At 46.1% G+C, this 72,089-nt stretch overlaps 1 long non-coding RNA gene across 1 annotated transcript; it reads left to right on the top strand.

Annotated features, from left to right (window-relative positions):
- The first annotated feature begins 5,856 nt into the window (after nt 1-5,856).
- On the top strand, nt 5,857-35,220 carry LOC120402823. The gene is made up of 3 exons (XR_005597310.1): nt 5,857-6,216; nt 11,004-11,061; nt 35,176-35,220. It is a non-coding gene; the product is annotated as an uncharacterized LOC120402823 (long non-coding RNA).
- The last annotated feature ends 36,869 nt before the right edge of the window (nt 35,221-72,089 follow it).

A 72,089-nucleotide genomic window follows, 5' to 3' on the forward strand; every position in this document is an offset into this window, starting at 1 on the left:
CCACAGGGCCAGAGGGCAGCCTCATCCTCTCCTTGGCCTGCTTCATCCTACCGCATGGATGCAATGGCTCAGAGCCCTCTCTCAGAGGCAGCTCAGCCCCTCCTCTGCACAAGAGAGAGCGGTCGCTGCCTGGCACATCACCCATATGTAGACCTAGAGGGTAACATCAGGCCTCAAGTATTTTGTTAGCTAGCAACAGGAGGGGATCGTAAGTATGGGATATTGCTGTTGAAAGCTCAGTGAATGTTCCATTCCCGTCTGTACTGGGATACCACACTGCTGGGAGACACCTGAACACCAAGGGCCTCCCTTGCCAAGCCATTACATGTGTTACCCCACCTTGTGAGTGGGCCCAATGAAGTTACCCAAGTATCAGCAGACCAAGGCCCTGAGCCAGCAAGCGACTTAAGCATATGCACATACACAGTCCTATTGACTTCACCAGGAATATACTCGCATGCTTAAAGTTGGACTGTATGCTGGATTGCATCCAAAAGCCTCATTTTAGCTCATTAATGACCATGACTAGGGCCTAAAAAGTTACTTGTGACTACAGCATTTATCAGCTAAAATTAATTCCACATGTCTCCAAGTGAAAATGCCTCTTCCTTCCAGGTACCAGTTGCTATGAGGGACAGAGACAAAAGGAAGTTGCTCATGTTAAGTAATCCCTTTGCGGTGCATTCTGCAAACTCAGCTCTCTTCACAAGTTGTCTGCTGCTTCCTCAGAGCCAATGTCGTGAGTGGAGTTCTTCAGGAAAACCTTTCAGTTCCTCCCTTGAAGACAATATCCATGGCAGCTGCTGCCCAGAGATTCTCCCCTGCCAGATATAGTCCAGAGGTTCTTCTCAATGCCTGCTGAAGTGTCCTGGGAGATTTTTACAGATGCAATGTGTATACTGCCCTCTTCAGAGAGAATCAATCAATGATCACTTCCTTTGGTCAATACAATCAACATTATTCAATATCCACAACCAAAGCAGGCAAATAAATAATAATAATAAAAAAAAAAACAGATGCAGTGAAAATATTTCAGTATAAAATATCACTCTTTTAATTATCTTTCTGTAAAACTTCTGAAATATTTCAGTGAATGATTTTGTTTTTAAAGAAATCCGTTTAGAAGGATTCTTATTCCCTCATTTAATAACTTTTTAAAACCCTTATCAATGTTGAATCACGCAGGCTTTCAAAGTGCTAACACTTCACATGGACTAAAAGCAGAAAAAGGTAAAAAGTCTATTATTTAGTGTCATCTTTAGGGCCCCAATTCAGCAAAGCACATTCCTAACATTAGGCACCTACTTTAGTCCGTTCCCGTTCAGCAAAGGTGCACGCTCTACCTTAAGTTCTGCTTAAGTGCCATTAACTTCCTGGGGCTTAGCTATTTAGTAAGGACTGTTGTGAACACAGATGGGCATAAGCAGGGTTTAGAAGCATTTGTTTATCTACGTTGCTGAATCAGGGCCTGAAATCCTTTTTTTTTTTTAGTAAGGAAGGAGAGGGAAAACTTCTTGTGGCTCATTAAAAATGCAAGTGCAATACTCTGCCCATCAGTTCTCAAGAAACCAACTCATAGCAATTACAGTTATCTTTCACTCATTAAAAAGAAAGCAAGTTATTGTTATCTTGCCTCACAAATGGTTTCAATTTTTTCCACAGGGAAAGAATCATTTAAACTGTCCTTAAACCTTCTACTCAGAAGACTACTATTTAATTCCATCGTCAAATATGCACCGAGTTCATTAAAGTATATGTACTGTACAGATCAACCTATTAATCTCTACAAGTGCATATAAATAGCATGGAAATGGTAGAATCAATAGTAATGCAGAGAAGGCTGAAGTGTTCAATAAATATTTCTGCTCTGTAATTGGGAAAGAGCCAGACGATGCAGTCGTATCACATGACACTCTTTCAATTCCAGTCATATCTCAGGAGGATGTTAAAGAGCAGCTACTAAAGTTGGACATTTTTTAAATCAGCAGGCCCAGATAACTTGCATTCAAGTTTTCAGAGAGCTGGGTAATGAGCTTACTGAACCCTCAATGTTGATTTTTCAATCAATCAGTCTTGTAGCACTGGGGAAGTTGCAGAGGACTGGAAGGAAGCTAACGTTGTGCCAATGTTTAAGAAGGGTAAATGGGATGACCTAGGTAATTATAGGCCTGTCACTCTGATGTCCATCCCAGGCAAGATAATGGAACAGCTAATATGCGACTCAATTAAAAAAAAATAAAGGAGGATAATGCCAATCAACATGGGTTTATTGGAAATAACAGCTGACTGGGCCGTGGGCAGTCAGGCCCAGTGGTTGAAGAGAGAGTTCGGCCTATGCATTGGAGCTGGATCCAGGGTGGGCAGAATCGTAGAACTAGAAGGGACCACAAGGGTCATCTAGTCTAACCCTTGCCAAGATGCAGGATTTGTTGCATCTAAACCATCCCAGACAGGTGGCTCCAGTGTCCTTTTGAAAACCTCCAGTGAAGAAGGAGCTTCCATGACCTGCCTAGGTGTCTGTTCCATTGTCCTACTGTTCTTACAGCTAGGAAGTGTTTTTCCTTTAGATTAAATCTAAATCTGCTACGCTGTAGTTTGAACCCATTGCCTCTTCTCCTGCCCTCTGTGACAAAAGAGAACAACTTCTCTCCATCTCTATGGCAGCCTTTCATGTATCTGAAGGCTGCTATCATGTCCCCCTTTAATCTCCTCTTTTCCAAAAGAAACAAACCCAGTTCCTTCAGCCTCTACTTATATGGCTCGCATTCCATTCCTTTGGTCATTTTTGTCGTTTGCCTCTGGATCCTTTCCAGTTTCTCTACAGCCTTGCAGTACATTGGTGACCAAAACTGGACACAGTACTCCCGCTGAGACCTAACCAGTGCCGAGCAGAGCAGTACTGTCTGCAGTATGTCTGTTAACACAGCCCAAAATTGCATTTGCTTTCTTGGCAATAGCGTCACATCGCCGATTCATGTTGAGAGCCCAGGAAACAAGCGGCAGTTCAGTACCGGAGGAACTAAAGCCAAATGCCAGAGCCGAAGGGTCAACCAGAGTCATAAGCCAGAGCCAGGGACCAAAGCCAAAGCCAGAGGGGAGCGGGAGCAAGGGCAAGCAGAGCCGTGGGCATGGTACACGTTGAGCAGCTGTGAACTGCTGTGGGGTCCAGGCTCACAAGCAGGGCTGTGGCCACTGCCAGTTCCAAGGCAGTGCAGCCGGGATCACTGATTCCCAGCAGTGAAGAGAGCCATGAAGCAGGCCAGCAGCTGGGTCTAGCTGCTCTGGCCCTTGACCAATAGATCCTATCAAACGAACCTGATTTTTCATGAGAGTACAAGTTTGGATGATAAAGCTAACAGGGATGATGTAATATACTTAGATTTCTGTGAGTCATTGGACTTGGTACCCTGAACAGAGGGGACAGTGGGCAAGACACCATCAGAAGAGGGTGCAGTGCTAATTCCCCAGACAGCCAGCAGGAGGTGCTGCAGTGGTGAGACACACCCCATCACAGACCTGTAGGGATTGGTTCTTGGCCCTACACTATAACATTTTTGTCAATGAGCTGGAAGGAAAAAAAAAAGTCATAGTGGATAAAGTTTGCTGATGACAATTGTGGGAGGTAAACAGTGAAGAGAACAGGTCACTGCTACAGAGCAATCTGGATCACACAGTAGGCTGAATGCAAGCAAACATTTAATGTGACTAAATGTACATATCTAGGTTCAAAGGATGTGGGCCATATTTTCCGGATTGGGGACTCTATCCTAAGGAGCAATGATTCCAAGAAAGATTTGGGGGTCACGGTGGATAACCATCTGAATAGGAACACCCAGTGCAACGCTGTGGCCAAAGAGTTAATTCAGTCCTTGAATGCATAAACCAGGAACTCTCAAGTAGGAGTTGATTTGGCACTGGTGCAGCTGCCGCTGAACTAACGTTCTGGTGTTGAAAAAGGATGTTGATAAACTGAAGGCGCCTCAGGAGAAGAGCCAGGGGAACCATGAAAGGATTAGAAAACCTTCCTTTAAGTCTATCACTATAAGAACTCAATATATTTAGCTTAACAAAGAGGAAGTTGAGGGGTAACCCTGGACTGATGATGGAGCTCAGCTAGGAGAGAACAGGCAGGGCTGGGATAAAGGCAGGAGGTCGGCAGCAAAGAGGCGCTGCAGGGAGGGAACCTGCAGCCATTCTCTGGGCATGGAGAGGGAAAGGAGGAAGCCAAGGGGGAAGAGTAGAAACCCCAGGATACAGGCCATGGAGGAAGGGTTTACTCAGAAGGATGGCGGAGCAGAAGCCTCAGCGGTGGTGAAGGAAAAGGCTCGGGGAAACAAGAGCAGGATTTAAGATATTGCAGATCTTGGCAGCTGATTCTAGGGTCCCTGACCTGGGACCCAGAGTGCAGGGTGAGTTCGGGTTCCCCTACCAGCCACTGGGGAAGTGGCACTGTCTGGGAAGAGAAGGGGAAGGCTGCTTGAGACAGTTTGTATGGAGAGACTCTGACACACCCCCAGAAGGGGAAAACACTACATGGATGTTGACACGGGAATTAAAAAGCCGGGCCGCCCCATGCCAGCTGACTCAGGCTCATGGGGCTCAGGCCAAGCGGCTGTTTCATTGCCATGTTGACACTCAGGCTTGGGCTAGAGCCCAGGCCCTAAGGCCCTGCCACGTGGGAGGGTCCCACAGTTCAGGCCGCAGCCCAACCTGAACATCTACACCTCAGCTAAACAGCCCCTTAGCCCGAGCCCAGCGAGCCTGAGTCGGCTGTCACAGGCAAGCCTCGCGGTCTAACTGCAGTGTCGACATACCCATGGTGAGCTGGCTGGAGGGCCGAGCCACGAAGAGAGAGCACCCCGAGTCAGAGCGGGGCAGGCACTGCGGGGATGGAAAGGGGTGTCAGACCTGAGAGGATCTAATTCTCAGAGCAGCCGATGGTCAGTGACACCCCACCCCGCACGACAAACCTTCATTGTCTAGAATCAACCTTCAGCTTTGTTAGTGACATAGGGGATCCTCATTCAGGGCTCGGATGATTGAATGAGACTCCTGGATCACTCTTGTGAACAGAAGGGGCAGTAAACTGGTTTTGTCCAAGGTGCACAAGCTTTTCAAACTTAAGCGAAATAGCTGCAGCGGAGATTTTCAAGAACTCAAATTGTTGTGGTCCCCTCTCTTTAAGTACCCATTTACTGGAGAAGTGAGTTACAAAGTGTGTTTTTATTTGGCATTTATGGGAATTTAAAAAGTTGGGCAGTAGCTATGTCGCCACTAGACATTACAATATGCAGTGGATGCATTTGAAAAGTTCAGTCTAATTTTTAACCATTCCAGCAATTTTCTCTGCACTTAAACTGAGGAATACAGCTGGAACCAGAAATGCCCCCGAAGCTGGAATGACAGTTTTAAGTACTCGTACTGTAACTGCTATGTCATCAGCGAGTGACAATCAGAAAACTAGTTACATCTGTAGATCTCAAGTCACCTACATAGAAAAATCAATCTCATCCCCCCTCCCCACCAAATGGTGTAAATTAATGAGGCTGTAATTCCACTGTTGAATTTTGATACCATTTTAAATTACAAGAACAAAGTAATTGCAGACTTGTTCATTCAAAAGTCACCCTCCTAGCTTAGCTCTGACCCCTCTCCAATTAACTCCAGACATTGTGGTAAAACAAGACTTGCTTTATAGGTTTGTGCTGTGATCTCGGAGGTCTCCCTCCATACGCATTCCTCTGAGGAACTCATGCATTATTCACTGCTGCTGCCTCCACTTCTGAACTGAACTGCCAATCTATTTCCGCTCCAGCCTGGAGGGGCTCACCCTCTGAGGCCCCCTTGGGAATCTGATACTAAGGCTCATGGAGACACTACGGTAAATTGGCCTAAATACTACACCTAGCACTTGTAACGGCCCACGCTGGTGCGAGCAGCCTCCTGGCTGCTCAGACAGGGCGGCCTGTTCACAGAACGTGGGTTTCCTGCTTGAGGCACCATCCTCCTCAGGAGCCCCCATTGGTAGGCGTGTCCCGTGCATTGCTCAGAGAAGTCCTGCCCCAGGTACAGCACCCATCGCTGTGAGACACACTCCTTCAGGAAGCCCTCAAGCCAGCGGGTGGCTGCCAATTGCTGATGTGCACCCTGCGGCCTTTGGAAGTGACCCGGTGCTATGGTGTTGTGACACACGGTGAGAGGATATAGCTCCGCCTGGTAATAAATAGTAATACTTTTAGTTCTCTCTATATATAGTGGATTCATTCATATATTAACTTTTCTTTAGAATTCAGATGCATTCTTTGTTGAAGATAAAAATTCCAAGGTGCAGGACACTGGTCCTTGGCCAATAATTAACCCTATTCAGGAATTTATGCTGTATTTAATAACTCTGGGGCACCTTCATGTCTATAAAACTCCAGATAGTCTTGGAAACCATCTCCTCAACACACACAGACACAGACACAGACACAGACACAGACACAGACACACCCCATCCCCCAAGGTCCCTGCCAATCTGACCCGGGGGGAAAATTCTTTTCCCAACTCAAGTCTGGTGATCAGTTTGACCCTGGGTATGCGAACAAGATGCATGAGGCAGACATCTACCATGTGCCACCTGAGAGCTCTGTTCAGCCTCCTCCTGTGGCTTTCCCCTTCCCCTCCTGTACCTCATGCCATTCGTGTACACTGAGGTCTCGTGCAGCGGTCATATCCTCTTGCAGTGCCTCTCTGAAAACACATTCTCTTCCCTCCTGAGTCCCCTTTTGCCTCCCCATCCCTCAGTGCTCTCCTGCCCCCAGCTTTGCCCCACACTGCAAGCCCCAGAGCTCCCAGGCTGAAGCACTGACTCATGCTCTCCTCTGGGTTTTCTGGGTTTTAATGGAAGGTGTGGGATTCAGAGATGTGTGAAATGCAGAACAACCAATGACTGGCTGGTTCCCAAGTACCTCTATGTGTCGTTTGCTGATGTAGTGGTGCCCCTGATGCTCCTAGGTCAGCAGCACCTGTCTGGGAACACAGGGAGCCTGAAGGGGGGTTCCAAAGAGGATGGATCTAGACTGTTCTCAGTGGTGGCAGATAGAACAAGGAGTAATGGTCTCAAGTTGCAGTGGGGGAGGTTTAGGTTGGATATTAGGAAAAACATTTTCACTAGGAGAGTGGTGAAGCACTGCAATGGGTTACCTAGGGAGGTGATGGAATCTCCTTCCTTAGAGGTTTTTAAGGCCCGGCTTGACGAAACTATGGCTGGGATGATTTAGTTGGGGATTGGTCCTGCTTTGAGCAGGGGGTTGGACTAGTTACCTCCTGAGGTCCCTTCCAATCCTGATATTCTATGATTCTATGACTGCATTTGAAAACTCCACCCGAGTAGCCTGAACCACACCCCAGACTTGCCTTTTCAGAGCACTCAAAATCCTATCTTAGTTGCACCCAAATACCCTTTCTTCTCAGGTGGCCGCAGCCCAACATGAATGCACTGAGCCCCTTTCAAAGTGCTGTGGACACCCACGCGAGCTTATGACAACTCCAGCATCTTTTCCTAATTTGCACTGGCTGAAAGTTTTCAAACAGAAAAAAAGACTCATTGGGGGATAAAAATGAAGTTTTGTCAACACAGACATTTTCCACAGGAAAATAAACTGGGTCAAGAGCATTTTGGGTCAACATTAACACTTCTGCACAAAACAACTCAAATCCCACCCTCGCTGACACTGGGGTAGGGCAACAGCAGCTACAGCTCATTAACATTGTATCTTCAGAAAGATGCGTCAATCTGACTAGACAAGACAGAGCATGCGTGTAAGGAAGGAGGATTATTCTTCATGGGAAACTGAGGCATAGATGTTGTGTAAGTTGGGCAAGTCACACGGGGGTTCTGTGGAATAACTGGGAATAGAACCCTTTAGATCAAGCTAATGCCTTAACTACAAGGCCATCTTCTCTGTTAGTAGAAGATTAAAATTATGATTTGGCAATTCTGTATTTTCAAAGTGAAGAATTCTGAGAGCAGAACGTCAGAGTATGACATGAACACTTCACAATAGGGAATCATACAGAGTCTGGAGATCTGAAAAATGGTACAACTTGGCACAATTTTCATAAGAAAATAAACAAAGCCCTAGTGGGCCACATGCCAAACCAAGACCATTTTCGTAGGTGTGGTACCACTCCAAAATACTTAGCCATTTTGTGGCCACAAGATAACAGTTCATTTAATTCTTTGCCAAACTTCTGGATTTTCTTAATGTGGAACATTTGTATTCCTGCTTAGCTGTTATTGTCTGGCCTACCTTGGGTTCCTTTCATGTCGACAGCGATGTTGGCATGAGTAACAACATGGATGAATTGATCCTTTAGTTCTAATGCATATGCCGTGTCCAGCTGAAGTTCTGAGATACCTCTCTGAAGCTATACAGCAAGTGTGCTCAACTAAGATAAAAATAAATTGTTTGCTTTTTTAAATAGAAAAAATTGCTCACATGCTGTAGGCACACTTTCCAAAAAGCAAAAATCAAGCCATTTCTAGGACTATGTCTATACAATCAGTCCAGTGCACTCCCAGAAAATTATAGCACAAAAAAGTCTTAGGGAAGTTTTTACTACCCCTTTCCCCGTTTTCTTTTGGTCAATGTACTGACCATGAAAAAGTAACAAATGAACAGCCCTGGAGAATCAACCACCAACAGTGCTAATACTTTGCACTTACATAGTTCCTTTTGTGCTCTACCCAGGTAGGACCGAGAGGACTCCCTTTTCACTGATGGGAGGTGGGCAGATAGGCCTGTCCTGCTGGCACTGAAGAAAGGGACAGAATTCCCCTGGGTGATAAAGGGAGCAAGGCTGGAAAGGTGTTTCCCCAAAGGCACACTGCAATGCAAGAGCCTGATCCTGCATATGAACATCCCCCAGAGGGAACTAAGATGCAGCAGGTGCAGAAGCATTTGCAGAGTGAGGCTCGGACACATTGCTGAGTCACGAGCAGAACTTCCTTTCTGTTGGGCCCTGCACTCCCTCTTCCACTCCGCTCTTCACTTCCCTAGAGTTCCCCCACTCTGCTGCCTGCCCCTTGCTTACACTGCCCACACTGTCCACTCTGTCCCACCAGCCAAACGCATCCTCTTCTTAGAGTCTGGCATGGGGAACATAAAGCAGGACAGCAGGCTGGTGGAGGAACTGCAGGGGAATTCTTGCTGCCGATCTGAAGCACAGCTAGCAAATGGGAGGACAGAGCTAAAAATCCAGAGAGATCTTGATAAATTGGAGAACTGAGCTATAGCCAACAAAATGAAATTCAACAAAGACAAACATGAGGTGCTACACTTAAGGAAGAAAAACCAAATGCACAAATACAGGATGGGGGATAACTGGCTTGGCATCAGCACTGCTGAGGAGGATCTGGGAGTTGTGGTGGGTCACAACCTCAACATGAGTCAGCAATGTGATGCTGTTGCAAAATAAGCAAATGCAATTTCACGTTGCATTAACAGAGGCATAGCATGGAAGTCACAGGAAGTGATAGTAGTGCTCTACTCCGTGCTGGTTCGGCCTCAGCTGGAGAGCTGCGTTCAATTTTGGTCACCACTGTACAGAAAGGATGTAGGGAAACTGCAAAGGATCCGGAGGTGAGTGACAAAGATGATCAAAAGGATAAAATGCAAGCCATGTGAACAAAGGCTAAAGGAACTGGCTATGTTTAGTTTGGAAAAGAAGAGATTGAGAGGCCTTCAGATACTTGCAAAGCTGCCATGAAAAAGATGCAGAAAAGTTGTTCTCTTGCCACAGCAGACAGGACAAGAGGCAATGGATTCAAACTATAGCATCGCAGATTTTGATTGAATCTCAGGGAAAAAAAACAACTGTAGAAACAGTAGGATGATGGAACAGACACCCAGGGAGCTTGTAAAAGCTTCTTCACTGCAGGTTTTCCAAAGGAGGCTGGAGCCATCTGTCTTGGATTGTTTAGACAACAAATCCTACATCTTGGCAGAGGTTAGACTATATGATCCTTGCAGGCCCTTCTAATCCTATGGTTCTGTGCAGAATTTTCCCTTGTTCAAGAGCTCGTAGCTTTTTTAAAGAAAGGACACATTTGTAAATACATTTCTCTCATTCTAGATAGCCTATTATCTGTTTTGTTGTTACACACAGCACAAAATCTTCCCTGAAAATAGAAACCACGCAGCACTATGGCAGCGTATTTTAGTTTGAACAACCTGCTGATATTAGCTAACCAGATGCAGGCTTTATTCATTACAATATCTTCAATCTGACATATAATCGCTTTAAAATCCTGAGGGAGTCCCGTTTTAATTTACCAGTAATTTAATGACAATATTACATTCAAAATGAGAGTTCTTTCTAATGGCATGCATTCCTTCCTCTGACTAGCAGAAAGCGAACCTGCAATAATATCCTTTTAATAGAGCCGTCTGTGTAAATATTAAAGATTCATAACAGTTTATTGGCATTACAGTTGCAAAATTATTCAGCAGTACGGTTTGTCACCAATCTGACTAAGCAGTATTTTTATCCATACAATACTAACATTGTAAAAAATCCATTTATAATCCCACCAATAAAATAAAACCACGATTTCTCCTGTATTTTAATGGGATAGGAAGTGCTTAAGTACTGCTGCCAATACATATGAAACTATAATGCTCCTAGAACAAGAAGGGGGCAGGAAGTTCTCTAGATTAGCCATAGATCAATTTGGCAAGACCTAACCCCCGCTCCCCCAATCCTGCAAGCAGATATAGGAGGCTCTGGGGGTTTTCCACAGGCATAGAGGTGTGCCCAGCCATTGGATCTTGCTCTGCCTTTTTCTTCTAGATTAAAGCTCTCTACTGCCAGAAACCTCTCATCCATGTAGATAAGAGGTGACTTGATCATAGTCAACAAATAATCTTCTTGGATTGACTAAATAAAGGTAGGTTTTTCAGATTATTCCTTTAGCTCTTTTCAGACCCTTTGCTAATTTTTTGATATTCTTCTTACAGTGTGGACATCAGATCTGGACACAGTACCCAGTAATGGTCTCACTAAAGCCATAGAGAGGTAATATCACCTCTAACTCCTACTCGATAGTCCCCTGCTTATACTTCTAAAGTTAATCACCATCCCTCTTAGCTACAGCATCACCCTGGGTCCTGGGAGTCCATGTTCAGTTAGCTATCTATCTACTATAGCCTCTAAATCCTTGTCAGTGTCCCTGTATTCCAGAACAGTCGCCTCTCTGATAACTGTAGCCTGCAGTCTTTGTTCCTTGATGTGCAGCCTTGCATTTGGCGGAATTCAAACACACATTGTCCAAACAAGCCCAGGCTAAAAGGGACCATTGTGATCATCTAGTCTCACAGGCCAGAGAACTCCAAGATAAAAATCCCACCACCAGCCAATCAAAAGTGATCCACATTGATCTGTGCAAGTCTCCATCACTATTTACCACTCCACCTATTTTTAATGCCACCTTCAAATTTTATCATTCATTATTTCTTCCAGAGCAGGGAGTGTGTACCTCTTGCTATCCGTCCAGATAACATCATCGTGGACCACGCTAGCCATTCCCAACATGTTGTTAGATGGGACCTTTTTGCAGATTTCTGTATATTCTGAACTCGAAGTGTAGAGGAGAAATGGCTGTGTTGTTGCAACACATTCAGAGGAGCTAACACTTTGATTGAGGAGCTGTGTACAATACTTAACTCTTCTTTGAAGGGGGCTCCATCTTCTGGGGAGGTAACATGAAGTGCTTGCTGCCAACCAAACCAGACACCAGTTGGTGCTGCTCTTGAATAGAGCACCAAGATTACGTCCTGATCTCCAGGACAGAAGTACAGGTACTCCCTCCAAAGATGGCTGGCTGCTTAGTCTCTATGCACGTGTACCATGCCTGAATTTCAGGAGGCTGCAAGGAAGCTGTGTCCAAAGAACCAAGTCAACAATGAATCTGCGAGTCAGCCTGACCGGCACTGTTAGCAAGTGTTTACTGTGCGACTCAAGTAGCTTTATTTCCAAGCTACTCTGTTTTCCTAACAACATTTTCAGGGTCAAATTCTGCCCTCACATCAGGGCCGGCTCTAGGTTTTTTGCCACCCCAAGCAAAAAAAATTTTGGCTCAGAGGGGCTGGGCTCGGAGCTGGGGGTCAGGGCTGGGGGGGATGGGGTCGGGGGGTGCCCGGCTCCGGCCTGGCCCCTTACCATGCCACTTCCCCCATCCCCCGGTGTCTCAGCTGGTGAGGGGGCGGGGCTGCGAGCTGCAGCCGAGCGGTGGGAACTCAGGCCCCGCTGGAGACACCACGCCGCTTCAGCGCTGTCGGGGGGAGGGGGTAAGACAGAGGCGGGGGGAGCCTCCGACATACCCTGCGGGGCCCGGAACTTGGAGAAAATTGCCCCCTTGCCCCCCCCCACCCTCACCCTCACCCCCACCCCGCCTGGGCAGCCCTCACTCTGGGAGCCCCTCTCGCTGCCGCCACAGCCTGGGCTCGGCTCCAGGGGATCCCGCCTCCCGCCCGGGCTCCTCTCACACTCTGGGAGCCCCTCTCGCTGTGGCCGCAGCCCGGGCTCGGCTGTGTGAGGAGCTCCCGGAGTGTGTGAGGAGCCGGGGACGGAGGGAGGAGGGGTCCTGCTGCCGCTGCCACTCCCGGCGGCACCGCGTTTCCGAGTGGCCTGTGCAGGGCGCCGCCGGGCTGGGCAGTGGGCAGGGATTCCGGCTCGGGCGAGTGGCTGCGCCAGGGCCGGCTCCCGGCAATGATGCCCCAAGCAAAAAAATAAAAAATAAAAATAAAAAAGCGGGGGAGGGGGGGCAGAGTGCCGCCCCTTAGAAAGTGCCGCCCCAAGCACAGGCTTGGAGGGCTATTGCCTAGAGCCGGCCCTGGCTCACATAATGGGGACAGATAAGGAAAATACCAAATTTTGGTGTATGGATGAGGTCATCCAGCACTAGATTAGTTGCCACTTTAAAAGAAAGAATGTTTTTAATGGGCTCTAAACTCTCCTGCTTCAGGGAATGGTCCTGACTGCTGGAAATCAGGAGGAAGCTTCCCTAGGGGGCAGGCTGCCCCATACCTGCCCATTGCGGGGCTTCTTCCTCTGACTGCTCTCAATGACTGGACAAGATGAACCACTGCTCTGATGCAATATGGCATTTCCTACGTAATGTGACTTAACTGTAGAATGGTCCATCTGATTTTCACAGGGTTCGCTTGATTCCGGTTATCCAACAGTGAGCTTTTTATTGTATGGTATTTCACTAGTGCCATCCAGTCACAATTCTTACTGCACAAGTCTCTCCTGACTGTGGGCCAACAATACTATTCATTGACTAAATATTCAGTGAAGGGATAAGAAAACGTACACCCCACTCCAAATCCAGAGGTCTTCGGTTTACATCAGGACTAGACATTATTGAGATTGAATTGGCTGTGCAAAGGTGCCTTAGTATAAATGAAAGTCAGGCACTAGAGGAGATCGTACTTCCACTGAAGCCAACATTAAAACTCGGGTTGACATCACAGGAAAAGACCAAAGGATTCATTAAATGTTTGTGGACAGAGCTCAGTTATTCAGCAAAGCATTAGTGTTTTCAAGCACTCAGCTGCGAGTCATAATCAACCGATTCAGAACATAATGGCTACAAGAAAGCTAGTGACTTTAGCAGGCAGCGTGCACATCATGTTACCACAAAGGACCAGGTTCCGTGAACAATGACTGTGTGTGGCACTGGAAGGCTGAACTCAGTGGGACAACTTGCATGCTAAGTGTTAAGCACATACAAGAGCCTTGGCAGGATCAAGGCCTAAGATCTTAAGTGAGATATGAGAGGTTTGCATAGACTTGCTGGGTCTCTGCACTGGAATGAGTTCCCACAGGTGAGTTCTTGTGAGCAATTCAGGGGACATCTTTGTCCAATGGTTCCATTCCAAGAATACTTCCCACACCGTTGTCGTATTGATTACATATTTACTGGCAACTCGCAATGCTCTGTACACTGCCTGAGTATTTTGAAGAGCTAATTTCTTCATAGGCAAGACACTGTCAACACTACTGGATAAACAGGGAGCTCAGGGCCTCCCCCTCCTCTCACAAGAAAAAAAACCCACAGATGATGTGTTCTGTCACTTTCATATCCCCAACATGAGTCTGAGTTTTTGCTTTTATCCTTGCTTACAGAGGCAGCAAAACAACTTAAAAGCGCTAAAGTGTTCAATAAATATTTAATTACCCCAACAGCGAGCTATAACCAACATATGCAAATGCATGGGGATATCCTTCACCTCTTCCAGATGGCGCAAGTTTCACACTGTGGAAGAGACAGCCAAGCCCACAGGAGTATTTGGAGGAAAACAAACTTTAACCAAATCCTTCCCTCCTGTGCAACTTCTCCGCCTAGAGCAAGATTGCTTAGGTATGAGCGACGGTAGAGTGAGGCTGTTCGCTTTCGGCTCATCGTAGGCTGCTTAATTCTGGCTAGGATGCTGAATGTCAACAACTAAACCAGCTACAGGAATGTTGCCAAATTCCTTCTAAGTTTTAAAAGCTTCTGCATTCTGCACTCCATCGTCTGAAGAGCAGGTCTGTCTTTTTTCCTAACTCTTTATCTAGAGACTTAATAAATACCCAGTAGGTTAAACTTCCCATGCCGTACTACAGCACAGTACATATAAAATAGCGCCGCACTTGAAAAGTGGCTCTGGTTTATACACATTGAATGAGAAAGGGTAGAATCACTAAAACCTCCTGTACTGTCTTGCCAGCTCACAATAGTTGTTATTTTACATAAGCTTCCAGTTCCTATGGACAAGTTATAATGTGATAATCTCAGCTTTCATTAAAAAAAGGTATACATTTCTAGCGACTGGTTAATGTCAGATTTTCCCATGAAATGGAAACTTCAGACAACATTAATTCCCAATCAAAACAAATCAAAAAAGTTTCCTATGAATTAAAAATTCTAAAAAGTTTCAATATAGGATCAAAATGTTTGTTTAGATGTTGTCACAATGTTTCTACTCATTTTTTTACTTTTATATTAAAATACATTATATAGACAAATGTATTTACAAATGTACATTTCTACAATTGATATTTTAATAGAACTTTACTACTAAAGTCAAAACAAAAAAGATTTTCTAGACATATTTAACTTTGTTTTCAATGGGAAAAAGTCTACACCCAATCCCACAAAGTTTTAATTTTGACAAAATTACATTTGGACAGAAAATTGTCAGCAATAGTTTTTGGCTGGCTTTATTTCTAGTTCCCTTGGCTCCAGAGAGGAAAAAAGTGAACGTGGCTGAAGTGAACACAAGGACTCAAAGACAAAAAAAGAAAAAAGAAAAAACTTTTTTTTAATCTCCTGATCTTGGGGGCCGATCGCATGATTTTTGAACATTTTGGGTAGCACTATCGTATATCTGCCCTTCTCCTACACCTCTGTGAGGGACTGGGAATGGAACAGGGGAAAACATTAATTATATGATCATCTAAACCTACCACCAATGCCCATCATCTTAAGAGAAATGAGGCTCCAGATCACCAATATTTATATCACAGTAGCAGTTAGAGGATGCAACAGAGAGAGCCCCCCACATCATGCAAGGCATTGTAGAAACACAGTAAGAAAGTGTAAAGGTCCATGTAATGGTTTATGGAAGGTAGAGTGATCTATAACTGGGATTTGTGTGTCAGCGACACAGTCCCTGCCCCAGAGACCTGACAATCTAAGGCGGGGGAAGAGAAACCACCACCCCCATTTTGGCAACAGGGAAGTGAGGTGCACAGTCAGTGAAGTGACTTGCCAAAGCTGGGAATTGAACTCAGAGCCCGTCCCTCAGGCCAGTACCAGAGCCACAAACCCATTTTTGATCTCACATTGGAGTGGAATGGATAGCACTGCCGTTTCTCCCCATCCCCTGAAGCGGCTTTGGTACGATCTGTGACCCAGCGAGCACCCCAGTGGTAGATGGCACGCTGTCATGGCTTTACCAACAGTGGCACATATTGTATCATTGGAAAACTAGCATTCCTATTCCTGAGTGAGGTCTGTCAAGCCACAAAAGAACTCGATCAGTGGGTAGGAAATGTGAATGAAAGGTGTTTAAACCAGGCGTGTCAGGGGGAGTGAACAAACAGGGTTTCTCAAAAGGAAAGAGGCCAATGCCTCAAACTAGGTGTAGCCAAAGTCAATGAGCTATTCATTGTATTGGTGGGTGCAAGGAGAAATCATTGGTGTTGTAGCAACAGCAGCAGCACAGAAGAGCCCGGAGTCTATGCGATACAGCATGGTGTCCATGCCCAGCAGGGCATGGGAATGTGTTATCTGTTTGTAGCAGATTGCAGACTCACCAGCACAGCACCTCCTGCTGGTCATCTGGGAATTAGCTCTTTTCCAGCCTCAGAGCACCCTCTGCTGGCTGGTGTCTCACCTGCCTCAGGCCCCCGTGCCCTTTCCTTCAGGGTGCTGCTCCACCGCACTGCCCCCACTCTCTGGGTCTCCCCTCCCACGGGAACCCCCAACCCTTTAAGCCCACCTTGCCCCAGTGGCTACTGCCAGTCGTCATCCAGCCCCGCTCACTGGGGCAGACTGCAGTCTAATGGCCACCCATTACTGGCAAGGGAGTAGGACCTGCTGCCTTTGCCTATCCCCGGGCTGCCCCAGTACCTTCTTTAGGCCTTGCACAAGGCCTGCAGCCTGGGGGTTTCCCAGGCTGGAGCTCCCCAGCTCCCTTTACCCTCCCCCAGCCCTGCTCCGCTTCAGGTACCTTCTCTCAGGCAGCCAGGCCCTTCCCAGTCCAGGGCTAGAGTGAGACTCCTCCAGCTCCTAGCCCTCCAACCAGTGCTGGCCTTGGCACAGCGAGCGGCTGCGCTGCACCGCTCCGGTCCCCGTCCCGGGTCCTCCTGGCCAGTTCAGTCGCTTGCGCTCGCCAGAGCAGCCCTGCGCAGGTCCGAGCGAGACCGAGACCCGGACCGCCGCCCGCGCCCGCGCGCTCGGGAGAGCGGAGAGCCGCGGGAGGGGAACGGCCGCCCGCGCGCGCCTGTGCGGGTCCGTCCCGTTCGGCTCCAGACCTGACCTGCCGCGGGCAGGCGGGCGGGAGCTCAACCGGCCAAATGCCGCCGAAAAACGGGCTGCCCCGCCTGCTGGGCGGCTGGTCTAGAGCCGCCCCTGCCTCCAACCCCCTTTTCAGGGCCAGCTGGGCCCTGACTGAGCTGGCCACTCCTGTGGTCAGCTTCTCCCTCAGCTGCTCTCACTCCTTTTCTCCCAGCCACAGCCCTCTCCAAGGCTGCTTAACCCTGTTCTGCTGGAGTGGGACAGTGTTCAAGAGAATACATTATGGTCCAGCGAGCCCTTGAAAAGAGGAGGAGCAAACCCCTTAGTTATCCTTCACCCAGAGAGACAAATGACTTGGGCACTTGGAGTTCTGTGAAGGGTCCTGGCAAGCTATGCTGGGAGAGAGACTTGCTGAGAAACACTTCTGCGCAGGAGAGATTTAAATCAGGTTTTAGTGCATTTTTACTTAGGGTTACAAGCAAACCAATCTCTTTAGAATTGGTATCACAAACCTTGTTCAGTACGCTTGTTTTACTTTTCATCTAAACCAGCACAACACAACACTGATTGAATGTAGTGTTTGGCAAAGCCCGGCTCAGTTCAAGAGTTGCAGGCTATTTTCTCCTATAAAGGGGCAACAAACAGCTCTGCGTTCCTGGGGAGGGCTGGACTCTGCAGGGAAACAGTTTTGGGGAAAATGGGGACTGGGAGGGAGTTGGGGTCACTCTGCAAACAGTAACTGGGCAGTGGGAGCCAGGGTGAAATCTGCACGCTTGTTGGCTGGCTGGGGTGAACTGCTGCAGGGTGTGGAGAGGGTGTCAGTGACACCATGGGAGAGGCGTGTGTGCCTGGATTTCCTTGGCATTGAACAGGGCAGGCAGCACAAAAGGGCTTCCAGTTTACACTCTAAGGAGGTCTATATTCCAAGCTAGGGTGTGAGTCTCGTCTCACATAGATGTACTCACACTAGCTCTCATCTGAAGACAATATGTTTAAAGCCCCTTTGTGCACAGGAAATGTGCAAGTAGGCGGATAGGGACACATTCCCTCCCTTGTGTTCTAAAGGGCGGCACCTATCCTGTCAAAGCCAAGCTTGCACCTGCAGCCCCATTTTTGCATGCAATTACCCAATTTTGGAGCTCTGATCAGTGCCTTGCTGAAGGTCACGAGGCTCTAGCCAAGCTGTCTGAAGTTGTTAATCACTCCCTGGTGGTGAGGGGCAGAGCTGATCTGAGCTAAGCAGGGAGACGTGGTATAAAAATTCATTTCCTAGGCAAACTCAAGATCAGCAAATAGGGGAGCTTTGAAGGGAGCATGAGAGGTTTCCCTTCCAGTGCAGTGTTGTGTGTGACATCAGGCTGGCCTGTGATGGAACAGCAGTGGATGCGCTGTGTTCTCTTTCCTGCCTGAAGAGAGAAGGGGACTTCCTGTGCATGAAGTTCCAATTGGTGACGGTGCTGGAGGAGAAGATTCTTGGACTGCAGTGGCACTTAAAGATGCTACTGAGAATCAGAGAAGCTGAGGAGCTCCTAGACACCCAGATCAGGAAACATTGGTAGCCCTGGTTCAGAAGAGAATGGAACTGGCCACCAAGGAATTGGAGAGAAAGGGAGTCAGGACGAGGCCTGGTGGTTCATAGCCACCATAGGTAGGAACTCACAGAAACCTTCTACACAGCTGGAGACAGATGAGAATGGGCAGCCTCTGGCCACCAGAGAGAAGAGGATCAGATGGAATTCCACACAGCCAGAAGTTACAAAATCAATACCAGGTCCTCAACCTGGTGGAAGATACCTCCCTAGCAGGGCTGCCCGGGGGTAGGTGGGGGGGCAAGTGGGGCAATTTGCCCCAGGCCCTGCAGGAGCCCCCACAAGAATATAGTATTCTATAGGATTGCAACTTTTTTTTTAATGGAAGGGCCCCCCCAAAATTGCTTTGCCTCAGGCCCCCTGAATCCTCTGGGCGGACCAGCCCCCTAGGGTCAGCAGGACCAAGGGAATGGAGAGATGTATGGTGCACACATGGATGGCAGCTTAGCCGAACCCGTAAGGGAAAAAACAAAATATCAAGGTAGCCCACAAAAGTTCTCCAGCCATCCAAGGAAGACAGACATGTTGGAGATGCACTTTTTATGGAACATTGGTCCACCTTCTGGGGGAAAGGGAGGTTTATATTTTGGATAGCCGCCACCTCAGGAGAAGGGGTGGCAATCTCCTAGGGGACAGCCTGGCTACAGCAGCAAGGAAGGAATTAAACTAGTAACCAAAGGGGAGGGTAAACAGAGGGAAAATATGAGCACAAAAATCAAGATGTAAACCGATGCTAGGAGCCTGGGTAACAAACAAGAGGAATTGGAATTGCTCATTTATAAACATAAATTCAATCTAGTTGGTATTACTGAAACCTGGCGGGATGATTCGCACAACTGGAATGTTAAAAAACCAATGGATATAACCTATTTGGGAAGGATCAAGGGGGCAAACAGGGTGGGGAAGGGGCACTATGTCCTATATAGCATTTCCTGTTTCTGAATCACTGATAACCTGGAAGAAAATGATTCTGAACCCTTACAGATCAATGTCCCAACATTGAAAGCACAAGATGAGGTAGTGGGTGGTGGTTGCTGCAAAGCACCAGATCACACCGAGGAATAGGATGTCTGACTCCTTACAAACCTATCAAATTTAAAGAATAAAATTAAAAGACAAAAAGAAAAATAAAAACATAAAAATATTAAATGTAAAAAAAAAGAAAATGGAATCTGGAAATCGAAAGTCTAACTAATCTCTCAGAAAACATTGTGACAAAGGGGACAACGTGGATCAAGATTATAGGGACATAGTGAAAGCCTTTGCCTTTGACAAGGTCCTGACAAGGTCCCTCTAATGCTCTTCTGTAATAAAAGAAAAAAAGGGAGGGAAGAAGTTAAAAGGTAGGAATAAAGGAACAGGAGGTAAAAGGGTAGGAATTAATGGTAATGGAAATTCTCAGAATGGAGAGGAGAGGGGGTGGTCAGGTCAGTCCCAGTCCTAAATCAACTCTATAATCAATATATTAAAATCCTCAAAAAAGGTAAGGAGAAAGGTGTGCAGAGTGAGGTTGCATAAGAAAGATGACTAAGATAAAGAAGACAAAGAGTGAAGAAAATCAACAGAAAAAGTCAAACAAATCAAAGAACACAAAACAAAATGGCAAATGAAAAATAATGAAAAATAATTTAAAAATAATAAAAAAAATAAAAAATAAAATAAAAAAAATAAACATACAACATACTACAATAATGGGAAAATGATTCAAAAGATGGAGGAGGAAAAGATCTGGAGATGGATGATGAGTAATCAGCAGAGATGGTCAAAAGAAAAAAGCAAAAAAAAAAAAGGACATGGATAAAAGGAATAAAAAAAAGGGAGAATAAGACTTGAGAATATATTATTATTTATATATATCCATGGAATACACTAATATCTGAATACTGTGTGTACTCCTCAAAAAAAAAAAAAAAAAAAAAAAAAGGTAGAAAGGTCTAGAAAAAAAAAGAAAAAAGGATTAGGGGTTTAGAGAAGGTCCCAAATAGAGGAAAAGAAGAAGGAAGAGAGACTCTTCAGTTTGGAAAAAGAGAAGACTAAGGGGGAGTATATAGGTGTATATAAAATCATGAGATGAAAGTGAAAGTGAAAAAAGGAAAATTTATTTTATTAATATAAGAACTAGGGTCACTAAATGAAAAAAAAAAAAAGCAATAGGTTTAAAAAAAAAAAAAAAAAAAGTTCTTCTTCACGCAGCGCACAGTCAACTTGTGGAACTCCCTTACCTGAGGAGGTTGTGAAGGCTTACTAATAACAATGTTTAAAAAGGGGAAATAAAAATCATGGTGGCTAAGTCCATAAATGGCTAGCCAGGATGGGTAAGAATGGTGTCCCCCCTCCCTGTTCGTCTGGGAGGATGGAGGATGATGGAGAGAGAGAGATCATTTGATCATTGCCTGTTAGGTTCACTCCCTCAGGGGCACCTGGCATTGGCCACTGTCGGTAGACAGATACTGGGCTAGATGGACCTTTGGTCTGACCCGGTACGGCCTTTCTTATGTTCTTATGTTCTTATATCTATAATGTGCAAGGAAAAAACCTGCATGATCAGGAGAATTCCAATTTGAGACACATGCTGAAGGTCTCATGCTATCAGTACTAAAGCATCTTTGGAATTTCTAAACATAATGACAGTTTCCTAACTCAAAGAGTGTTGCAGATAACACTGGGGAATTCTATATTAAACCTTGTCTTAAGATGAAGGGAAACTGATCAAAGAACTTAAAAATAATGGTAGCTTAGGTACAAGTGATCACATTTATAATGTGCAAGGAAAGGAAAGTCCAGACCAGTAAAGTATATACACACACAGTTCTTTGACAAAGCCAGTTTCATGAAGCTGAAAACAATTATAAGCCAAATCAGGAAGAATTTAATCAGAAAAATGTGAACAATATTTGGGAATCATTTTACACCTTACTAAAAAGCCACAAATTGATGAAGGATTTTTAACCAGCACAACCATCTTAGAAGGAAGGAGGAAGGGGAGGGGGGGAGGAGGAGTCCAACAACCCCCCTGCCAAAAACCAAACAAAAACCAACTAAATCATCCCAGGGCTTTTGTCAGCCTGACCTTAAAAAAAAAAAGGGAAGGAGATCCCACACACCCCCCTAGTAACCCCCCCAGTTTTTTTTCACCACCCTACTAGTGAAAAAGTTTTTCCTAATATCCAACCTAAACCTCCCCCTCTGCAACTTGAGACCATTACTCCTTGTTCTGTCTAAATGGTTAAAAAGACAAGTGAAGACAGCTGTATATTTTATATATCACACATGCATAAGAAATGGGAAGCTGATAGTAATGAATATAAATCAGAGTTAGGAATTGTAGAAAAATGATAAGGGAAACCAAAGGACACAAGGAAAACTACATCCAGCAGAGTTAAGGACAACAACGAGATTTATTTAAGCCATACAAGAAACTAAAAAATATTGACAATGGTATTGGCTTATTTTTTGGTGTAAATAGAATTACCAATAATAATGCACAAAAGGCAGAAGTGTTCACTGAGTATTTCTGTTCTGTGTTTGGGAGAACATAAGAAAGGCCACACTGGCTCAGACAAAAGGTCCATCTAGTCCAATATCCTGTCTTCTGAGAGTAGCCAATGTCATGTGCCCCAGAGGGAATGAACAGAACAGGTAATCAAGCAATCCAGCCGATGTCACACATTCCCAGCTTCTGGCAAACAGAGGCTATGGACAACATCCCTGCCCATCTGTAATGGGTCAGACTCACCCCTGCGGTGCCTCCTGCTGGTGACTCTGGGGAATTAGCTCTGTTCCAGCCCAGAGCACCCTCTGCAGGCCGGTGATCCACCTGTTTACTACTGGCCCGAGTCTGTAACTGGGTTACCTTGCCTCAGTGTATGGCTACTGCCAGTCATTGTTTAGCCCCACACTCTGGGGCAGACCACAGTCTCAGCCAACTCATCCCTGTCAAGGAGGGTTTGGACCTGCTGCTTTGTCCTACCCCTGGGCTGCCCTCTGCAACCCACCAGGCTGGAGCTCCTCAGCCTTTCCTCAGCCCTGCTTCACTCAGGTACCTTCTCTCTAGTTTCCAGCAGCCAGGCCCATCTCCCTCTGAAGGCAGAGAGAGACTGTCTGTCTTCTGGCTTCCCTGCCTTCTTATAAGGCCCTGTTGCTCTGTTTGGGGCGTGGCCCCCAGCTGCAGCCACTTCCCCAATCAGCTCAGCCTTGAGAGCCACTGCTCTCAAGCCCTGCTAGGCCACTTTTTAAACCCCTTCACAGCAGGAGCAGGGTCCACCCTGCTACACCATCCTGGCTAATAGTCATTGATACAGTCTCATCATATGGTGATAACACTCTTTCCATTCCACTAGTGTCAGTATAAAATGTTAAACAGAAGCAACTAAACTCAGACATTTTTAAAATCAGCAGGTCTAAATAGCCTGCATCCAAGAGTTTTAAAAGAGCTGGCTGAGAAGTTTGCTGAATCACAGGGGTCCCTTCTATCCTTGGAGTCTTTGAATCTGCACATATAGTTCAGATAATGACAAGCCCAGTCCTTATTTGAACACTTACCACACTATGCTGCAGACATAGTTTAAAGCATTGCAGATTACAATCATGTTACTTCGGTGTCTGGACCATTACTATAGAATCCTGTAGAAACACAGCGTGCATCTGTATTAAGCATAAGTCTCCATATCCCTTCTTTCAAAATTTACATATACCAGCTCCATGTCCCTACTGAAAAGCCTTTCTTGGTATTATTTTAAAATAAAAGTCTGGGCCTCCTACACAGAGGAAGAGGCTGCTGATTTATGACTGTGTGATCCTTCTGCAGTTCTTCCTTCTGCAGTTTGTTACCCAGGGTTTTCAGAACCCAAAGCCTTGGTAACTTAACTGTTTTCCTCCAGGCAGTGTCAGGAATAAACCACTGGGGGCACAGCTCATCCATCTGATACAAACCAGAGTGCACACGCACACACACACGCGCACACTGTTGCTGTAGGTTTACAGCATTTCAAAACATTTATATTGACCTAAAGCTAAGACGTAGTTACAAGAGATCAGTGGCCAGGTTTCAGCGGGCCCTGCCTCCCGTCTAGCTGCTGGGGAATTTAGCTGTCAGATCTTTGCCCAAAGAAAGCTTCCTCTGACTGCTCCAAGCAAATTCTTTTGCTTAACGTTTTATAGCGAACGTCAAACAAAGCACATAACCTGTAGTGACTCTGAGTGGGTCACCGTAGGAATCCCAGTGGGTCACCAATTCTCTATTTTCAGCAAAACTATCCATTATCTTAGTAAAACATTTCTTGTCACAAGAAGAAAACGTACATAGCAATGGTGTCAGAGGCACTTGAGATCAAGGCTGGCCATCCCAACGTCTCTTCTATTCTCACAATACAGTCGCTTCTTATCCCATCCTCCCATTCTGATAGCAAAGCTGCAAACGTGCCGCTGGGGAGCCTTACCTCTCAGGGCCTAAGCTTTTCCTAGCTATGTGATGTTTGGGTTTCAGCTGGCAGTGGCTGAACATACAAAACTGCTGACTGCAGCACTGTCAAATTCTGGGGTAACAGTTTATCTTCAGGTTTAGGCGTCAGATAGTTTTGTAATACATTCCTAAACCACTTGCTTACTTTCTTTTGCTGCTGCACTTTCCTATTCACTAGGAGCTAACTGCAGTGCTGACGCACTCTTTGCCAGCGGACACACAACTCTGGCCAGCAATCCAGTATTGGCTCATCCAGAGCTGGCAAATCAGGCTAACAGTGAATCGCAACCATGAAATCTAACGTGCTGAATACCCTTAGCACTGCCTCAGGCCAAAAATTCTATATATAAAAATATCCAGCCTACCTAAAAATCACAGAGGAGCACTCGGAGCTGCTGAGAGGTGAGCTAATGCAGACAGTAGGATCACGGAGACAGGGTTGCCTTCCTCACTGAATCCTGATGGTGCGGGACTGTATGTATATTGGAAATAAAGGAGAGAGGAGAAACAAAGCTGGTTGTATTAGCGGTGACACTACATGGAGAAAAAGGGGAGGGAGGCTGGTACATTGAGGATAACATTTTGAAGAGTGCCTATGCGCCTACCTTTTCACTGACATACAACGGGGTTTAGATGCTTATGAAAATATTGTCTTAGAGCCAAATTCTGCCCTCCTCTCCGCTAGAAGCGGTACCCCATTCCCACAGCATAACAAGGTGCAGCTCGGAATGTAGCAGCTGGTTCATGTGAGATGTTAGGGAGTCTCTCACAGCTCCCAGTTAGGGGACAAATCCAATTCAGAAAAGCTTCTCTATTCAGGGAAGCACTTAACTACATGCTTTCCTGGCTCAGGACTTGTTTTAGCTCAAGTTTTAGAGACTTGTGCTGTCAGAGAAAGGGTCCCTGGGCTCAGTCCCTACTGGACAGTCATCCCACACTCATGGGAAATGAGACATTAGGTCCCAAAGCTACAAGAACCAAATTCTACCCTGATGTGCAACCCCGCTGAATTCCAATTTGGGTCTATTCCAGACAGAAGCAGCGAGTGAGACCCAGTCAGTCTGGAATTTCCAGCAGTTTTATTCTTTGTCTAGGTTCTGATTTGTAAGCATATTTTAGAAAATGGTCCCAAGAGGGGCCAACGTGATAGCCATTCAGATGATAGCTCTGATCATCCATGTGAGAGCACAGGTGATAACATCTCCACGTGGTTCTCCACACTACCCCACAAAAGCACCTCCTACCACACGTCTGGGTTAGAGCACAATTCAGTCACCCTGGCCTGTCAGAGAATTCTGCTTAGCTCCAATTGTGATGGCGGTTTTCATGCTGCAGGCCTGGCACAAGAGAAAATTGCTCTAGTGGCATGGACAGAGGAACTTCTGTCAATGGATAGAAGACAGACAAATATTCTTATCTTTTTAGACCTCTTTGCAGCATCTGACACTGCTGACCATGAGATACTGCTGTCTCGCCTGAGAGGTGGCAGGGGCCTGGGTTAGGTGCTAAAATGGTTGGAGTCCTTCCTGGAGGGATGCACCCAAAGGAGATGGGAAGGGAAACTCCACTTCCACCACTAGATCCCTCACTTGCCAAGTTCCACAAGGAGCAATTCTCTCACCTGTCCCGGTCAGGTGGCCTGGACTCAAGTGCCAGTAATACGCAGACGACTACCAATCCTTCACCACATGCGAGCACACCGCTACCATCAAGATGGCCCAGTGTTTGGTGGATATTAGCTCATGGATGAAGAACAGCTAGCTGAAGATAACCCCAATACAGAGGTAGTACCTGTGGGCAAAGGACGGTATTTTGAATAGTTTGCAACCATGGTGCAGTCCTCTTTGGTTGAAGGAACACACCCAGACTTGGTCAAAACAGTCCATAGTCTAGGACTATTATTGGATTTCTCACCAATTCTGAGTTCTCATGTACAAAGCAATACTGATGGACACTGTTATCATCTCCACTTGGCTAGGAAACTCCTTCCCATCCTGGTGGATGAAGACCTTGCCTCCGTAACATGTGACTTCATTACTTCCTGCCTAGACAATAGCAATGCAGTATACCTGGGCAGGAAACAGCTTTGGGAAACTCCAACTAGCACAGGCCACTGCAGCATGTCTCCTCAGCCACACAAGGTACCTCGAACACATCAGACCTGTCCTCCATACTGGCTTCCCACAGAATTTTGGATCAAGTAGAGTAGAGAGGCCAGGACATGAAGACCACCACTAACAGTTCACAAGCTATAAAAAGATATTTGTAAAAGAGCAAACATGCAGAGAGAAAAGGAGAGTGGAACGAGCTGTTAGACTAGACTTGTTAAAGCTAATTTGTTTTCATTTTCAGTCCAAGAGATGAGGAGGAAGAGAGAAGAGACAAGACATGTAAGTGCCATCCCCTCCTGAGGGAGTTTACTCAATGAGTGAAGGCTTAGGGCAGGTCTGTGCGGCAGAGACAGGTTGTGACTGCAGTTCATGCTGACATACAAGTTACCTGCAATCACACCAGGAACCCTGGGTACTCTCTCAGGCAGCTAGCCTGCACTGAAGCCCATGCTGCTTTCGCTTCATGTCTACCAATACCAAAGCTAGCTTGGGTGGGTGTGTAGCATACCAGGGCACAATCCAGACTAATGAATAGCTGTGTGACCCCTGCCTGCAATGTCAGGTGGCTTGTGATGCCTTGCTGAAGTAACTCCTACTTGGGCAGTTCACAGTCAGCCTTCTAGCATGCAGACGAGAGAGAGAGAGAGAGAGAGAGAGAAACTGCTGCCTGCCAGCCACACTCGGGTTACACACTAGCTGTAACCAGCCTGGGTTATATTGCAGGGTGACCCCAGCACACCCCCAGGAACGTCCATCCAGTACTGCCCAGCCCTCTCCTGGGGAATTATTTCTTTAATACAAATAATATGCACATAACTTGCCACCCCAAATGGAGTTTCCCCAGACAATATAGTATAAACACACTAGATTAGATTAAACAATAAAAACAATCAAAGAGATTTTAAGTGAGTACAAGTAATGGAGCATAAAAGTCAGAAATGGCTACAAGAAAAATGTTAAGGCTACTGGTGTCTAACTTCTTAAACTATGTTAAATGCAAAGCAAAGGTCTCTCACCCCGTACTTTCAGCAGCGTTACTGACCAAACTTCTTAGGTCAGGACCCCTCCCCCCCAGTCCAATGGCTGATTCCTTTGTCCTTCAGCTCCAATGAATCAGGGGGCAGCAAGAGGTCTTTTGGTGTATGTCTGTCCCTCCTTTTTATAGTTTCAGTCCCCCTCCTGAAACATTTCCAGCTGGGTACCAGGAGATAAGTGTATGTGGAAGAGTGTTCCCTGCTGCATTTTCCTCACCTGTTCGAGCTTCCTTTGTTTCCCTTCCTGCTTGATGACTGTTTACTACTTCAATGCAAACTAAGCAGAGCACACACTCTTGTTTCAGACAGACCTGTTTGCCAATCTCAGTATGGAACATGTGTTAATAACACCAAGCAAGGGACTCTCATAACTTCAGACATGTTGCCACAAATTTGATCTGGACAGTACTGACCAGCAAAGTAGGAGTTTTCAAATGATACCTTACAAGGCCTATGTTGTAAAAAGATCTCTACAGTAGTGTGCAGGGTGTGAATGAAGGGGTACATTATATCACAGTATGTCTATGCAAGTGGGAATCACACCCTATGTTTATTTAGACCCCCTCATATTCTGAATTGTGAGTACTTCCACATGCCTATGAATGGGGACAATTGCAGTTCTATTTCCAAACCACATACTTACTCCTTGTCCAGAAAGGCAGCTCCAAAACTAGCTACTGTTATTGCTAATCCTGTGATAGTGCTTCTTGAGGGTTAAGTAATCCTCTTCATTAGCATAAATCAGAGTCAGTCACTTGAGTGGCCCTAAGTCAATGAAAAAAAAAGCCTACCACTCTCAGTTCACTTCATTATCTTGCCCAGCATCAGACTGACAGGCCCATAATTACCCAAGTCATCCCATTTACTCTTCTTAAATATTGGCACAACATTAACTTACTTCCAGTCGTCTGGAACTTCCCCAGTGCTCCCAGACCGATTGAGGGTCCACCAATGCTCTTCACCCAGCTGCTGGACACACGTTATCTGGACCTGCTGATTTAAAAGTGTCCAACTTTAGTAGCTTCTGTTTAACATCCTCCTGAGACACTACTGGAATAGAAAAAGTGTTGTTCTCCTCATCCTCATTGCGTGATAGGACATAATTTCTATTCAGTTTCTTACACCATGTCTGTCACTGTGGTATCTGACCCTAAATCCCTGTACATCCGCTCTTGGTTTGTAAACAAGGGAGTGGTTTTATTCCCTTCTCCCCACCTCCTTGGCTATTTACATTTTAAGCTGTTTGGTTAGAGTCTCTCTTACTAGGTGCTTGCACCTAGCGCAGAGGGGCCCTGATCTCAGTTGGGAACTCAAAGTACTACAGTCATAGAAATCATATGAATTTGGGGCTGATCTCTTCCGTTCAGCAAGAGGGCCTGAAATTTTAGTGGACCCAGGCTCCAGTTAGTCTGAATCCAGCTCCATCTGCTTTTAAAATTTAGTGCTGTGTTTTGTGCTATTCTTTACCAAGGTTTGTTAAGTATTAAAGCTACTTTGCTGTTGGCATATCTAGTATGCAGTGCAGCTCTCTGTAGATGAAAGAGGCCTTTATGGCATACAGGAGAATGCAGGTGGAAAGAGTGTCCCCCACTCTGTCCTTCCCCTCCCATCCCTCCTCCAGGTATAATTTCAATGACTTTTCAACAGCCACTTGCTTTACATGCCGATGACTTCAGTGATTCCTGAATACCAGCATGGGCACCCTCCCTCCAACAGAGGCTCAGTGCTATATTCACGCTGCCTTCTCATGGCTGGATGGCAATTAGTCCTATAACGTACATGTGATATAGTTTAAAAGCAGGGTGGCTCTCAGCTTCCCAAGCAGCAGCAAGGATTCCCTCCCGATCTCTGGATCGAGAGTGTTCCATCAGAGGACAAATGTGATCAGAAGTTGACACGGTACCTTGATTTTACTATTCCTCCTCTATGAATCCATTACCTGGGATGTGGCAAACATGCTCCTGTATTTCACAGCCACCATGGCATTTCACACATGTTATGGCCCACAGGAATAATCCATTAAACTGACATTGTTGGGCTGAAGTGGCTTCTGCTGTGTGTACTGAAAGCTTTTACCTCCTAGGTACGACAGGTAGCAAGCCAGCAGTCATTTCTGTTTGGCTTGTAGGAGACACACCAAGATGGTCTCAGTTAATGTGCCTAACCTGGGTGGGAGCACATCTTGCCAGCATCAGTGTCTGTCAAACAACTCATTTACAAGCTGGAACAAATACAGACTCTCAGATGGAGCAAGTGCATCAGTAATGCTGAGGACATGAAAAACAGGGGAATTCAAACTGAACAGGAGTGCACTGTCCCACACACTCAGCACCTGCTGGGATCCTTCACAATCATTAACACATGTACTGTGATAGCACCCAGAAGTCCCAGCTGAAGTCAAGGCCCCATTGTACCAGGCGCTGCACAGACCCGGACAAAGTCACTGCCCCCCAAGAGCAGGCACTATAAACAGATCAGGCAGAGAAACAAAGTGCTATTAACCCCATTCCACAGAAGGGGAACTAAGGGGCTTTGGCATTAAATGCCTTACCAAAGGTCACACAGGGAGTCTGTGGCAGAACAATAAATAGGTCCCTGGAGTCCTAGTCCAGTGCCTCACCTGCCACACCAGCCTTCTTCTAAAGGACTTGAAAGAGATACAGGATGGCTACTAAGCACAGGAAAAAAGGGGGGAGGCAACATTGATCTCATTTCCAGGGGAGCTACCAGCCAAGCTTCCTAAGAGAGCTTACAGAGAGAAAGTTTTTGGCTTGTCTACATGGGGGAGAAGCCCACTCTAGCTGGCGTACCCTAGCTACTCCCCACTAGCGCCCTGTGTGGATGCTCCGAACACACTACACGTGCCTTTGTGAATACTAGCCTGGGAAGTTAAACCACCTTAGGGTATTCTCCCTGTGCAGCAAGAGCATCCCCATGGGATGTGACTGTGGTCACTAGGGGCTATAGTGAGAATGCTCAATCAGGGCAAACAACACGGAATAGGGCAGATGATCCCCAGAACTGGTGGTTTATTCTATAATTAGATTTCACCAAGCCAGTAACCAAACAGCTTCTGTAGTGCCTCACTGGTCACCAAGACGACAAACATACAGTTCCTTTCAAGCAATCCAGCCTCTGGCTCCCACCAGACAGCCACGTCTCATATCGGGAGGGTTACTAAAAACCTTATTCACCATAGATAAGGTTCTACCAGTCGTAAGAGATCGGACACATTACCCGCCGGTTCAATGAATATGCCACCCAAATTCACGCTTACAGCCAATCCTTATTAACTAAATCTAGGATTTATTAATAAAAAAGGAAGAGAAAGTTGCTATGGTTAGTGATCATTATACATAGAGATATGAATAAAGTTCTTAAGTCAGTTTCATGGCAGAGAGAAGTCTGCGGATTTGTAAAAATCCTTCTGGAATCAATTTAAAAGGATACAGTCCAATAGGCAGCCCATGTGTAGAGTTTGTTCCGATTCTAACATGGAGTAGCTAGGGAGCGTCCAATTCACGCCCTAGCAGCTAGCTTGCTGCCCCCTAACATCTCCGTTTAGACAAGCCCTTTGACTCATGCGATAAAGGCTGTGGCCACAGAAGAGGAGCAGTCACTGGAAGTACTTTGCTGCAGTTGAAGAACCCTTTTCTGGCCATTTTCACGAAATACATCAAGACGTAGTCAGACCAAGGGCTAGTCCAAGCTATCAGAATGAATTTAATGGTTATTAGCACCAGCTACCAAGTCACTAACACAGGTCTAACCACGCTATAAAGGAGAGGTCGTAGTGACAGTCAGAGAATACCTCTGCTAATGCCCATGTCAGACCACTAAGCATGCCTCAGGTTCCACAAGCCTAGGCAACGTCAGGCTGAGCAGAGTCTTTGTGATAGTAACAATAGTAATATTAATAGCTGCACCTTCTCTGCAACTAATCCAACTTCCTCATCCTTCATTATATACAGCCCTTAACAGACCGGGCAAGATTTCGATTGGCTACAACACATTTATACCTTCCAAAATACCTTCCCTTCTCCCGGCCAGGTTGTCCTCAGAGCCACCCTTCTAACAGCTGGACCCACCCTACTTCTACCAGGACACAGACTGGAAAACCCTGAGCCAAGGGCCATCAAGGACAGTGGTCCTTAAACTGTGGGGCACAGGGAGGAACACCCAGGGGGGCACAGCAGGGCTCAGGCCTGCCCCAACAGGGGACATGGAGGGAGTGACACCCAGTCCCGCTTTGCCCCCAGCTCCAGCCTGGCCCTAGCCGCGAACACATTCCATTACAGGTAAGAGGGGGCATAAGTGGAAAAGTTTGGGCACCACTAATCTAGGAGATTCTGCTCCCGGCAACTTGGGGTTCACAGAGTGGGAGTGAAATAGCCACACACTGGAACAGGAAGGTCTGTCTTTATGCTGATCTACAGAGGAAATTAAGTATCAGAGTTACAAATAAAACTCACAATGCAGCAGGCAAAAAAACCAGTACTGATAAATATATGCTGGCAGAAAGAGTCTCTCCAGCCTAGAATGTTCACCACAGTTGACAGGCAATGCAGACATTCTAGCCTCTGCTGTAGCTCATGGTATTGATTATGATAAAATCTGAAATGCTTGATAATGTCTAGAATGTGTCTCAGCAAGTTTAGGAACCAAACAAAGCAACTTTTGGATTTAGCTATTAGGTTTATGGGTCAGCTACTAAAGTCTGATGGAACATATGCATCTTAACAGGTCTCATGCTATGGCTATATTTTATAATCAGTCTACCCTGCTTGTAACACCTCCATCATGCACAACACAGATTTGAGTAATGCACATTACACATTTTTAATCTATCTAGGAAGAGGGAGACATGATAGTCTCAGTTGTCAAAAGAGGTGAGTGATTTTTTGTGCCCAAGTGAGATCGCTTAAGAGGAATCTGATTTTCAGAGACTGTTGAGCATCATTCAGGTACCTTTAAGATGTCTCAAGCTGGGTACCCAAAAACAGACTGGTCACTTTTGGAAAAGTGAGAGACTTGCCTAGTAAGTTATTAAAACAAGCACAGGATGAGGAGTCTACAACACTTTTCCAGACAAGGAGAGCCACCCTGCGGCTCCCAACAAGGGAACTGGCAGAAGCAGGTAGCAAACTCTTTATCTCTTCTCTTGCTTTGGGCAGGCGGGCAGAGAATGCAGATTTTTACTGGTGGCTAGACTGACTGATTCGTGATCACCAACTCAGGCCAGGTTGGTGTCACGGAGGCAGAGTTCTGTTGAATGCTTCAATACGAGCCTCACCTTGCTTTGCTAATTGCTGATTTTGTTACAATATCTTTTGCTCACCCTCTGTAGAATCCTCATCTGTCTGGATTTGTTTTCCATATCACAAGTTTATCTCCTTTTGAATTTTTCTCCAGAATTTGCTTTAATTACATTTCCTGCGGATTTCTAATCTTAACATTTCCCTTATGATGTTTTTCATCCTTGAGACATCAAACATGAAAAACCCTTCATTGTTTCTTCTAAAGCAAGTCAAATTAAATCCAGGTAACATTTATTTCAGACGTGTCCCCATTTTTGTTTTAAAGCTTCTTTTAAAGCCCAAGGTAGTACCTTGCAAAAGATATATTCCCATAGGATTGTTTGGTTGTGCCTGTATTTCAACAAAGTAACGCTGTGTCTGTTCAATCTCATTCCTCTTTAAAAGTGTTTCTGACTGGTTGTAATATTAAATTTTTCAATAGATTCTGACCTAAATAAATCTGTGAAAGCTGCATGGATCTCTTGTGACTGCAGCTCTCCTCCTGAGAAATAAAAGGACTCTCCTCTCATTGCAATGGCAAATCAGACTAAAGTGACTCATGTTTAAGGTTCACAGGCAGTGACACATACACAACAAGTCATTGAATTCTATCTTAGGACATTTTTCTAAACTATAATCCCCTGAATAACCTCTACTCTACTGACCAGTCCATTTCAAAATGGCTTCCAAAACACTGGTCTTAAAAACATATCTACACCCACTGGTAAAGCATTACAGGGCAGAGTCCTCCACCTTCACCCTGCATAGTACCTGACTCTGAGTAATTCTACTGAATTGCATTTTAAAACTACGTTCCCTGGATTTAATGGCTCTTCCTTTGGGAGAAGCAAAAGAGACAAGCAGTGATGACGAGTGCTGCTGCTAGGGCTCAAGCACACGCTAAGTGCTCCAGTCACAAGGAGGTACCAGAAGCGTTGCAGAAACTGGTTTCTGGCTCATACAGTCCGGGAAGGAAGAGATCAGAGTTTACTCCCCTCGTGGCTCTTTCCAACCTTGTAGCAATAACGGATATTGGTTTTCACACAACCCAATACCTGCAGGTTCTAGACTCCTTAACTCACTTTAAACAGCCCACAAAGGGCAAACCAGGGCGAGGAACAATCCCCCCTCCCAGGCCATCACAGACAGGAGACAGGCCCCCAGGAAAGCAAATACAAAGGGGCTTGGCTCTTCCCTTGTGGGCTGCTACCTATGGATCCCAGCACACACCCCGTCCCGCCCAGGATCCTACCTTCTGCCCAGCTTCCACCTGCCCAGCCTCAAGTCTGTGAGCCATGAGCAGAGCACGGGCTTGAGGAGGGGATGCCGAGAGGGACACGAGGAGTGGCCTGAGTCAGCAGGTGTGAGCATGCTGCCTCTACAGCGCTCGGCAACTGCCGGGCAAGCCAAGCTTGGATTGCCAGAATCCGACAGCCGCGCCTTGCAGCAGGCAAAGAAGCGCATGGAAGTGACTTTCCAGGCAGAGGCAGTCTCATTTAGTGCTAGCGAGGGGGTCTGTGACTGAACCAGTGGCGCTCAGGAGGGGTTAGCTGAATTACCAGGCAGGCTGGAACTGAAAGCAAGAGAAGAGAACGACTATTAGAAGTAAGAGCATTGATTTGAAGTGACTAGTACTGAACAAAGAGCCAAACCCCGCTCACATTACTCATGTGAGTAATCTGATTGGCTTCCCCACTACAGCGTAACTGAGCGAGGTGAGTAGGATTTGGGTCTGACTGTGTAACTCTTGGTGGTTTAATTAATTGAGTATCATTTCACAGTGCTTTTCACGAGGCCTTTCATAAAAGGTTCCCCCAGGTAATTTTAAAATCTGTCTCGTAATTAGTGTTTAGTTGTAAACTTGAAATAAAAGTGGCTCTTTTTTGTCTGCCAACACTGGTTTTCAGCTCAGCAGCTAAAAAACAGTTCATGTGTGTTAGAGCAGCAGGTCTAGTGTCAGTTATAATAACTTACGGAAATCCTGTCATCAGCTCCTTTTGTGAAAGTGAATTTAATTTATTACTAATGCAGTATTCACCACTTCATGCTCAGAGCTACCTTTGTACCAGCTTCTGACAAGGGCAGCCTTCCTTTTAAGGCGGAGGATTATACCTAGATTACTATTAACTCTGATATGCAAAGTTGTTCCTTTTTTTCGTTAACTGTGGCCAATACTTTAAACCCAACAACCAGAAACACAGAGAAGTGTTCTCTTCAAACCAAGAAGGATTACTGGATGAAAAATGACCCACCCATTTTTGACAGATTAGCCTCTCCTACCGCCTCACCCCAGTATATGAAACCTTTTTAATTATACCAATGGCACGAAGCCAGGAAGGAAGACACATGATCATTTCCAGTATGCTATCACTTATTAGAAGAAAGCTGCTTAAAATAGTACTCCCGAAGCAAAGGATCGATAACTCCCAGGGGAGAATTTGATACATTTCACCTGATGAGTAAACTCTTCTAAAAAGATAACTGCACCGGGCTCACCAAATTCACACATGCTTACAGGGAGCTTAACATCTGCCTGATCTGGCTTTGAGGCAGCAGTGCAGGAAAAGAAAATGCATATTTTAAAATCAATATTTAGTTTAAATATTTATCTCTCTTTTTCTCTTTTGCAGGGGCAGAATCACACCATTTTTAACCCTGATTACAATCCCTCCCAGATTCAATAACACTATCCTAGAGCCATGAAATATGGCTTCATCTGTCCTTTGGCATTCAGGGTCACGCTGCTTGTTTTCACTCCATTACTCTGACTTCTACTGACTGCTTCAGAGGAGAAGTGGGGGGTCTGGAGCAGAGTGCTCAGTGTCAGCAGTAGCGGTCTCTCTGCTGGACGTAAATTTAAAAGGTGAGCAGCAGGGAGTTTACAAGTCAAAGTTCTTCAGCTGGAAGTGACTTGTTTGCTAGAGTTCACAATTCTCCCAAATAGCTGCTGCAGCTCTAATGAAAGTATGTGGAGTCTCCTAAGTCTATTTTTATTAAGACTGAGTTGCTAGGTCTTTATGAACCAGTCAAAAGGGTCAATTTAGTGCCCTGGAGGAGTGAAATCTACTCATCACCTACCCTGGGAATGAAAATAAATGGGAAACGGCACAAAAACCCATCACCAAACTATTCATGTTCCCCAGTGCCTTTGAGTAAATAGAAATATGAAGAATTGTTACAGCACAGTACTGCTTTACCACACATTGTACTGGAGAGTTTATCTAATTCATAGTCTCACACTCCGACTTCAGAAAGCCCTAATAGTTCCAAACCCTTCCAGCAGTAATGGGATTGCCTAACTTTCCCCTTTTCCTGAGAAAATATCATATTGCCTCTAGATAAATCCATGGTATGCGCATATCCTGAATACTGCGGCCAGACGTGGTCACCCCATGCAGGGCTGGCCCCAAGCAAAAAAAATGTTGGCTGCCCCCCGTCCCAGCCCTGGGCTCCTTGCCGCACCTCCCTGCAGCTCCAGCCCTGGGATCTCCCCCCACACCCACACCCCCTGCCGCCCCAGCTCTGGGCTTCCCTCTTTCCCCCCCACCAGTGCCCTCCCCCCACCCCCCTGCCGTCCCAGCTCTGGGCTCCCCCCACCATTGCCCCCCCACCCACACACCTCCTGCCGCCCCAGCCCTGGGCTCCCCCCCACACCTGCACCCTCCTGCTGTCCCAGCCCTGGGTCACTGATAACTTGCGCCCAGGGCAGGTCATTCATCAGGAATTTTGGATGTGCACAAAACACAGACAGGATTGGTTCCCATATGGTTACAGAACTGCAGTAAAGTGGAACCATTTTCAGCTTGTGTGATTGGAGGATATCTGGATGCATATTATAAGACTGTCCTCCATAAATGAGGAAAAGTTGAGGTGCCTTTATTATTCTTTTGTTCCATTCTTTCTTTCTATGGGGAATTTGCCAATGCAATATCACTGTCTTCCTTTTAAACAAACAAACAAAACAAAGGCAATGGCTGTTGAAAATAGCAATTCTAGTCCTAATAACCACTGGGAAGCATTTCTTGCTCAATTTTATCCTACTTTTTCTACAGCAAGTTACAGTGGATCAGGATATTTGATTTGGGAGAAATGAAGTAACAGCTGCCCAAACTGAGCTTGAGCACTCCTGAATTTTGAGGTGTTCAAATCTGGAAGGCAGGTGGGGGAGGTGGGGGGCTGTGGGCTCCGCGGGGGAGCATGGCAGCAGCGTGTCTGGCGCTGAGCGGAGCCAGACACGCTGGTCTGAGTGGCACGGTAAGGGGGCTGAGGGGTTGGAGAAGGGGTAGGGAGTTCCAGGGGGGCAGTCAAGGGACAGGGAGCAGGGGTTGGATGGGGCAGAGGTTTGGGGGCAGTCAGGGGACAGGCAGTGGTTGGATAGGCATGGGAGTCCCAGGGGTTTGTCAGGGGACAGGTAGAGGGTGGGGTCCTGGGGGGAAGTTGGGGGAGTCTCAGGAGGGGGCAGTTGGGGACAAGGAGAAGGGAGGCTTAGATAGGGGTGGGGTCCTGGGGGCAGTTAGGGGCAGGGGTCCCGGAAGGGGGTGATCAGGGGACAGGGATTAGGGGTTGGATAGGGGGTGGGGTCCTGGGGGGCAGTTAGGGGCAGGGGTCCCGGGAGGGGGTGATCAGGGAGCAGGGAGCAGGGGGGGTTGGATAGGGGGTGGGGTCCTGGGGGGCAGTTAGGGGCAGGGGTCCCGGGAGGGGGTGATCAGGGGACAGGGATTGGGGGTTGGATAGGGGTGAGGTCCTAGGGGGCAGTTAGGGGCAGGGGTCCCGGGAGGGGGTGATCAGGGGACAGGGACTAGGGGGGGTTGGATAGGGGGTGGGGTCCTGGGGGGCAGTTAGGGGCAGGGGTCCCGGAAGGGGGTGATCAGGGAGCCGGGAGCAGGGGGTTGGATAGGGGTGGGGTCCTGGGGGCAGTTAGGGGCAGGGGTCCCGGGAGGGGGTGATCAGGGGATGGGGGGGTCCGATGGGTGGGGTTTCTGTGGGGGGCAGTCGGAGGGAGTGGATGGTGGCAGGGCGGGGCTACCCTCCCTCCCCGTGGAGTGTCCGGTTTTTTGAATGTTAACATATGGTCCCCCTGCCCTTCACAGCGCAGCTCTCCACTCCCAGCAGGCTGCAGCATGAGCTCTCAGCTACCTCACTCCCTCCCCCTCCCTTTCCTGTTGATAGTAGCCAAGGGAATGCTGGGAAATGTAGTTCTTTCCCTGCTCCAGGGCTGGCTCTATAGGCAGGGAGCTAACCAAGGAACTACAGCTCCCAGGGCCCCCTGTTGGGTCTCAGCTCCCAGGCTGGATCCCTGCCGCCCCTGCAAATGGGCTGCCCCAAGCACGTGCTTGCTTTGCTGGTGCCTAGAGCCGCCCCGACCCCATCTCAAAAAAGGTCTATTGGAATTGGAAAGAGTTCAGAAAAGGGCAGCAAAAATTATGAGGGGTATGTGAGAGTGTACCCCATAAGGCTTTATGGGGCGTGCTCATAAATGCATGTATGATGTAACTGGAATAGTGTTTTGCTGCATATGCCATGTAACACGTCTATGTAAAGGTTCTGATCTACTGGTTATGCTCATCCTGGCTGGATGCAGGCACCATGTGTGTGGTCAGAGTTATGAACATTGGCTGTATAATTGCTTGATTTCTAAGTAGCCTTAGTTAGAACATTTGGTCACTTCCTGGGAAAGGAATGTGCTCAATCAGGAAGCATTTAACAGACAAAAGAGCTTGGAAGACTCCAATCCACCTAAGAAGTCTACCTGAGGACATTCAAGGTAGCATGTGGGTAATGGCTGCTCCCTGCAAGTCCTGAGTAATGCACGGGCAGGTGACTTGCCCATGTGATTCCAAATCTCCATTTTGTGACTGAATTCTACACAGGGTGAGGAGGGGGGTCTCCACCCACAAGAGAGAGTCTATTTAAACCCCTGGGAGACCCCTCCATTTGGTCTTCAGCTGGCTAAAGAAGGAGCCTCTCCACCCCCACCAGGATACTGAAAGGAAACTGGAACAAAGGACAGTGTGCAAGGGGTGTGAGTGATTGCTGGACCCAGGCTAAAAGGAGATTAGCCTGTAAAAGGGAGCATTCTGGAACTGGTGAGGAAATTATCTGTATTCAGTTTGATTAGACATAGATTTGTGCCTTTTATTTTCTTTTGCTTGGTGACTTACTTTGTTCTGTCTGTTACTACTTGGAACCACTTGTTAAAGTGGAGGTGTCTTGGCATTTAGTCACCAATGCCATGAGGTGGTGTGCCTCAGTTTCCCCTTCTACACAGCAGCATGGTCCTGTTATGCTTTTGCTGCTTTTTACAGGTATGGGCTGAAAAGTAACATGCTGGTGGGGCTGTCTCATCACCATCCCTAGCATGTACAACAGCTTCTTCCACAAAGCAGGTATGTCCCACATCTTTAAAGGGTTTACCACCAGTATGAATTCTTTTGTTTTATCCCATAGGTGAATTAGCAAAAGACACAAGGTTCACAGCAAATCTACGGTGGACAGGCTTCGTTCACTCAATTTGACTTGTTTAGCGTCTATTGCATTTTCCCAGTTCTCTGTGCTCTCTGGTAGACCCTTTGATGCAGATTCTTCTGCCTCTTTGGGGAAGGCTTTTAATTCAGGCATATGGTTGGGTCTTTGGCCAGGAAGGGGTGTACTACAACCATGCCTGCCCTCGGCCCCTCCCTCTGGAATTTCTCGGGGCTGGACCCCACTCCCTTGTGAAGTTCCACCCAGGCAGAGACTTCCCTGCCCTTGTCTTGGAGAGAGAGTTTTATCTCTTACAAGTGTAGCAAGAACAACATCTTTCAGTGGGGTGCTCTGGACCCCTTTGGGCACCTCACTTTCTGTTCCCAACAGGTCAGCTGGATGGACCCCCTCCTCCAGAAGACCTGACTCTCGGGTTTCCCTTAAAACCTGATCCACAGGAGAGGGGGCTGGCAGCTGAAATGCAGACTTTTCACCCTCTGCCTGGGAAAGTCCCTCCCTACAAAAGGTGGGCGGACTCTCTGGCCCCCCCCTCACCTTCCATCTGGGCTTCCCTCTCTGGGCTCCCCTCTGGGTCAGACACTCTTGGGTCCCCCAAAAGGGAAGGTGAACCCGTGACTGAGTATGTCCAGAGGTTCAGGAGGGAGTTGAAAGACATGATGGAGATTGTACAAAACAACCTCCAGAGTAGTCAGGCCAAGCAAAAGGCTTGGTATGACAAAAATACTTGTAAATGCACTTTTGACGTAAGAGATTTGGTCATGGTACTTGGCCCTGCCAAAAAGTTCAAGATGCAAAACTCCTGGGAGGGGCCCTTTGAAGTGGTGGAAGTGGCGAATGAGGACACTTATAAAGTTAAAAAGCCCCTGGATGGTGCGTACCCCAATTGGTCCATTTAAACAGACTCAAGGCCTATCACAGTAGAGTGGCCAGGGTAAACATTATCTGTTGTGTTGAAGGGGAAACTGAGGCACACACACTCACTCACTGATCTGATGGCTGAATGCCAAGACGGGTCAACCCTGGAAAGTATAGAAATCTGTAGTGAGCTGACACCACTCAAAAGGAAGGAAGCGTTGTCAACGCTGCAGAAGTACAGTGAAGTATTTTCCAACAAACCAAGGAGGACGCACTTGCTGTCCCATAGGATCCTCACGAAAGGGACTCAACCTCCTCCTTCCAGGCCTTATAGGGCCACCGGCAAGGTGAAGGAGCAAATTCAGGCTGAGATACAAAGCATGTTGGACTTGGGGGTGATTAAGGAGTCTGACAGTGCGTGGGCTTCCCCTGTGGTCTTGGTCCCCAAGAGGGATGGCACCATTAGATTTTGTGTAGACTATAGGAAGCTCAATGCTGTCACTGTAACGGATGCCTGCCCCATGCCAAGAATTGATGACATGCCGGATGGGCTGAGCCGAACCAAGTATCTCAGTACCTTTGATCTAACCAAAGTTTACTGGCAGATCCCTTTGGAGGGGGAGACACAACAAAAATAAGCTTTTCTCACTGATATAGGGCTCTATAAATTTACAGTGTTACCTTTTGGGCTGGTAAATGCTGGTTCAACCCTTCCAGAGACTGGTCAACAGAGTGTTAAATGGTCTGCAGCATCATGCGAGGGCCTATATAGATGACATTGCCGTATTCAGCAACACCTGGGGTGACCAGAAGGAGCACCTGGAAGTTGTGCTATCAAAGCTCAAAGAGGCTGGGCTGACTGTGAAGCCCTCTAAGTGCAAGATAGGGGCAGCCAAAGTCCCTTTTCTGGGACACTGGGGGGGGGGTAAAATATCCCCCGACCCTCTTAAGGTGGAAGCCATACATCATACATACATTTATAAGCACCCACCATAAAGCCTTATGGGGTACACTGTCACAGGGTATGCAACAGCTTCCATACGAGAAGAGATTATTAAGACTGGGACTTTTCAGCTTGAAAAAGAGATAACAAAGGGGGATATGATTGAGGTCTATTTACTCCTTCTCATAACACTAGCACTAGGGGTCACCAAATGAAATTAATAAGCAGTGAGTTTAAAACAAATGAAAGGAAGTATTTTTTTTCATATTTCATATTTTTTCATACAGTCAACCTGTGGAACTCCTTGCCAGAGGATGATGTGAAGGCCAAGACCATAACAGGGCTCAAAAAAGAACTAGATAAGTTCATGGAGGATAGGTCCATCAATGGCTATTAGCCAAGATTAGCAGGGATGGTGTCCCTAGTCTCTGTTTGCCAGAAGCTGGGACTGGGCAACAGGGGATAGATTATTTGATGATTACCTGTTCTGTTCCTTCCCTCTGGGGCACCTGGCATTGGCTGCTGTTGGAAGACAGGATGCTGGGATAGATGGACCTTTGGTTTGATCCAGTATGGCTGTTCTTATGTTCACTTTGGATAAGGTGGTACATGAGTGATTGGTCCCTATCACAGGCCATGGCTTCTCCCCAACTTCCAAGCATATGCTGCCACATCTAGCCTCCTTTCAGGTTTATTGTGAAGGGGAAAACAAACAACAAAAACAAAAAAAACAGTCCTTTAACTAACCCTGTGTCCTGTGGTTTCATGGCCACCTCTACCAGGAGTCTCTGAGAAGCTTACTTCTGGCAGCCTCCCCAGCCCAACCAGCTCTGTTCCCTTTCTAGGGCTGCAGTTTCAGGACAAGCCTTTTAATCACCTATCCCTTTGCCACAGGGTCACCAACCCAGAACTGAGCCCTCTCCCCAGGCACAGCCTGCCCCAGTTACTCCTCCTCTTCCTACCCTCCCACAGGTCTGGTGAGCCCCAGGTGTTAATTAGCTCAGTTGGCCCCACCTGCTCTGACACCAGGGAGCTAGGCCTGGTCTGCTTGCAGGGCTCAGCTCCCCTGTGACAGGGCCCTGACTCATCTTTAGGGCTCACTGCTCTGAATGGGACTTACACATGTGCTAGGGTACTTGGCTAAATCAGGGCCTTGGTGTTTATAATAGGACAGGTCTGCTCCTGCTCCCATCAAGCCAACAGCAAAGACTCTCACCTGCAGGATGTTTCCTTCTATGGGCAGCTAACTCCAGGTGCTTTGGGAGCTGCTAAATCCCACCAGGGCAGCCCTTGCCTAGGCCAGAGCATAGTGCATATCCTGCAGATCCCTCCTCAGGACATCCGATGACCCTTACAAGTTGGTTGGGGACAAAGGGGATGAAATGACATTGTGTTAATTGATCACACAATGGGAAACTATCACAATACACCACACAGCCTGAACCCTGGCCTCTATCTGGTTAAGCCATGCAATCCTAACATTCTCTGAAAACAAGGGATCTTTTTTAAATGAAATTTGCTGGGTCTTTTTAAAAAGACCAAAGGAAGGCTCATCACCACCTGAAAGCCCTGAATCGTGCAAGGTGGGACTGGGACACAGCACGGGTCCCTGCAGAACCCTGTCTTGTTGAGCGTGCACCTTTAAAAACATTGTGCCCCATGCATATAAAGTCAACGATGTTGTGGAACTTTTGGCATGCCAGCTGGCTAAAGGAGCACACGGAACGCACATTTCAGAAGATCGCATTTTAAAATGGTTTCCATTTTCAAGCCTTCTTTCACAGCAGCTCTGCCTGTGCAGGTAGAGGGGCAGCCTCCTCCTCCTCCTTTTACAGCTGGGGGAAACTGAGGCCTCTAAAGCTACAGATAGTCAGTTTCACAGCTGGGATTAAAACTCAGGATTCCCTAATTATTAATTCCACAGTTAAACTAAGGGATGAGATCCTGGAGGTTAGACCATAGATATTACAATCCAATCTTTGGCAGTGAAGTCCACCTGTTCTCCTTGCAGGCGTAGATGGGAGAATATTCATAACTTGCTTACAGGCTGTGGGGTCCTGGGCAGAAAATTATGCATCTATTTCGGCCACTTGCATGTCCTCTGTACTTACACCCCAACTAAACCCAGAGCATTTAGAAGGTGTGGGGGGCATATTCAGAGGGTGAATTACACACCCTCCATCAATCAAGCTTGCCTGTTAGCAGTCACTTTTTCCCTCTGATATTGAGACTGATAATTGATTTTGCACCTCAGTGTATAATTATCAATCTTGTGCTTGATGACATTAAAGAAAGAAATAATTATTTTGTAATTCGAAATTCATATTTAATAAGATGATGTTGAGCAGTGACAGTCAGGCCCTAATTAATTACTTTCCAGGCTCAGAGTACCAAAATCGGTTGGGTATTTTTCCCCCAGTGGTTGCCTTTGAACAAAGCTGGGAAAGCGGAAATTAGAGACTTTAATCAAAATCACAAGACTGGTACTTTGTGATGTGACTGGGATACTGTGTTGGTGAAGATGAATGAATCCAAGTCATGAAGATCTGCAGTTGTGTGGCCAGAGAACATGTTTATATTCCTGTAACAGCTGGGCAAAGATAAGAAAACTACAAACACATTAAAGCGATGATAGTTTGATAGCTAAGTTTGCACAAGAGTTTCATGCCAAAACCCTATTTTTGGCCCTTGGTAACATTGTGAAACTTTACCTTTTGGGTTGATGTTTTGTATATTCCTGGTCCGCCCAAACCCACAGCCCACTGTGAGAGGCTAAAAAAGTAAAACTTGTCCCATTTGCAATAAAGTTGTTAGTAAATGAATCAAACTCGCCATGACTTTGTGTATAAAACCCCATGATCCTTTGTGCATGAACCAAAGTGTTTTGTGTCTGTTATTCTAGTATTTGTATCTATGATTCTAGGAATGCTGTAGTTAGGTTAAATGTAGTGTGTGAACAAATGGTGGAATGTCTATAATATTATAATCATGATCCTGTTGACTCATAGAGTATGTGTCCAGATGTCCAGGAAGGGACCACTTGTGATTGATGAGATATACTTGTTACTGCAAATGTCATAACCAATGAGATAATGACCCACTGAGAGATATTTTTAGCTTAACAGGAATTACTCATTGCTTCACGTGTTTTCTGTGATAAGGACTTGGTTATAGATATTTTTTAGGTAATTGATTAGATATGCTGAGATACCATAAAAAAACAGAAACCATTAGTTTATTAATTAGGTAAGCTAAGATACTTTTCAAGGAATGTTATCGGAAAGGAAATTCCTTTGTCGAAGACACACTATATAAAGACTAGAGTTCCCAAGCATTAATTAGGAATGAATCAAGCTACAGTCACTTCTCCGGTCAGGCTGGGTAATGTAGTGTCATCCTTTCTTTATTCTGCTGTCTTACTCTTGACTAATAATGTGTAACATATTCCAACTGAGCCTGATTATTTGACCTCCTATAAATAATCCAAACCTAAAGCCAACACAGACTTACCCAGCCCCCAGCTGAAATGGCTGAGGTTTGGAAGGTAGCACAGAAGCTAGTGAGCAGATATGATTGACCTTGTTCTGGAGGAAACTGAGCCGGTTGAGTTATGACTGTTGGAAAATCAAGTCATGAGCATTGTCATACTGCCTGGAGTGGGTCATGACTGTGAATGCCAGCCGCAGGGCAGAGACCCCAAACTGATGGTAGGTTCTATCATTAGATTTCACCAGCCCAGTAATAAATGTGCACTCCTGAAGCACTGTAAAAGTCTTACCATGGAGTCACAGACAAGTCCTCTTGGGCTCTCCTGTCTCTCTTGCTAGCCAGGCAAGCTGGACTTAGTGATAAATGATCACTTACACCAAAGATCACAAAAGATCCAGTCCAGAGACGAGTCACTTACCCCAGGTTAATTTGTACCTCATCTCACACCAAAGACAATGTTTGAGCCAATCCTATAATAAACTAACTAAGGATTTATTAACTAGGAAAAAGAATGGAGTGTTGTTTACAGGTTAAAGCAGGCAACGTGTGTACATGAATGAGTTACGGTCTATGGTTCCAAAAGGAGACAGAGTTGTAGTAATCCCACAGCACTGAAGGTCTTTTAGGGCTAATCCAGGTTGACCATGGGGAATCTCTGCTCCTGTTTCCTCGCTCCAGCCCTATGACAGTCCAAACAGCAAAGAGATGAACACATTCGTTGGCAGCTATTTTTATTTCCTTTTTCCAGAATTCAAGCTGATGGGATGAGCTTTCTTGCAAACAGCACCTTCGTGGGTGAGAGAGGGCCATTAACCAGTATTTGTAGCACCATGTTTCACAATGGCCTATTTAGTTTTGATAGTCCTTCTCGATGGGCAGGGGAACCACTCCTTCTGCCCGGGTTCACAGGGTCAGTCAGAGCAGGCATTTTTACGGTTATAAAGCAAAACATACATATCACCTTATAGCGTGGGCTACAGATATTACAAATAAGATTAACTCATGCAGCAATTTACAAGCATTCCATAGAAACTAAACACATTCTTATAAGTCTAACATCCTATCTTGAACAATACCAACATAGAGGTAATCTGGTCTGGTTTCAGCTACGGCCTTGTTAGTGCTCAGAGGATGCTGACAGCCTTGGCAAGAGCTGGCACCTGGTCTCTCAGCATCACAAGCGTGACCATAGTCTTTATTAATTAAGTCCGGAGATAGTGATGAAATGCTGCACCAGCGTGCATAGATAACAGCTTTGCTGTGAGCTGGCTAATTCCCACAACGGCTCTAAAGTGGCTGACACAGCAGACACTTCTAGATGTTTTGGGAATCCCCACGTCTGAGAAAAGGCATGGTCCTCCTCCTCTCCCTTGCTGAACTCTGCCATTGGCCTAAGGGAATGTGCACAAGGTGAAATCGCCCTTTATTCTCTGCCCAGATCTCCCGCCAGCTGACCTTTCCACCGGGCAGCACTAGTTGTTACATGGCTGTGTCGAGAAAGCACAAGGCCCTTCACCTCTCCACCCGTCCTGGGCACAGCCCACCAAAGGACCAGGCAAAATTCCAGGCTTTACGCTCAATGGAGCACATGCACTCCTCCCTCCCTGCTTCTCTGGGGGCATGTGATGCCCCAGTCGGGGGGGATGGTAGCAGAGCCATGGTTACACCGCCCCACGCATTAGAGTGACCAGACAGCAAATGTGAAAAATCAGGACAGGGGGTCGGGGGTAATAGGAGCCTATATAAGAAAAAGACCCAAAAATCAGGACTATCCCTATAAAATCGGGACATCTGGTCACCCTACCATTCCTTGACAAGCACAGGTCATGGGACAAGGGGCACACACGTGTACAGTGCACACCACAAAGCCATGTAATAGTAGGGTTGTGGTGAGAAAATTTGCCTCAGTTGCCTGAACTGCCTTATAACACTTTACATTGAAGGTCTGCAGAAAAACCTCAGGAAGGGGTTTAACTTCGTGAAAATTATAGCTTGCTTAATTGGACATAAAAAGGATGGTGACAGTGTCAGGACCCTTTGGGATGTTTAGAGCAGTGATTAGTTTTAAGAATAAAGCCTTAATTAAAGAGGAATTAATAATAGTTGAAATTAAGAAAATCCAGTAATGACAGCTATAGGGTGATGCAACGTGGTGAAGGACTCCACAGGAACACATAGGGGCCCATATGAATGTATAAGGATGATGCAATCAGGAGATGGTATTGTGTCATCCTCATAGGGGAAATGACTCAGCAAAACCCCATAGAGAGACTCATAGATTCTAGGACTGGAAGGGACCTCGAGAGGTCATCCAGTCCAGTCCCCTGCCCTCATGGCAGGACCAAATACTGTCTAGACCATCCCTGATAGACATTTATCTAACCTACTCTTAAATATCTCCAGAGGTGGAGATTCCACAGCCTCCCTAGGCAATTTATTCCAGTGTTTAACCACCCTGACAGTTAGGAACTTTTTCCTAATGTCCAACCTAAACCTCCCTTGCTGCAGTTTAAGCCCATTGCTTCTTGTTCTATCCTTAGAGGCTAAGGTGAACAAGTTTTCTCCGTCCTCCTGATGACACCCTTTTAGATACCTGAAAACTGCTATCATGTCCCCTCTCAGTCTCCTCTTTTCCAAACTAAACAAACCCAATTCTTTCAGCCTCCTTCGTAGGTCATGTTCTCTAGACCTTTAATCATTCTTGTTGCTCTTCTCTGGACCCTCTCCAATTTCTCCACCTCTTTCTTGAAATGCAAGACACTGCATCTCATAGGAATACATGGGACTTTAGCTGGGGTTCATCCAAAGGTCAGTTAAGAAAAGCTCCATAGGACTATTTGGAAGCCCATAGGGATATATAGCGAGATGATGCAATCCGAAGGTAGGATTGCACCATTTCTAGGTGATGCAATGGAGGCATGGGGTTGCATCAGCAAAGTTGCATAGAGATACATTGTAACCCCATGGAAGTCTATGGAGGGGGAGGAGCTACCTATCAAGGGTGGAGCTAAGAAAAGTTGGAAGCTGATTGGCTGAGCTTGGGAAAGCAAATAGTATAAAAGACTGACAGGCTAAACCCTGTAGTAGGATAGGGACCTGGAAGACAGAAGAAGCTGTAAGACACCTGCAAGGAAGAAAACGCTTGTGCAGAAAAAGCCACCTGAGAATCCGCAGGAGAAGCCTGCAAAGCCGAGAGCTGCCTGAAAAGCAGCTATTGCAGCAGCAGCAGCAGCCGCCCACCCTGAGTTCTCAGGGTGTTCCGGGCAACGACCGCTTCTGCCACCCAGCCGGCAGGAAGCCACCGCAGAGGCTACCAAGCGACCTTCCACCTCTCCCACCTGAGAAGCCATTTTATCTCAGCGGTAGCAGGCAGCCACTTCACGCCAGCGGGACTGGCGCGATCGCCATTGACAGCCATCGCCCCCAACTGAGACAGAGCCGCAGGACCCCCTAAGACGGTTCAGATGAATTTTGAGTAAGCCTCTGTATGTTTACATCTTTATTTACCATCCCGGAGTCTATGGGTTTCACTTGTAAATAAAGCTGGATGCATGTGGTCTGAGTAAGATCTTCCCCTACCCATCTAATAACCGCTGGAGCAGTGCTTACTGGATGCTTAGCTTTAAGTACTTAGTACTGAATGTTTAATTGCTATATTGTTATAAGGTATAGAGTATTAAATAATTATTATATTTTATATGCTGTAGAGTTAGTTGAAATTATTATTGTGTTGCATCTTTATTTGCTGCGCCGTTTCATTTCTTTTTACCGTAACCCTCATCTATCTCTATTCTTTTACTGGCAGCAAAGAGTCCTGTGGCACCTTATAGACTAACAGACGTATTGAAGCATGAGCTTTCGTGGGTGAATGCCCACTTCATGGGATGTAACATTTGCATCCAGCTGCATCCGACGAAGTGGGCATTCACCCACGAAAGCTCATGCTCCAATACGTCTGTAAGTCTATAAGGTGCCACAGGACTCTTAGTCTAGATCTGTAAAAGCAGCAAACACGGCTACCCCTCTCATACTATTCTTTTACTGTAACCATTCATTTCTAAATAAATATTATTTTTGTTGTCAAAGATTTACAGCTTACCTGTCTGTTCTTCGTCGGAGGGCTGTATCTGTGTACTTTCAAGGGAAAGCTACCTAGCTGCGGCTTTTCCTGGCAATTGCTTTAGGGAGGGCCACAACCTTAGTTAATAGTTTAAATAGTTGTAGAGGGTTATTGAACCAAATCTTCTGGTAACAGGATAAGCTTTCAGAACTGCTGCTGCTTCCCTTGGCATGGCACAGTTCTACACTGCCCATTGATCTTACGATCAGGGTCATGAAGGACCACTCAACCGCTCACTGAGGCCTGAATAACTTCATGGCTCCAACCGGTGACAACTGAAAATCGGCCTGGATCTAGACTCCCCTGACAACTCACCTGCTGGTGTGAATGGGTGTAGCCTGCACACAGGGCGATAGGGCTGTAGCCATTTACTGCAGCTCTGAATTGGGCCCGTGACTTCAATCTAAATACCCAACGCTAGCATGAAAGAATGGGCAAATTATCAGGCACGGGAGACGGGTTCATGATCCCGTCATAAAAGTGAATTGATGCCTTGACTGAAGCCGGGAGTTGCATGCTGGGTAGGAATGGGGTTGTGATTGCAGTCTCGAGCATAACATGAACACAGTGTATTCCAAGGATGAGTATTTACTCTAACACCATTTCTAGTCCAAGACCTCTTAATGTAGCGGTAGCAGCTGTAAACAGTGTAACATCCATCAATTTAGGCTTGGTTCCTGAGACTTGAGCCTGTGTCACTGAAGTCAAAAGGGGGGCAAAATGGAAGGCTCCAGAGGGGCTTTAAAGCAAACCCAGCTCTGACTTACAGAAATTTGCTGGGAAGGAAATTTTACTGCAGAAATTCTGTGGAGCAAAAAAACCCAAACAACTAAATGAACCATTTTGCCCATCCCTGCAGCAATTACTGGGGTTATAGACCATTGGAGCAAGTTCCCAGGGGGTCTGGTAAATTCTCCATCACTTAAAGGCTTTAACTCTACAGTAGATATCTCTATCGAGATGCTCTAGCCTAGCCACAAGCCATCGGGCTCCATGAAGTTTTCTGGCCTGAGTTGCATAGGAGGTCAGACTAGATGATCAGAGTGGTCCCATCTGGCCTTACATTCAATCTATGAGTATAAACCTCCCCCGGGGAATGACTATCTGACCATTGGGTTCCTTGCCTTTCTGGTGCTCCCCGTCCTTTGACTTTTTCTCTTCAGAAATCTCAGGGTATTTCTTCTTCTTGGTAGTCCATCGATCTGATGATGACAAATCTGTGCAGATCATCTATTGTTGGTCTCATGGTGTGCTCTCTGATGACTGTACAAGCCAATTCTGGAGGTGCACATTTTGCTGCGGATGGTGCATGGGAAGTTCGTGGTCAGTGGGTTGTGCGCTGCTGGTGCTCTGTGACGTCATTCGCGTGCCTCTTGTAGACGCCGGCAGCGGCCTGCCTCAAAGGCGATGCAGGTATTTCTGACTGTTACACGCCACTGTGTTCTGTCGCTGGCGGCGTCCTCAAGGTCCCTAGGTTTGATACTGCTGTAGTGCAGATTGGCTTTGATGGTGTCCTTGTAACGTTTCCGTGGACGACCTATATGCCGGGTGCCCTGGGAGAGCTCACCATGGAGAAGCTGGCGGGGGATTCTGTTGGCATCCATGCGGCTGACATGATCGGTCCAATGTAGCTGTGACTTCATGATCATCATTTCGATGCTGGTCATCTGGGCTCTCTTGAGGACCTCGAGATTGGGCACTTTGTCTTGCCAGCGGATCTTCATGATGTTGCGGAGGCAGCGCATGTGGAATGCTTCAAGCTGCTTGATGTGACACCTATATAGTGTCCATGTTTCACACCCGTACAAAAGAGATGAGAGAACAACAGCTCTGTACACAAGCAGTTTTGTTGACATCCGGATGTTGTGGTGGTTTAAAACTTTGACACGCAGACAGCCAGGTGCCTGATTTGCTTTGGATATTCGTGCGTTGATCTCATTATCCAGTGATCCATTACTGGATATGACACTACCCAGGTATTTAAAGTTCTCCACTACTTTAAGCTGAGGGCCGTCAATGGAGATACTTGGGACAGAAGCATTTGATCCAGGTGCAGGTTGATGAAGAACTTCTGTCTTTCCGAGGCTGATAGTTAGTCCGAAGAGTTGCGAGGCCTCAGCAAACTTATTGACAATGTGCTGAAGATCATTTTCAGTGTGAGCCATGAGGGCACAGTCATCGGCAAAGAGTGCCTCAAGAAGGAGTTTCTGCACTGTCTTAGTCTTTGCATTGAGGCGACGGAGGTCAAAAAGTGAACCACCGTGCCGGCATTTCAAGTATATACCTCGATCCAGATCTTTCATTGCATGGTTAAGGACGTATGCAAACAACAGGTTAAATAGGACAGGAGCGAGAACACATCCTTGTTTCACGCCATTGGTGATGTTGAAGGGGGCTGATGTGGCTCCAGCAGACAATACTTCGCCTGTCATGCTGTCATGAAAAAGGCGTATAATCTGGACAAATTTTCTTGGGCAGCCAAGTTGTGTTAGAATGGTCCAAAGGGCTTCCCTGTTGACGGTATCAAACGCCTTTGTCAGATCTACAAAGACAGCATACAGGTGCATGTTCTGTTCAATACACTTCTCTTGTATTTGTCTGACAGCAAACACCATTTCGACTGTGCTCCGGCCAGGTCGGAAACCACATTGACTTTCAGGTAGATTTGCCTCGGAAATACTGGCTATTAGGTGGTTCAAGATGATGCGGGCGATGATCTTCCCACCAATGGAGAGGAGGGATATGACTCTATAGTTTCCACATTCTGCTTTGCTGCCTTTGTTCTTGAAAAGAGAGACAATAGTAGCGTCGCGCAGGTCCTGTGGTATGTTTTCATCCTCCCAGATGCTGATGATCACGCTGTGGAATGCTGCTAGTGCTGCTGGACCTGCTGCTTTGTATATCTCTGCTGGTATCCCATCTTTTCCAGGAGCTTTTCCTGAACTCATCTGGCTAACAGCTTTCAGGGTATTTCTACACAGCAGGTAAACACCCATGGCTGGCCTGGGTCAGCAGACTCAGGATTGCAGGGCTCAGGCTGCAGGGCTGTACCCTTGCTGTGTGGATGCTGCCCGTGACGGGGGAGGGCCCCAGAGCCCAGGCTCCAGCCCAAGCCTGAATGTCTACACAGCAAGTGTTAGCCCTGCAGCCTAAGCCCAACCCATCTGACCTGAGCCACCACTGCCAACGTGTGGGTCTTTTATTCCAGTGCAGCCGTACACTCACTCACACCAAGGGGAAGAATCACTTACACTCAATACGTCTGTGCTGATGAATTCTGCCTTACCTAGCACAAGGGTTTGGGGAGGATTCTCAGAACAGAAGGCTAAGTGCAATAGGACATTATGAATATTTAGCTGAACGCTCTATTACATGTGAAGATGGCGTTGGTTAGGCATGCGCAGATATCAAAAACCTGGGAGAAAATTGAGGGTTTGTATTTATTTATTTAGTAAACAACTGTTCCACATTACTGATACCTTTGCAGGCATCTTGGCTGCTTAAAATAGATGTAGATTTAAAATTAGAACAGCTCTGTGTGATCAGGATTAGGGAAACTGATGTTGTTCTTGCAATCCGGGTTTCCTTCTAGAATTCTAACGTTAGTTTTACTGTATTATGTGGAAAACCTGACCCTGGTTTGGATTCTGGTTTGATAACGTTCCATGCAATAACAACTGTCTTGGATGGTTTAGACACAACAAATTCTGCATCTTGGCAGGGGGTTAGAGTAGATGATCCTTGTGGTCCCTCCTAACCCTATGGTTCAATGAGTCTCTCTTGCCCCACCCAATTCATTTTTCTGTTAAATCTGTGCAAAGCCTTTAATTGAGGGCTCTGGCATGGGATTTTGAAAAGCATGCCGGGAAGGTGTCAGTCCAGGTCCCAATGAAAACTGTTGGGGTTTGTGCTCCTAATTCATCCTGACACTTTGGAAAATCCCACCGGTAGGGATCACTCAGGGCAAAATTTCCCAAAGAGCCTCAGTGACTTGGAAGTCTAAAACCCAGATTTCTAAAGGGATTTAGGCATTGCTGTGCTCAGTACTGCAACCACAAACTCATTTAGGAACCTAGCCTCATTTTCAAAAGGCACTTTGGCACTTGAGTCTAACGTACATCATCTGTTGATGGGATTTTGGCTTCAAGGTGCCTTAATCCCTTTTGAAAAAAGAACGTAGGCTCCTCAGTCTGTTAGCAGGTGCAACGCTGAGCATAGAACTGCCTACGTCCCTTAGTAATCTGGATCTAAGACCCCTTTTCAAAGTGATTTAGTCACATAGGAGTGCAAGTCTCATTGAAAGTCAATGGGAGGTTAGAGCCCAGGTGCCCAAGTCACTTCTTGAAAATGTGACCTAGGCACTTAAGTCACTCAGGCACTTTTGAAAATGTTCTACTAGGGCTTAAATTCAGCACAGGACTTAAGCATGCATTTAACTTTAAGCAGAAGCATAAGGCCTGGTGACTTCAACACATTTTTAAATAATGAATGTGTGTTTGAGCAGCTATTAAAGGGATGGGTTATTCATCTGTCTTAGTGTATCCTAATTTAAAAAAATAAAGGTGCCTCAGAATTCAGGAATGACCATTTGAATGGAACAAACACCAGCCATTCCCTGCCCAATTATTGTCTTCCACAGCACAGAAGCACATGGCTACCTTTAGTGTTTGCAGAACTGGGGCTACAGTCTGGAATCACTAACGCTGCAGTGACTTTAGTAGGGTTACACAGCTGTGACTAAGAGATTAACTTGGCCACAGCACTTCGCTCAACACTTAAAACTCAGCGGGCTAATTTGCAGCAGAAACGTTTGAACCCACAAGGCAGTTGCTCCAAATCCAGGAGGCGCAGCTGTGATCCTGTGGAGCAGGCACAAGGCCAGAAGTCAGGAGCTCTTACTGTGGGACAAGCAAGAGCAGTTTCTGCACCATTCACTGGAAGCTAACAAGTGCCGATTTGCAGAGGTGCAGAGCGCCCCTAGCCCAGCGGAGCGCTGAGTTCTGAACAGCTGGGGAAAGCAGCCTCAGGAATGTTCACCCACCTTTGGAGCCCTCTGCTTGCAGCGCTAGGTTTGATCCTTCTAATACAGGGGAGGGGAAAGCTGGTGTTTTGTTCCATTCAAATGTGCATTCCTTTTGAGGCTTCCCTTCCTTTACAGCAGGATGCTGTGAAATTTACAGCCGACGCTCACCCCTTTCAATCTGCTCAGCCACACATTAAGTATTTATCACTCGGAGTGAAGAGTAGTGTTTGGAGGCTGTTATGAATTGGTAATTTCCTTTTATTCCCCCACGCCCCTGTACTTCTTCTCATCCTCACTGCTGGGTTTAGAGCTGGAGTCTGGGCTGGAGCTACCTGGCCATGGGGTGAGGGCACAGCCCCTTTCGAAGAGCTCACTTCCACCGGGTGTTTTCACAAGCTACAATGATTCCAAGCTTTGAACGTGTATTTGTGGTTTTCCTTTCACACAGAGCGATTCCCCTTTTCAGAACCTCTCCAAGAGATTCTCTGTGCATTTTGTAGTGTGGCTAGAAAAAGGAATTATACTTTAACACAGGGATGTACAGAATAATGCATGAGCCCCTCTCCCTGCAGTTAGAGTACTGGCCTGAAATACCCTTTCTTAATAATAGGCAGCTGCATCTTAACTGTCAACTGCATGGAAAACAAAAGTCATCTTCACTGACCTGCTGATAAAACTGAAGATATTTTCCTCCAGAAGATCACCTTACCAAGAACACATTGTTTTGTGGTTATCTGGATCACATTTACCAGCACTGAGGTTTCTGTATTCATTAAGCTATTGCCTATTGCTATAATATTAGCAATGCTACATAAATAATAGAGTCTTTCAATAATAAATATTTGAGCTTCTTTTAATAAAGAAGTTTATATGGTGGATACTCTCAAACAGCATTTTCCATAATTATATCACAGCAGTATTTGAGATGTCCACAGCTTTCCCCTATATTTAGAATAGGAAATACTCTAGTAACTATATTCCAATAGTTGGCAAATATTGACTTTAACAGCTTCTACTATAGGACAGGTTGAGAAACAGAGGATAAGGGATAAAGAATAGATTAAAGCATTCTTGCTAACATAGCTAAAATAAACTGCAAACAAAATGTTTCCACATCTGGTTACAAATCACTCGAGGAATGAGTTTCATAGATCACTGTGGGAGAGTAGGGCTGGGGAACTGTCTAGCTACATCTGCTCGTGCTAATGCTACTGATGCCTTCAAAGTTTTTGTCTTCTGTTTGTATGCAAGCCAAAGCGAGGGGACATGGAGGAAATGGGCCATTCTAGCCTTTAAAATCTGAGTGAAATCATGAATTTTCACACATAACGTTCAGGGGTTTGAATGTGTGAGTGCCCACAATGCTATCTCACTCTCGTTTACACTGGGAAAATGTCCCAAATGTGCTAATTTCTAGTGTTTGCTTTATGATCAACTTAAAAATAAAATGGAAACCTCAGCCTAGGATTCCTTGTGAACTTGGTAGGTTCCTAGGATCCCACCCAGCAAGGGCCTTCTGGCCCTGATCCTACTTCCATCTCAGAGCCCTACAAACCCTTTTATAGCCTGAGTTAGACCTAATGAGTCCCATTTAGTGCAGCTTCCCACAAAAACCATCATGAGTCAGCTGACTAGCCCTGCTTTCCATTGAGCCCCGCTACATATGGACTAGCAGTCAAGGTGAAGCATTACCAGAGCATAACCCAGAGTTCTTCCCATAAAGAATGGGTCAATTTTGGAGATTTTAAAGAAGTGAAAGGGTTAGTTACAGCTGCCCTCAGAGTATGGGCCTGGTAGACAGGAACTGTTGTCAATAGAGAAGTAGAGGAGAAGAACATAAGAACAGCCACACTGGGTCAGACCAAAGGTTCGTCTAGCCCAGTGTCCTGTCTTCCGACAGTGGCCAGTGCCAGGTGCCCCAGAGGGAATGAACAGAACAGGAAATCATCAAGTGATCCATCCCCTGTCACCCATTCCCAGCTTCTGGTAAACACAGGCTAGAGACACTATCCCTGTCCATCCTGGCTAATAGCCATTGATAGACCTATCCTCCATCAAGTTCTTTTTTGAACCCTGTTATAGTCTTGGCCTTCACAACATCCCCTGGCAATGAGTTCCACGGGTTGACTGTGTGTTGTTGAAGAAATAGTTCCTTTTGTTTGTTTTAAACATGCCGAGGAGAGGAATTAGGAGGAAAAATAAGTTCATTATGGCAGATATTGTGTTTGTGATGGCAGCTAGATGACCAAGAGATTATCAGAGAAACAGCTAGAGAAGCCAGATAGTGGAGAATCACTGGAATTATTGTCACGACAAAGGTAATCTAAAATTGTCCCAATCCACACCTCTCCTCCACTCCCCGCAACCCATCTTTACCAGCATTTCCCACACTGTGGTGGATCTAAACCTTTGACTGGCAGGACACAACAGGGTCTGATTTCCAGAAAATCAATACAAATTTTTGATAAACCAAGATAGTTCTAGTCAAATGAGCCAGAAACTTAGAACTGGTCAAATGAATTTCTCTCCCCTCAGATGTATTTCTGGGGCAGGCTGAAAGCCATGATCAGGGCTGCTGCAGATAGATTAGCAGCACAGATTCAATCAGATAGCGGGGAAGCATGCTGTCCAATCATTTCCATTTCAAGTATTACAAACTGATTGACAAAGTAGGAGGTTTACTGTCAGCTTTCTGACTGATGAGAAGTGTATAAGGAAGCGTTTTAAGCAGATAAGAGGTACTACTGCAGTAACGGAGCTGGCAAATGAATAAATCAACACTAATAAATATCAAAATATGTATTGAGATGATGCTGTAAGAGAAAAATATAGGAAGCGGTTGAGGGCAGAACTGGGCCCGTTGTATGGTGAACAGTAAGCTGCATTTATAGCTATTGTTATAAATGTAGACCCAGAAATCCATAGTGGAAATAAGTTCCTTCATCTTATTATAATTGTATTTGTATTGCAGAGGCACCAAACAAGACTGAAGCCAATGGTGATGTTAATTTTACAGACATATGAGAGACAGTGCCTTGCCCCAAAGTGTTTGAATAGAACTGGTGGGAAAATTTCAGTTGAATCAGTTTTTTGGTGAAAAACTGGATTTTTGAATAAACTTTTTTTTTGGCAAAGGTGTCTGCTCTTTTGAAAAAAATCAAATGCCTGAAAATCAATGTTTTTTTTTAATTTTGAAATGGTGCCTTGGTGCCTCATGGGAGTTGTAGTTCTGGTGCCTCACTCTGGCATTGTTGTCTGTAGGCTGTACTGTATCTCCCATGATGCATCAGAGTAGCAATTCCCAAGCACCATCAGCCTTCTCCAAGGTAGGAGGCCATGGAGCACTATGGGAAATATAGTCTGACCAGAACACAGCCTATAGAGAAGAATGGGAGCATGAGGCACCAGAACTACAACTCCCATGGGACACCAAGGCAGAATTTCTGAATCTATTTTTTTAGTATTCAAATTTCCTCAGGGGAAAAAATAATATCAAATTTTTCTGTGGAAGATTTAGACAAACTGATTTTTTTCATTTTTGTTGAAATCTTCCATGAGGGGGAAAACACTCTTCAGCCAGCTCTATGTTTAAAATCTGTGAAGAGAAAACGGCAAAGCTGGAAAAAGGGAGCATTATTATCCTGTTTTATAAATAAAGAACTGAGGCACAAAGCCATTAGGAGATTTGCCAAAGTTTAAATTGAAAGCCCGTAACAGAGCAGGGAATTGAATTTGGATGTCCTAGACCTCAGTCCAACGGCTTAGGGCCTGATCCAGTCACTTCTTACACATCTGGCTCCCATTTCTAGACTACGTTAAAGATAAAAAAACAAATACCAAAGGACCGAGAAAATACAGAAATTTTGTTAGCCTGTAAAACACTGAAAGTCTAATAAACATGGTGTTAAACTTCTGTTCCTGTGACAGAGCTTACTGGAAAAGCTGTCAGAGATGCAATGGAATTTTAAATTTAACAAAGATTTTTCCTTGTGCCTGCTCAAGGTCTCTGCAAAATATACAATAAAGGTAAAAACAACAACTTCATTATCTTTACATAATAAAGTACAGAAGAGTTACTAGTGTACTCTAAATGTGTCATAAATAATTCAGATGAAGCTGCATTGTCAAAAAAGGGAACAAAGTGAGGTTTAAGATGTAGCATCCTTGATTTATTTTGAGTTACTTGTTTCCTCCCCATACTTGGTAATTTACAAAATTCAGTCATTTGCAATGGTCCTTTTCTAGGCCACATGAATAATAAAGTCCCAGTCCAACGAAGCACTTAAACACGTTTAGCGCTCTATGGGAGCAGTCCCTTGTATTAACCTCAATGGGACTTATGCACATGCTTAAGTGCTGTGCTGAATTGGGAAGGAGGGGGGTGAAAGCATCCCGCAAAGAGAAACAGAGTAGTCCTATGCCAAGCAGTGTGGAGACATGTAGTAATTGCCAGAGATGGAAAAGATGTAGCAGACAGGCAGAGCACAAAGTAGGCATCATACAAGACAGCTCTGCTTACTTAGCTAAAGAATTCACTGTAGCTACTACGAGCGAACAAGAACACCCTAATTATCAGGCTACACAACCTAGCATAGGTATCCACCCAAGGGAGCTCTCTCAATAGTGTTGGTCTACTCTGAGAGCAGCCCAGGCCCCAACTCTCTGTTCCAACAGCCCTGGTGAATTGGGGGAGGGTTTCAGATTCCTGTAAAAAGCCACCAATAGTTAAGAACCTGTCTAATGTTATAGCTCAGGAATGGCTGGACAAGCACAGGAGGTGCTTCCTTCCAGGGCCTGCTTCACTGTCTGCTGCCCCTAGTCCAGGCTGGTTAGGACAGGGAGGAAGCCTGTCTGTTAGTCAGTGATCAGAGTACAAGAGCAAGGCAATGAAATTAGCTGTTTAGTGTCTGAATACTCTCCTGTGTTAATTCGGTCTGTGAATGTGTTTACACTAGTGAGTCCTGGCCTCACACGCTCTCACTGATGGAAATTTTCACGGAAATCTCCTTGATTGGGTGTTAATATTTTGCTTACAGTAGCACTGGAGGCCCCTGTGCCAGGCGCTGCACAGACAGTCTCAAAGAGCTTACAATCTAAACACACAAGAGACCCTGGGTCAGAGGGGAAATAAAGACACAGAGATGACACGACTTTCCCAGGATCACATGCAGTTCAACAGCAGAGCTGCGAATAGAACCCAGGGGTCCTGACTCCCGATACAGAGCCCTATTCACTTGATCACTGTGCCTTAGTCGAACATAGCAACAAATATTCCATTTTCCCTTCCAGCTCAGGCTACCTTTACACTTACAAGCTTACAGTGGCACTGCTGTCCTGATACAGCTGTGCCACTGGAAAAGCGCTCATATAGCTGCGTTATGCTGACGGGAGAGAGCTCGCCCGTCAACAGAATAAAACTAGCTCACCATGTGGTGGTAGCTACTTTGGCGGGAGAGCGACTCCCGCTGACATAGCGCTGTGCACATGGGCGCTTATGCCGGCAAAACGATGTCACTGGGGGGAGGGGTGTTTTCAAACCCCTGAGTGTGAAAAGTTTTGCAGACACAAGTGCTAGTGTCGATATGGCCTCAGACTATTCTATCCCTTTATTGCTATAACGGTCTCTCTTTTCCCTTGGGTTAGCGCCCTCTTCTGGCCATTTGCTCTTCTTTCTCAGTCTCAATTTTGTTTCCATCTCTCTTGTTGCTTGTTGTGGTCTCATTACTTTTTGTCTACCTCAGTAACATCCACCCACCAGCTTGCTCCCAATAGGGATGGTCTGAAAACAGAATTTCCATTCCATGGGAAATTCCAACATTCGTTTTTATTCCTCATTGAAATGAACACTGGTTTCCACAACAGAAAGCGCACACACAAAAATCAGTTTGGTGACATTCAATAATTTTGTCACAAAACTGTCAAATCATTTTGCTTCAATAAGGTAAAAAACTTTGTTTTGATGGTGTCAAAACATTATTAAATTTTCATTAATTTTATAAAAGTAAAACATTATCTTTTATACACTAGTCAACATGAAATGAATTGAACTTATGAATTCAAAACAATACTGTTGCTCCTTTTCAACCTGAGTGGCTAGTCAAAGTTCAGGATCCTGGGGACATTCCAGATGGAATCAGAAATTGATGGAGTCTGCTATTTTCTATGGTGCAATCCTCCTTATTTATAAGGAATGTACAAAGTCCCATGCCTCTAAATGCAAGGGAACCAAGGGTAAAAAAGATGCAGTTTCTTTGCTTACAACCCACAAGCCTCTTTACCCAGCACAAGAACCAAAAGACTCATAGACTTTAAGGTCAGAAGGGACCATTATGATCATCTAGTCTGACCTCCTGCACAACGCAGGCCACAGAATCTCACCCATCCACTTCTATAACAAACCCCTAACCTATGTCTGAGTTATTGAAGTCCTCAAATCGTGGTTTAAAGACCTCAAGCTGCAGAGAATCCTCCAGCAAGTGATCCGTGCCCCATGCTGCAGAGGAAGGCGAAAAACCTCCAGGGCCTCTGCCAGTCTGCCCTGGAGGAAAATTCCTTCCTGACCCCCAAATATGGCGATCAGCTAAACCCAGAGCACGTGGGCAAGACTCACCAGCCAGCACCCAGGAAAGAATTCTCTGTAGTAACTCAGATCCCAGCCCATCTAACATCCTATCACAGACCACTGGGCATACTTACCTGCTAATAATCAAAGATCAGTTGCCAAATTAATTGTCAAAATTAGGCTATCCCATCATATCATTCCCTCCAGCAACTTATCAAAATTAGTCTTGAAAGCCAGATATGTCTTTTGCCCCCACTGCTCCCCTTGGAAGGCTGTTCCAGAACTTCACTCCTCTAATGGCTAGAAACCTTCATCTAATTTCAAGTCTAAACTTCCTAGTGTCCAGTTTATATCCATTTGTTCTTGTGTCCACATTAGCACTAAGCTTAAATAATTCCTCTCCCTCCCTAATATTTATCCCTCTGATATATTTATAAAGAGCAATCATATTCTCTCTAGCCTTTTACAGGGTAACACTGTTTGCAGGCCTCTGCTGGGCTTTCTTGCCTCCCCTCTTCTCCCTGTTCTTGTCTGCTGGCAGTTTGTGGGTGCTCTCTTCCCCCTCCACACCTACCAAAACAATACTCAGCCAGAAGCTCCGGGGCAAGTTCACACACAGCCTTGCATCTTAGCTGGAGGCTTTGCTTACAGCTATGTTAGTTGAAGGGGGAGTTCAACTAACTCAACCCATAACAAGGTTTCACCCACCTCAGAACACTACCTTTCAACATTATTAAAACAAGACAGTTGAAACAATTCATTTTGGCGTTTTCCCCACCAAAATATCATCAAAATTGGCACTTCCTGCAACATGTTTTGATTTAGCCAAAACTGCGCTTTCTGACATGGCCTCTACTTTGAGATCCTGCAGTAGACAGAGCAAAGGATGGTTCTACATGCTGAAAGGTGCCATGCTGCGAGAGGAATCATTGGACACAGTGAAGACTGAGGCTGCTCTACACTACAGAGTTAATTCAATATAAGGAAGCTTACATCGACCTAACTCTGTAAGCCACCACCCTAAAATGTTGCTCCTGCTGATGTAACTCGCCCATTACACCAACTTAATAACGCCACCTCCACCAAAGGTGTAGTGCTTAGGTTGACAAAGTTAGGTTGATGCAATGTCAGGGTAGACACTGTGTTGCTTATGTAACCCTTCTGCCGGGCCGAAACGATAACAGCAAGGGCCGGGTTCAATATATAGGGGTCGCTTCCCCACAACATAATGCAAAACCAGCTCGAGCCCCCACCCAGTGACCTGGGAAAATCTTACACTCACCCCTGGGCGCCTCGAAGAGGCAATACTTCCCCTCTCGCAAGCACAGAGTCTTGGTGTAGCAGAAAAGGTTTAATTACATGACAAACAACAAGCATTAAACGGGGAAAATACCTCAGCTAGAGTTCATAGGTCAAACCGTGAGCAAAGACCCACTCCAGCAAATTGGGCCATGTCCTTCTCTCGGGCCCCTTGAGTCCAGCAACCCCCAAATCACCCACAGTCCCAAAAGTCCCACAATCCAAAAGTCTCTGTCCCGGGTCAGTGCAGCCCCAGAGCTCAAGAGTCTCTCTGCAGAGGTCCCCCTCCCCAGCCTGGGTAGAAAGGGGCACCTTACGTGGTTTCAGGGCCAACTGCCCTGCCTCTTCGTGGGGTTCTGCTTCCACTAGCCGTCCCCCGCAAACGCCGTCCCCCGTCCTCCGTTGGCTCTGTGGGCTGCTCCGTTCTGCCAGCTGCTCTGGTCCACCAGCTGTCCTGTGAGCCACTCCAGCCGTCCTCGCGAGCTGCTTGGCTCCACTCACCCAGTGGCTGCACAAACTGCTCCACTCTGCTCTGCCAGCTGCTCTGCTCCACGGTATTGCTTCAGGCTCCGCCACTCATTAGCACAGTACTCAGTGCTCTCAGCTCAGCAAGTCCAGCTCTTCAGTGATTTCAGCTCATAGTGATTCCAGCTCATAGTAGGGGAACCCAGTGCCCATGAGTTCAGCTCAGTAACTGGTATCTCGATTCTTAAGGGAATCAAAAAATTAACTCTGACATTCCACAGTGGAGAGAGGCACAGGTGGAACTGGTGCTTCTGGCTCACACAAGAAGCCTGCACCACCCAGTACAGATCTCTGTCCCCAGCCTCTCTCTTTTCAATGGGTTTTGGAACCCATGTGCCCCATCTAGCAAGCGCTATCCAGCTGACAATGAAACCCCCCATCACAAGACAATTTTGTAGTTCCCCATTTACCCAATCAGGGTGACAACATTTCATTCCTCCTGCCCCAATAACAAAGAAATTGGGGATCCCACAGTGGTGAAAATAGCCATCCCAGGCTGCTGTGAGCTATGTTAATGGGAGTGGGAGTGCCAATGCAAATAATTGAAATACCAATGCGAATACATGAAACTTCTTTCTGCACTCCCCATACTTTACCACCAGATGTCAGGGTAGAGCTCATCCTGACTCTGCTTACACTTACATTGACTGTTGCTGCCTTTCCGAAGCTGTCTCACAATGCCCCACACTTACAAGTGCTCCTGGTGAGGACACACACCAACTCAAGGAACGTAGTCTTCTTCTTTCATATGGTTTGGCTAAGTAGCAATGAGTACAAATTTATAGCTATATTGTATATGTGTATAGGGTGCTGACATACACACACACACACAATACTATGGGAGCAGAGTGTGGACATGCAAAAGTGATTTAATTACTGTGGTGGCTGTACATCAACGTAATTTAGTTCAACTTTATTTTGTAGTCAAGACTTGCCCTGAGTGCAACAGCTTGGAGAAGGCTGGGGTCAGAGAGGTGCTGCACTGCAATGGAAGGAGGGACTGTTGGGAGAAACTTGCAGACAGTGAAAGAAGTAGCTGTTGAGAGGAAGGAAATGAAGAAAGCCTGTGAAGCACATTGAAACAAATGGTACTCTGGGGACAAAAGCATTCCGAGTGGTGAAAAGTAACAGGCTCCATTAACACTTGTGCTCTTCAGACTTCCATGTTTTCAGGAAGAGTAACTGGCGACCCCTTGAAAACATCTCACCTGGCACAGAGATGTCATTAAAAGAAAAATGTTGGCAAGCTTTGTACACACAAGTCAGAAAAAGCTGCCGCTGGGAAAAGAGATGTGGGCTCCTATTAGACATGGTACTCAAAAAGGCGAGCAGCAAAATGCAGAGGATCATTTAATGGGACCGCAATGGGCTGGACTAGGCTTGTAGGCCCATCGCTCATAAATTGTAATAAAAGGAATTGGCTCTTGGCAAATGACCACACACTCATGCTATCCCAGCTGTACTGGCCTGAGCAGAGTGGGGATGGACCAGAGAGTTGCCCTTTCCCCACCACTCTCCAGACCAAAGTCTGGTTGTCCTGTGCCAGGGCATATGGGAGGAATGTAATCAGAGGACCCTCTAATCCAGTGCTTTTTCAGATTTGTCAGCGGTTGCCAATGCGCCAATAATAAAAGGACAGGGCTTTTAAATATGGATTTTAAAAAATTCATCTTCACCTCATGGACAAATTATAGCCTAGATGACAGATTAAAATTAACTGTTCTTTTAAAAAGGCTCTTTTATTCATGGATTGAAAATTATCTCTGTCATCCTCAGACAAATCTTTGCAAATGTCAGGGACTTCCAGAATCAGGCTGTAGCAGAAGTTTGCTAGGCTGCTATGGGAAAAACTATTTGAAAGTCGTCAAGAAGAAAACATGGGAGATGTCTTATTGTCAATTTAAAAAGGCATTAAATTAAATTCGGCAGCAGAGATCATTATAATTCATGCAGCCTAAATTGCAAATCTTTATACTTGTAACAATGACACCATAAACCTTTACAATGTTTTAGGTAACTTTTAAAAGCAGGGATTTTGTTAACTTAATGTATTCATTATGGCCTTTTGGATGTTTTATTATTTGAAAAATCAAAGGATTCTATTGGGCAGGCAATAAATTGAGGTGGTGTATCTTTTCTTCCGAAAAACAATAGGGTTTTGTTAAAAAAAAATCTACAGGAAAATATCATTTGACAAACAAAAAAAATTCAGTGGGAAATTTCAAACTGAAATCCTAGTAAAAAATTATTTTTGGTTTAGTTTTGAATTGAAATTTTGGAAAATAGGTTTTGCAGAACTGAAACATTGGTGCAATTTTGGATTTCTCTCCTTCCTTTCTTGCCTCCAAATGGGATGGAATGTATGAAATCTAGGCGGATTTCACACACTCATTCCTTCCTGGTTTATTGTTCTAATTTTTTGTTGAGGAAAAAAATCCCCTCAAAAACAAACATAGGTTTGTCAAGAATCTCTAGCAACAATATACTCCGGCCAATGCTCTGGAAAATGTGTTATAGGGATAATCCCTTAGAGAGAAAGTAAATTACTATGACAGGGCACAACTCTTCCACCTCATGCTGGTACTGCCACTCAGCTCAGCTCAGCCCACGGAGTGAGAGACTACTCTGTGTGAGCAAGCTGCCAGGATTCGGCCTACAATAAGGGCCAACTTGTGACTCCAAGCCCCTGGTAGGGAGACTCCTTGCCCAGGATCATCCCTTTTTTGAGGTCGCTGTCCTGGGAAATCTGTCAGGGTGCTCAGCGTACACTGCCAGCTGCCCAGCTTTGTGGGCTCAGGATCATCCTGGAAGCTGTGTGTACCTCAGAGGTGCAGCCCCAGTGGTAGTGTTTTATTGCCTCATTGTGCTGCACTGATGCAAGACAATAGAGTCAGGTCCATTATTCCCAAGTCAGGCCCAGTGGGCCTGACTCTGCCCTCTCTCATGTGGTGTAAACCAGGGATCACTCCAGTGAAGTCAGTTGAGTTTCCCACCAGTTCTACACAGGGCTGAGCTCAAACTCAGTCCCGGTGCCTCGCAGGCAGGAGAAGAAGTACCAGTGGCTTCTGCTACACCAGTGAAAAGGGAACTGTAGGCCTGTCCGCCCCTCCTTGCCTAGCCCTGCTAGCTAGTGTAGAGGGTCCGGACATGGCTGTCCTCTCCCCTCTTTGAGGACGCCAGCAGCCATGCTAGCCCCTGTTCAGAAGTAGCTGAGGGAGGTTTCCAGCACCATCCTGCCATAGCTTGCCCTCATTTCACGTGTCTCGTTTCTAGCCCTCAGTTCCCAAATCTAACTAGTGTTACAGTCACGTCTCCAGCTTTATCTACAGGGATTTACCTCAGCTTTCAGGGCTAGAGCAGTTTCAGTGTCTTTTCCAAACAAAGATTTTAGGCCTTAAAGAAAGGTTAAGTCACTCTGCCCTGATGGGAATTCTACATGTTCAAGGCTCTATTATACCTAAGAGAAGAGATAGTAACAGATAGTTTCTGGCAACAGACACCTACCAGGCCCTGCACTCTCTCCAGCTGTCCTATCAGATATGGAGACAGCTTACCGCCCAGTAATTTCAGCTTTACGTGGTATAAATTGATTCAAAGCGTGCAATGTTTGCCTTGGCTTTTGGAGCGATAAGACTGTTGATACAGAGGTGCTGACGGCAGATATGTTTTACTATTGAGTTCACAGAAATAGCCATGCTGTGCTGGCAGAAGAATGAGCCAGGACTGTTAAAACCATTGAACAGTATGCTGGAAAGCTGCCACAATGCACTGGTTTGGGGAGAAAGAGAAGGAAGTTTATTATCTTTTCAGACATTTGTTGTAACAAGAGGATCCTAAACATTTCACAGGTGGGCGGAAAAGCCCTGTTATCAAAGAAAACATGTCAGCTACATAAAGGGAAGGACAACATGGCAATTATGCTGTTGGAAATCTGGACTCAGTCCATTCAGTTCAATACAATCCTAACCCCTGGCCAAGGGCTTCGGGACACAGAGCTGACTTGAAGGATGGGCTTGTGCCTAAGGCACTGGACCTGGACTCAGCAGGCTCAATACTTGGCTTTGCCACAGACTCCCTTGGGCAAGTCACAGGAGTCATGATTTCAAGTGCACTCAGCTCTCCTGCTCCAAAACGTCTGTTAGTCTATAAGGTGCCACAAGACTCTTTGCTGCTTTTACAGCTCTCCTTGTAGACATGGCCCTAGACATCACAACGACCAAATTTTGCCAAAACAAGTAAGGTTGGCATAAAGCCACGGCAGTTAGTATATTGCTTGTGTGCATTCATACTTGGCTTCTTGCATCGGCATGGCACATACTCACCAGGAGCGCTTGTGTCAGTGCACGGTCAGTCTGCTGCACCAGGAGTAAGTATATCAGCGTACATCCCATACTGTCTTTTGGGTAGTTTTGGCAAGGTATGGTGAGGCAGAAACGACTCATGCAGGGGTGACTGCGAGCAATGGGCAACATCCCATAATTAAGTGTTCTCCCCTTTAGAATATCTTTATTCCATAATTTTGGGGCCTATTTTCAGTTTCCCCATGAACCTGCATGGGACTCATCGCTGTCCACCACCTCTGACAGAAGCATGGCTCCTGCACAGCTCTGCGCTATTGTCACGAGTATCGCAAGCACAGGGCACATGACCTTCCACTATTCGCAGAGCCGCAAGAACCGCCGTGGGGAACATGATGTTTTCCTTGTGGTCATTTTGCAGTGGGACGCAGCAAGAACCAACTCAAGGTTGTGGGTGGTGTTTGCAGAGCACCTACAACTGATGCTCTGCCTCTGCTGCTTCTTTTCATATGGCACTTCTGGCTCCTCATTCCTCGTTCCAGCAGCCCGTCTGACTGGCTGTTCCCCTGAAACCACTCTAGGCCGCCTGGAGGACTTCCCTGCTGCTCTTTTCTGGGGCGGGGTGAGGCAGGGCTGAAAGACCTCCAGCAAGGGACCCTGTCATAAAACAGTTAGTTAAGGGTTAAGGTCTCTTTTACCTGTAAAGGGTTAACAAACAGTAACCTGATGAACACCTGACCAGAGGACCAATCAAGGGACAAGATAATTTCAAATCTCTGTGGAGGGAAGTCTTTGTCTGTGTCCTTTGTTTGGATTGCCGTTCTCTCTTTGGATTTAAGAGAGGCCAGACATATTCTTCAAGTTCTCCAAAGTTTCCTGAAGTATTTTCTTCTATTCAGTATAGTGAGTATTAGAAAGGCGAATTAGTCTTATAATTAATTTCTGCATTTGCAATTGTGTGTATGCTGAAGAAATATCTTTATTTCTGTTTGCTGTTACTTTGATTATTCTGAGAAAGGAGGGCGGGGGGAAGCCTCTCCAGGTTTATAAGTTAGACCCTGTATTTTTTCATCCTGATAATACAGAGATAGTGTACTTTTTTTTTCTTTCTTTAATAAAATCTTTTCTTTTTAGAACTTGATTGATTTCTTCCCTTGTTTGGATTTTCAGGGGAAGGGGAGGGGGGAAAAGTGAATCCCTCTTTGTTTGATTCAAGGAGTTTGAATCAAGGTATCTCTCCCAAGGACTAGGGGAGGGGAGAAGAAGGTGGGAGGGGAATGGATTATTTCCCTTTGTGTTAAGATCCAAGGAAGTTGGGATCTGTGTTCCCCAGGGAAAGTTTGGGGGAACAGGGAGCGTACTAGACACTGGAATTTCTAGTTGGTGGCAGCTTTTACCAGATCTAAACTAGGATTTAGTTTAGAGGAGTCCATGCAGGTCCCCATCTTGTGAACGCTAAAGTTCAAAGTGGGGAATAAACCTATGACAGACCCCCAGACCAAGTCCACCCCATCACAGAGCCTTAATAAATAAACTATAGGAAGGAACCTTGACGTCCACTGTAGCTACACATACACTGACCTGTGAGAGCCACAACTGTATATGTGACACCGAGGTTGCCCAGGCTTTCCCCCACTGTGGAGTGGTAGAGGTAGGTGTGTGTTGGCCCTGAGGACACATGGAGTGCTGAGGGGGGGCTATGCTGCAGTTCTCCACAGTTATAATGGAAGTCAAACCTGGGATTGTTCAATCTTTAGGTCCACAAGAGTGTGCGGTATCTGTGTTTGTTGATGGAGAAGCGCCATTGCCTCCTGGTGCATCCCCCTCTCCTTTTCCTGTGGCTCTCTCCTGTCTGCTCTTCCCTTTTCTAGGCTGTCTGCAATATTGACCCTCCAGGCCCTGATCATGGTCTGCAGGATCTCACAGGACATGTCCTCCCTTGTCCTCTTTTCTCTCCTCCTTATCCGGGTCAGTCGTTCCACTGGTGTGCAGGGAGTACTCCTCAAGGCCCCAGTGGCCCCAGTTCCAGACAGAACACAAACACCATAGTCAATAGAGTAAGAAACAGAAATCGAAACCTAAGATTCAGAACTGCCCCCTTCCCTTGCTCCCCTAACGTGTTAAACACGACGTGCTTATTGGCACTTCTGCCTCAGACTGCTTGTTCACAGTACCACACTCAGCACTGACCCTGATGAGTACGAACTGCCAGGAGTGAGGGAAACGAGGAGGGAATTGCTCAGTTGCATGAAACTCTGAGCATAGGGCATTGTCAGTGAACACTGGCACTATTTCCCACAGCCAGTGGGGAGTTTAGCTGATCTCTCATGTCAGAATAACAAGGGCAGAGAAAGCACTGCTGCTGCTGGCATCCCGAAGCTGTCCAGGCCTCTGTGCCACTAGCCTATGTACGGTAACTGTGCCTGCTGAAGTTATTGCCCTCTGGTGTGGGAAAGAGGAGGAAACAAGGCTGCCCTGCCTAGAAACCATCAGACAAGGATTTCAGAAATTTCAGCGAGATCTCGCAGGAGGATTCACAAGACATCCCTGGGCACATAAACAAACTGCTCTGCATGACACCCCTACTCCCGCCCCCTGGAATTAAAAGCAGTAGCAACTCTGTTTCTCTTGGTTGTTTCACTACCTCTTCTAGTATGAATAAACTAATGAAAAATCAATAGCTGTGTCCTGCTATTTTTTTTTTTGGAGGGCGGGGAGGGGCATCACTGTTATGGGAAATTTATTTACACACTTACCCGATGCTCCTTCCCCTGCATCGGGCTCATCTGTGTTCGACTAGTGGGATTGGCTAGACTGTGTTGGAGTAAAAAAAGGGTCCTGGCTTATGACACAGCTGGACCTCCTAGGCACCTGTCCTCCATCCTCTTTCTCTTCCTTCTCCTCCTCACTGTTCATGGCAGGGACCTCTGATTCAGGCTCCTCAGAGGTGCCCATGGTGGTGTGTGGGGTGACTGTGGGGTCTCCATCAAGTACAGCATGCAGCTCTTTGTAAAAAGTGGCCGGTCTGTGGCCCAGCACTGGATAAACTGTTGGCCTCCCTGGCCTTCTGGTCTGCCTGCCGCAGCTCCTTGGCTTTCACGCCGCACTGCTCCTGGTCTCTGTCATTGCCCTTCTCTTTCATCTCCTGCGCAATCTAGCCATAGACGTTGATGGTTAAAGGTTGGTTCAGAACTGTGTCTGTGCAGTTTCTGCTCCCCACAGGCACAGGAGATCCAATGTTTCCTGTCTACGCCATGCCAGAGTGCGCCCGGAGCATGTAGCCAAGATGGTCCACTGCACACAACAATGGAGAGCAGATAGAGGTGTGTTCATTAAGCTGGACAACCATGAAAAGGCATTTCAAAAATTCACCAGGGTTTTAAGAGGTGTGTGTGCTTCCAACATGCCTGTACCCTTGGCAGTGGAGTCTTCTTAGCGTAAGTGCAATGTGCCTCAGGTGGCATGTGACCAGGATTCATCACTGAATTTGGTCCGCTGGTTAAGAACATAAGAACATAAGAACAGCCGTACTGGGTCAGACCAAAGGTCCATCTAGCCCAGTATCTGTCTACCGACAGTGGCCAATGCCAGGTGCCCCAGAGAGAGTGAACCTAACAGGCAATGATCAAGTGATCTCTCTCCTGCCATCCATCTCCATCCTCTGACAAACAGAGGCTAGGGACACCATTCCTTACCCATCCTGGCTAATAGCCATTTGTGGACTTCACCACCATGAATTTATCCAGTTCTCTTTTAAACACTGTTATAGTCCTAGCCTTCACAACCTCCTCAGGTAAGGAGTTCCACAAGTTGACTGTGCGCTGCGTGAAGAAGAACTTCCTTGTATTTGTTTTAAACCTGCTGCCTATTAATTTCATTTGGTGACCCCTAGTTCTTGTATTATGGGAATAAGTAAATAACTTTTCCTTATCCACTTTCTCAACATCACTCATGATTTTATATACCTCTATCATATCCCACCTTAGTCTCTTCTTTTCCAAGTTGAAGAGACCTAGCCTCTTTAATCTTTCCTCATATGGGACCCTCTCCAAACCCCTCATCATTTTAGTTGCCCTTTTCCAAACCTTTTCTAGTGCTAGAATATCTTTTTTGAGGTGAGGAGACCACATCTGTACACAGTATTCGAGATGTGGGCGTACCATGGATTTATATAAGGGCAATAATATATTCTCAGTCTTATTCTCTATCCCCTTTTTAATGATTCCTAACATCCTGTTTGCTGGTTGGATCATTAGCTTCCCCGGCCTGGGCTGGGCACTAACGGAGAGTGCAGTATGAATGCTGATCCATGCCCCCAACAATTGTGACCAGAGTGGTCAGTGTCAGGCATTGTGGGACAGCTGCTGAAGGACTGTTAGGGTTGCCATATTGTAATGCTTTGTCTACACTCGCGCTGCATCAACCTCCATACATCGACCCTGGAGCTATGCCACTCGGGGAGCTGGTGTTACAATGTCGGCATAAGCTTACATCGGTGGGAGACAAATTTAAGTGTAGACACGTGCACAGCTAGATTGAGGTGAGGCAGCTTACATCGGCCTAACTTTGTGGTGTAGACCTACAGCTAAATTTTCATAAGAACTCAGCACAGAGGTTGCTAACTCAGGCTACAAACCACTACTTCAATTCCCCAGTTGTAACATCGGACTAAGCTTTTCCTCCCCACCACCATATTTTGTCTGTCTTGTCTATTTGGACTGTGGTCTGTTCAGGGCAGAGCCTGGCTTTCTCTGAGTACGTATAGCACCTTGAACAATAGACCCTGATCTCAGGAATTGGAGCTGGTATGTGCCAGATAACAAATAATAACTATCTTTGTCTCTCCCCCTCCAATTCCGAGCATGTATGCTGGCATTAATGAAGCCTGTGGGGAGACCAATTGTCTTTTAACAGTATTACATGTAACATGATTCATGCAGGTAAACCATCGCTCAGCTGGCTGGTTTGCTAGGGATCCCAGCTTTAGACAGCAGAGCAGTTTTTCTTCTAACCTGTGTTTTTTCCCACATGTGAAACATGTTGGAGTAGATATTTTTCCCCCAATTAAAAAGCTGTAAAGAATTAAGCACATTGATGAGGAAAGAAGTTAATTGGAATTGTATTAATGATGGCAAATAGCAGGATCTTACTGAGCTGCCTCTGAAATATGAAGCAGGCATTTCTCCACCAGGTTGCAGAGTTGACATCTCAAAGGAATTGACAGGAATTTAATTATGAAGAGAGGTGCCTGTCAGGTGTATCGGCCCCACCCCTTGCATGAGAAAACAGAGGGACTTGGGCAGAACATAAGAAGTGTCACCCTCCCAATTAGACCCACCCTCTGGGTGAGAGCCAGGCTCGATGCAAGGACTGTGCAAACCACCCCAAAGGAAGTGGGGCGTGGAGGGGATGGCGGAGGTGGGGGCCTTGTTCCCACCTCTGTACACCACTCAGATAGGCTGAGCATGGAGAGGAGCCAGTGCCTACTGCCATAGTGTTCACACTCCCCCCAATGCTGGGTCACATTCCGTCCCAGCGCTCCCTGGGGGGTGACGCGGCTCCCCTCAGCCCTGCCCTCGTTGCAGGTCTGTGTATAGGTCACATGATCTGGCTCGTTATGTGCACTGATCTCAATGGAAGCGTATTCAGCCGTACAGTCAGATCTGTTGTATAAACACAGCTTCTTCCCCAGCTCATGCCAAGGTTTACACGCCTGCCGGACTTCATGAGCTCAGACAGATCTTGAATCATGGATTCCATTTTCCTTTCTGAATGGAGGATGTTGCTGTATTTTTTATTGCAATGTTGGGGGTGGGAATGGGGACTGATAACTGAAGAGCAGAAGAGGCAACCACCGTTCAACAGAGAATAGCAGGTGAAGAATTGCTAACAAAGAATGAAGACCCCTCTGCCCCAGGATCTGAGCTCGTCATTTTCTTTTATTAGG

Source organism: Mauremys reevesii, linkage group 4, assembly GCF_016161935.1.
Source record: "Mauremys reevesii isolate NIE-2019 linkage group 4, ASM1616193v1, whole genome shotgun sequence".
Lineage (NCBI taxonomy): Eukaryota > Metazoa > Chordata > Testudines > Geoemydidae > Mauremys > Mauremys reevesii.